Genomic DNA, 60,948 nt, shown 5'->3' on the forward strand with positions numbered 1-60,948 from the left:
TCTGATCTTATAATTCTAATAAATTTAATCAGTAATGAATTATGTGTTAACATAATATGTTGCTATTACTCTCATTTTCTGAATTTTTTTTTTTTACTAAACTACCCTTCGAAACATAGGAAACTTCAATTTTATGAAAAATTGTTTCGAATGTATACTCTTTCTAAAATTTGGAAGTCATATAATTGGGGGAGTGGAGGACAGTGTATCTATAATTGGAAGTGAGACTCGCTTTAGGAAGAAATACATTAGTGGCTTATATGTCATGGGAAGCTTAAAGGTGTAATTGGTGAACATTTACTCTATGAATATATATACATATATAGATATATAGGCCTTCTCACGTACGAAAATGTGAAAATGAAATTCATGATAAGCCATGGTTTTGAAAGAAATCATTATAAAGTTCCACGCTTAGTCTATTAGCACTCTGAAAGCCAATAAAAAAAAATTAGCACTCTGAAATATAACCTTCCTGTTTACGTAGAAGTTTCTGGTAAAACATCCTTCAATCAACATATATCTTTAATGTCCACATCTTAATTTTGACTATTTTTTACTATCTGCAGGTTTGATTGCCTCTCTTTTATGGAATATTATAGCAGTTACTGTAGCTTGGATCAAAGGAGAAGGTTTGTTTTGCAACTAGATATTGGACGATTAAAACATACCAGGGAAATGTTGTATACATGAACTTTGTCTTGTCTTGACTTGTAGGTCTTTCAATCTGGTTTCTAGCTATCATATACTTTATTTCCGGTGTGCCAGCATCTTATGCTATGTGGTATCGACCTCTTTATCGTGCTACAAGGTAGTTTTCTATTTTCAATTCTTCTAGCATTTCTTGGATATTCAAGATGATTTCAGCCTTTTCCTAAACTAAATTGTTAATGTCGTTTACATGGGCTTTATTGCCATTAGCATGAGTCGGTTTTCTGGCAGCAACATATACATCCGGGAATTTGTGGGCAGACTGTAAATCAAATAGATGTCAACATTGTCCTTGTGAAACTAATAGGCTTGGGAATGCAAAGTTTACATTATGAAAATGACATACCTTAGCCTGGTTTTGTCCAGCAGAATGGGTACTAAAATATCATTTTGAAATAATATAGAGAAGGACTGTTATTTAGGAGGCAATTCCTCGTGTTATCTCAAAATAACTTGAAATTTCTCATAATTATGGTTACACATATTACTACACATGCATCTTATTCTGATTTTGTATTTTATATATTTATACTACATTTATTGGATTAAAATCTAAGAATTTTTTTTTCATTTTAGTTTTTATCTCATTGTACCTGGAAAAAGTTCATGAAACCTAGTCTTTAAATTCTGAAGTCGAACATCAGTAGCTTCAAATCTTCCCTTTTGAAGTTCACTGTTGGTGGATTTCGCAAAATCATATCTCTGAAGGATGAAGGATGGTGCATGGTGGCGTTGGGTTACTTGTCCACAACCCTTTAGGAGTGTTGTCAAGGAGAAGGAAGAAGCAAGACTGGATATATATAAGTACAAATTTGGGTTTGTGGAACTGACAATGGTGAAATGTGCAATAGAACTTTGTCCGATGACAATGTCGGAGATATCTTCATCTGTAGGATCACCATAGGATGATTGCTTTCCTTTTGGTGGAGAGTAGTCCTGTCGTGCTCGCAACTTGGCATAGTCGCAGTTCTGATACTAGTTGATATAATTGATACTAGAATAAGAAAGGAATGACACAATCTTGAATTTTATCGACTTCCTTAATTCTAGTCCCGTACCAATGTAGCAGGGATAGAGATATAGAATAGAAAGAATAAATAGCACACAATACAATTTGAGGTTTCGCTCTCTAACTATCCTTCTATTTTTCTTTTCTCCAAAAGTCTCTTTATTAACTCTCCTAGAACTACTAGAACTATTTATAATAGTTAAGATACAGCTATAGTAACTAACTTACCTTTTTCTTCTTTTATACACTATACCGAACATATCATACCACCTCAAGAATGATTTCATTGTTATCATAAAAATTCTTGAAAGCCTTTGAGTTGTATTCTCCACCTTCCATCTGATCTGAAATTTTTTATTGCTTTTCCAGTACGTTTCTCAACCATGACTTTAAATCTCTGAAATACTGACAGCACCTCATCCTTAGTTTGATTAAGTATATCCACATCTTTATACTGTATTCATATACAAAAGAAACAAAATATTTATTTCATCTCAATGCCACCTCAAAAGGTCTACACACATCTTATAAGTGAACAACAACCTCCAAGATGCAAGATACTCTTGTTGATAAGTAGGACTTGAATGAGTTCTTACGTTGCTTTCCAATGAGACATACCTCAGGTGCAGTCTATTTAGGAAAGGAAGTAATGTCATCATGCCACAACTTGACAACTGTGATAGGATATTAAATGACCATACCTCAAGTGCCATAACCATGTCTTCTGACTCAGATCAGTAGCTTTCATACACTGTAATTCGACTGCCCTAGGTTATATTCTTTGCAAGAGGGGATTTAAGAATCAACCTTTGATCTGGATCAAACAATTCCATGCAATCATCTTTCATTGTGATTGAGAATCCTTTCTCTACCATTTAAGCAATGCTCGTCAGGTTGCATTTCATTCCTGGAACATACAGACGTTCTCAATAAGAGCTGCCTTTCCATTTTTTCAGTGGATCACAATATTTCCTCATTCCTTCAGCTGATAAAGTGTTGTTATTTGCAAGCTTGATCGTGGTCCTTCTTCCAACATCAAAGTCCTTTAACCATTCCCTCTGACATGTCATGTGATTTAAGCAACCTGTATCAAGATACCAAGAATCTGAACATGATGACCCTTCGCTAGTTGCTACCAACGACACAGGATTTTCCTTCGAGTCATCATCTTGTGTTAGATTTGCTTTATCCTCACTATTCTTGTTCTATTTTCCTTTTCCAAAACTGCATTATGAGGCAAAGTGACCAAATTTTTCACAATTGTATCATTGAATCTTCCTTTTATCAAACCTTTTTTTTCTGAATTGAAAATTATTATTTTCTTCTCCTTTTTTGGAAGGATTCATATTTCTCTTTACCCTTGCTCTTCTCTTTATTCAAGAATCAACTCTCTTTGGCTTTGCCTTTATTTTTTTTCAATTATTTTCTTTCATTATTATCCTTCTTAGTGACTTCTACCTGCATTATTCTATTTCTCTTGTACCAATTCTCACATTTAGTATCTGTTCATGTGCCTCAAGAGAACTCTGCAGTTCCTATACCTTCAAGCTATCAAGATCCTTAGCTGCCTTAATCGCAACAACAATGTGATCGAACCGATAAGGCAAGGTTCTAAGGATTTCTTCAACAATTTTTTCATCACATTGTTTCTCCACAAGCTTTCGTTTCATTCACTAACAGCTGCATCCTACTGAAATACTCCTCATTACATTTTTGTTCAAGCATTGTCATCAATTCATATCGCCTTCGGAGGGACTGCAACCTTACTTCCTTAGTTTTGTCAGCTTTACCTTAAACCTTCTTCAAGGTCTCTCAAGCTTCATTTGAAGTTTTTGTCTTTGAAATTTTATCAAAGATTCTCAACTCTACACATTGATGGAGAAGACACATTCCTTTGTAATCTTTCTTCTTTGCTGCTGAAACATCTTTCTCTGCTACTGAAATTCCTTCTTTCACAATCTCAAGAATTTCTTGGTAGCCAATAATGACTTTCATCCTTACAACCCATTCATGGTAATTCTTTCCATTCAAGATTGGCAAGGTCTGCAGTACATTCCCAGTTCCGGAAGCCATGATTGTACCTACAGGTCACCTTGAACCCTTGCTCTTGATAACAATTTGTTGTAGTTGGAGTTGAAAACTCAGTTTTTCTTACGCAAAAAAATGCACTCAGAATTCTTTAATGGAGAAGAAGAGAATGAATGAAAGCTCTGTATATATATTGTCTAAAAGCATTACAACAAATTTATTGTGAAACTACTACGAACAGAAAACAAATAAACTTGGATTGGATGAACTAGAACAACCAAAATCTTTCTGGATTATGGTTTGATAGATGAATCCATTAGCATTGGAGGAACTCAACTAAATTTGGAATTGCTGATGGATTTCAAAATTTGGGATTAAGGTTCATGAATTTCTTTTATGTGTGAAATAATGCATATTAAAGTGAAAGTTAAAATAAAATAATAATAATAATAACATTCTTATTATTATAATACATTATTATTACAAGTATAATTACTATAAAAATTAATAAATAATTTATTTGTAGTATATAAAGTATAGAACTAAAAATACTGAATCCTCCTGGGATGGATATCTATAGGCATTTTAGTATCAGCAGTTTAGGTTCTCTGTTTGTCCCCTCTCACATTATTAAAACTCAGAATTAGAATGTAGTGTTTTATAATTTTGTGTCATCTTTTGTTACAGGACGGACAGTGCTCTAAAGTTTAGCTGGTTTTTCATGTCTTACTCGGTAAGGTTTACATACTTCCTACTTGTTCTCATTCTTTTGCGCTAGTTTCGCGAAGTGTTCTTATCAAATTTTCCATTCCTTCCAAACAGGTGCACATTATCTTTTGCGTTTTTGCTGCAGTTGCTCCTCCAGTTGTCTTCAAAGGGAAATCTCTCACGTCAGTTCCTTTCTTAAACTGCATTCTTTTAATTTAATCTGCTACCTAACGTTCTTCTTTAATCTCTCTCTTGCTGAGTTGATATGTTGAGAAGTTAGGAAAACATTAATAGGTTCCTCATGTTATAAGACAAATTGCCTTGCCTTGCCTTTACCTCTGGTTATCTGATTTGTCATCGAGCTGATTGATTTGTCCCTAAACTATTTAATGGAGGGGACTATTGAAAATGATTTATCTCAGAAACGAAATTAACATAGAAGATAAGAAAACAAAACCTCAAATGAGATAAAAATCACTGAAACTGAAACTCTTATTTTTGAATTGTAAAACAGGGTACAACAGAGGAGTCTCATATATAACTTGATCATAATTATAACAGATCCAGTCACTAACCAGAAAGAAAACAAAAAATTAAGCAGTTAGCACCTAAAAAACAAGTTTAAAAAGTAAAGAAGAATAACATTAGACGGTAGTAGATAGGCGCAGCAGAAAACGTTCCTTAGTCAATGTGAAAAGTTCTAAAACACTAGCATGAACAGTGACTGTCAGCCTTATTCAAAGCATCATACGCTCACTATAAAGCTAGAAGATGATCGTCTGGTGTTCTTTCAACAGTTGTATCTTAAACTTGACTTGACGACTGTGATCATATTTTTCTTTAACTTGTTGTTGAGGTTGATTGAAGGCATATGTGATCATGTTATTTCTATATGTTGCTTTTGCATTGTGGTTGCAGTTTTACTTGAATTAATGGTTGTGTTATATGATGTTTTATGTTGTGGCCAGAGGTATTCTACCTGCATTTGAGGTATTGGACGACAATACAATGGTTGGGGTATGTACCAACTGTGTTATTATTTTGTACCTTATATTTTATTATTCTTTCCTGAGGGAGGGGCAATTGTATTCCATATTTAAATGACGCTAAAAGCGCTCAATTACAGATATTTTACTTCATTGGGTTCGGATTTTTCAGCATTGAATCACTGCTGAGCATTTGGGTTATTCAGGTTTTCAATAATCCTAGCTTTACTGTTGCATTAACTCTCTTGACTTTACTGCTGCATTCTCTTGACTTTACTGCTTACGTTTTTTATATTAATTATATCTTTGCAGCAAGTATACATGTACTTCAGGGGCAGTGGCAAGGCTGCAGAAATGAGGCGCGAGGCTGCAAAAGGGGCCATGAGGGCAGCTCTATGACAAAGCGATGAAATGTAGAAAATGGCACTTGCAAAGGTCTATCTTAGACATGGACACCCAAAATATTGATTTGATGGTGCCCCTTCCTTGTACTTTTCCACGCTTGCATAACAGTAGGAATTTTTACTTTGTATAGGTATTTGCCTAGGAATTCAGTCAAACTAGATGCTTAACACAAACTCTAGTTGTGCATACATAAGGCTACATTGTTTGAGATTTGCGATAATCCCTTCATGTTTGTATGACTTGTTTCGTAGAATTTTATTTTATATTAACAAATATGGTTTTATGAAGAAAATTATCTTTCTCATAAAACATTAACTTTTATGATTATGCTTATCTTAGACACTATAGGCTTATTCACGGATGTTATGAAAACAGTTATTGTGATACACAATAAACCAAATGTTCATGTATTGAATGATAACAATATTTCCTAACACAATTTTAATATGGCAACTGATTGTGCCTGAAAACCCTATCCATGCAGCAGTTAATGGATTTTTTTTCTTGGGATCACCTCTGTGAAATATTCATTAACCAAAGCTTAAAAATTTCAACTTGATTTCATTCCGACTACAACATATTGGTAACTTGTTCACACTAGATTATTTTTCTTTCTTTTCTAACAATAGGTGAAAAGCTTGTTGATGCAATCCTAACTTGTATCTTCATTCGTATATCTTCTTCTTCATTATTTTGATTTGAATATCTTCGTTGAATGATGAACGTTATTGCAGAAGCATAAAGAATTATAAAAACTTGAAAAAGATGAAAATTATGTTAAGTGAGGTTAGGCCAACACTTAGTTTCTAAAGTGAGACAAAGTCAACACTACTAGAAGAAGTCTATAAAAATGTCTAGAAAGAAGACAACTCTACAGAGAACTTTGAACAAGTAAAAGTTTCTCAAATTGGACAACATTTTATTACTCAAATCAAAGTTAAAAATTGTGTACAAAAGGTTCCTATTTATAAGAGAAAGTCTCTTAAAACCTCTTAAATGAGAGTGTGACAAGTGTCAACATCTTATTGGTGAAAATCCTCTTCATTGGGAGAGTGACAAGTGGCATGCCTTCATTGGAGTAAAATCATCTCCATTAAGATAGGACATGTGGAGCCTCATGCCTTCTTTGCCTACATTTCTATTTGCACCCCACTTTACTATTTTACACCCTACTCTTTTCTATTTACATCATACTCTACTTTGACCCAAAATACAAGGCCCAATGAATCCTAACTACTCTATACAATTTTTACAAGACTAAGAAGAAGAAAAAGACTTTACAATTTCTTCATTAAGGCTCGATCTTGTCTATCTTCTTAGCCGAAAGTTTTGAGGTTGGATGGTTTTCATCATTCCTTCCCTCTTGAGAAGGATTTGTCCTTAAATCTGAATGTTGTTGCTCAATGACAATAGCATCTGTTTATTTGTTATTTTCCTCCTAAATCAAATGTCAATCTACAATAAACATCAAACAAACATGAGATAATTTTATTTATTAAAAGAAAACTAAAACAAAAGAAAAAATAACAGAAATAAGGCCCTTTATTTTTATAAAAATTTTGAAAGAAAAACATAGGGCCTTTATCAAAAATATTTTTGTTCACTTTGTGTTGTTTATTGCCCAAACTAGGCAACAACATCACAAAGTGTTGTTTTTGAGATTTTTGTTAAGAAGAATTAGCATTATATAATTGTAAAGGAGAGTTAAAAGTATTGTAATCCCCCTTTAAGAATTCTTTCTCAGTTATGCTTACAGGGATGTCATAAAAGACTCTTCTTCTTTGTTGGTTTCCTCTTCTTCTTCCTTTTCAATCAAACCTGCATTTGTCTTTTATGTGGAGGAAGATTTTATATCTATATCTGGTTCAGCTCCAAACACCAATTTTTCTTCAAGCACATCCTCACAAGGTTTTGTAATGGAAGAAAAGATGTTATCAATATCTGGTTCAACTCTAGAAAAAAGACTTTTCTATTTTTCTTTCCCTTTCGTCATCTTATGACCCTTCATACCTGGATTTGAAGGGGGTAACCCTCCTTCTTAAAATCTCTCCTAAAATAGGATGTGTTAAGATAGTCTTTCCTAGAGGTAGTCCCTTTAGTAATTCGTTGTTTTATCTTAACACATTTTTGAACTATTTCCTTCAAATCTTTCAAGTAATTAAAGGGAAAAAGTTCAATCATATCTCGCATTTCAAGGTTTAGACCACTCTTGAATCTACCAATAGTTTTTAGGCTCTTCCCTTATTCTTGCCCTCAACATAAGTAACTCCATTTTATGTTTGTATTCTTCTGCAGTTCTATCTCTTTGTTGAAGTCTGTGGAGCTGATACAAAAAGTCCCTCTTAAAGTTCTCATCAAACTCAGGATTTCTTCTACGTCTAGGTTCTTCTTTTTCCTATCCCTTGCTCTTATTTTGGTTGAGAACCATTTGGCTCAACATGTCCTTCGTATCTTTTTTTAATTTCATTTCTAAAATCATCCAATTTTCTATTTGTCTTTTGGTATCCTTTGTCTAAATTTTCTTTTAAAAACCTAAGTTCCGCTCTCCAACCATACTCTACCATACTCTACCTGTGGTTCCTTATTACTACCTTGAACATTTAATGCATGCATATGATCACTCATTTTGAACTAAAAAGAAATGGTTTTCACAAAATTTTTGATTCAATAAAGAGTGATAAAAATTTTCAAAAGTATGTTTTTTAATTTGGAAGTTCCTATCAAGGTTAAATAGTCAAAGTTTATCTGAGTTCACCCCTAGGAAAGAGTGGTGAGTCACTTGGACCAATTTAGTACCAATGTCTTTCCTAGCCACAGATTCCTCAAATAGACTCAACCAATCTCCCTCAAAAGAAACTCAACAATTTCCCCTAGTTGTGTGTGTGCAAGACTTCCTAAGGATCAAAAGAAGATCAACTACAAAAATTGAGAGATACACCCTATATATCACGGAGATTTGGAGAAATAAAAGGAAAGCATGAAATTAACAAGAAGAAATTAAAGTAAAACAAGAAATCCTAAGTGAAAATGCAAGTGACACTTTGAGTCTCTTGACACATTTCCACAAGACTAATCGCTTACTATTACAAAGTTCTTAACGAGATTACTTTGAAAGAATTTTACCGAACAAAACAAAATAAGCAAAAATTAAACTTTTAACACAGAGGTTCCGTGATAATATGAAAAACAAAACAAAAATTTTGATTTTTGATCTTTGTAGCTTGCCAAATCTTCCTCTCAAGTGTTTATCACTCTTCTTTTGAACTTTCACTTGTTTGTTCTCTAGAGAGTAGTCATCCTTAACTTGACATTTTCCTTCTCCAAGATGCTACCTATTAATGTTAGTCAATCTTTTCTAAAGATCACACTAAGAAATAGAGTTGAAAGAAATAAATGAAATATATTTCTGAGATGTCTTACAAATGTGATTACAGTCTCTATTTATAGACTGTTTTACAACCTAATTAAGGAAAGAAATAATAGGCAATGAAAGCCATAAATAATGGGTGTTTAAAGCTGTACAAATCAAATAAAATCAAATCATTAACAAATCTGTCCTAATAAATATAAAATGGAATATGCACTTAATTATAACATAATTCTCCTGATTATGCAACACTCCCCCTCAAGTTGGTGAATGTATATTTATCATTCCCAACTTGCAAGTAAGATCTTCGAATTGTTTTGTGGGAAGTCCCTTAGTAAACATATCTGCCAATTGGAGTCTTGAAGGGATGTACCCAGTGGCTATAAGACCATCATCCAACTTCTCTTTAATAAAGTGTCGATCTATCTCTACGTGCTTTGCTCGATCATGTTGAATCGGATTGTGTGCAATACTGATAGGGGACTTATTATCACACGCCAAGCCCATAGGAGCTTCATATTTTATTTTTAGGTCATCAAGTATGATCTTCATCCATAAGAGTTCACACACCCCTTGAGCCATGGCTCTAAATTCTCCCTCTACACTTGATCTTGCAACTACATTTTGCTTTTTGCTCCTCCATGTCACCAGATTTCCACCCAAGAACATGCAGTAGCCTGTGGTGGATCTCCTATCAACAATCGATCTTGCTGCATAGTCAGCATCAGTATATACTTTCATGGATAAGTTTTCCCCCTTTTTGAATAGCAATCATTTTCCTGGAGAGGCTTTTAAGTACTGAATAATTTTATCTACAGCCTGCAAGTGTCTTTCTCTTGGATCATGCATAAATTGGCTAACCACACTAACTGCATAGGCTATGTCTGGCCTAGTGTGTGATAGATATGAGTTTTCCCACAAGTCTTTGATATTGTGTCTTCTCCACTTTTGGGTTTTCCTCATCATTCTCAGTCCTATGATTTTGCTCTATTGGCACTCCAGTGGGCTTACAACCCAACTTACCAGTCTCTTTGAGAAGATCAAGGATGTATTTCCTTTGAGAAATAAAGATGCTTTGTCTCGAGTAAGCAACCTCTATCCCAAGGAAGTACTTCAACTTCCCTAGATCCTTCATTTCAAATTGAGCAGCTAGTCTCTCCCTCAAATTTTGTTTTTCAATCTCATCATCACCTGTAATAATCATATCATCTACATAGACCAAAAGTAGAGTGAGTTTACCATTCTGAGAATGTTTTATAAATAGAGTATGGTCACCTTGGCTTTGTCGATACCCCAAAGATACCAAAGCTTGAGTAAACCTTCCAAACCAAACACGAGGTGATTGTTTAAGACCATATAGGGCCTTCTTAAGTCTGCACGCCTTATTCCCTTCATTAACAACACCATAACCAGGTGGAATCTCCATGTATACTTCTTCCTCCAAGCTTCCATGCAAGAAGGCATTTTTAACATCAAATTGGTGCATTGCCCAACCAAAGTGTGTTGCTAGGGAGAGAATAATCCTGATTGTATTCATTTTTACCACTGGAGCAAAAGTCTCCTCATAATCAATCCCATAAGTTTGAGTGTACCCTTTTGCAACCAACCTTGCTTTATACCGATCCAGTGTGCCATCAGACTTATACTTAACTGTGTATATCCACCTACAACCCACTGCTTTCTTATCTTTTGGTCTCTCTACAATCTCCCAAGTCTTATTCCTTTCTAATGCGCTCATTTCTTCATTCATGGCTCGAATCCAGTTCTCATCTTTTAAGGCTTCTTGTACCGATGTAGGGATTCTAATAGAATCAATAGCTGAAAGAAAACTCTGGTGCTGCATAGAAAGTTTTTCTGTAGACACAAATTGGGATATAGGATATTTGGCACAAGATCTTTTTTTCTTTTCTCAAGGCAATAGGTAAATCATCTAGGTTAGTTTCATTTAAGGTGTCCTCAAAAGTCTCATAGATATGAGTTCTTACCTCCGATTCAGACAATTGAAGTTGTTGTTCGATCAAGACGGGTTCTTGTTGCCTTTGTTGATATTGTTTCCCAAAGTATTTGTCCTCATTATTCTTCTCTGGCAATGATGTTGGCATAGGGTCTTTGTCATTCTCCCTAAGAACGAAATCCTGCAACAAAGGAAAAGGTGGCAACTCAAGGTCCTCAGCTTCTTGAATACTCTCCCCCTGAAGCTGAGAACTGGGAAAGAAAGACTATGTTTCATGGAAGGTGACATCTTTGGAAATATAAACTTTACGACTTTGAGGATGATAACATTTGTACCCCTTTTTGTTGGGGGCATAACCGATGAAGAAACATTTGATGGCGCGAGGATCTAACTTACCCTGATAAGGACTATGAACATGGACAAACGCAGGACAACCAAAGACACGATTCTGAAGACTATTCAACATGGGAATAGAAGGATAGAATATGGTCATAACCTGAATAGGAGTAACACCCTCTAGAACCCGATAGGGTAATCTATTAATCAAATAAGTGGCAGTCAGGACTGCTTCCCCCCAGTAAGATCTAGTAACAGATGTTTGGAAAAGTAAAGCTCGAGTAACCTCAAGGAGATGACGATTTTTCCTTTCAGCAACCCCATTTTGTTGAGGAGTGTCCACATAGGTTAATTCATGAACAACTCCATTTTCCTGAAGGAACTTGGAAAGGTTTTGGTTCACATATTCTCTTCCATTATCAGAACGCAAACTTTTAATTGGACTTTCAAATTGTGTTTGAATCATTCTGTAAAACTTTACAAATAAGTGAAAAACTTCAGACTTATCTTTTATGAGGAATATCCAAGTAACCCGAGTACAATCATCAATAAATGAAACAAACCATTTTGTACCCGAGATATTAGGAATAGGTGAAGGTTCCCATACATCTGAATGAATAAGATCAAAAGGTTTAGAACTTTTATTACCATTGGGAGGAAAAGTTGTCCGATGGTGTTTAGCAAACTGACAAACATCACAATGAAATGACTCAGCAGACACTTTTGTAAATAAAATAGGAAATAAGGACTTTAGGGTACTAAATGGAGGATGACCAAGACGTCTGTGTTGAAGCCATATCTGAGAGGATGACCAAGATTCACGACCTTGCTGAAGATTAGAAGTGTGTGCCTGTAGTCTAACACACTTTTTACTTTCTTCATGCTGTAAATAATATAACCCGCCCTACTCTTTAGCAATTCCAATAGTCTTCCACGTGGCAAGATCCTGAAAAACACAATGGGAAGGGAAAAATACCACTGCACAATTTAAATCTTGGGTAATCTTTTGAATAGACAAGAGGTTATTGGATAGTTTGGGAACATGAAGCACATTTTTTAATGGAAATGAAGGTTGAAGGTGAATGTTACCACGACCATTAATGGGGGTAGTGGAACCATTAGCAACAGTAATATATGGGTTACCGGATAAAGCAGTGTAGGATGAAAAAGAAGAGGAATGAGGTGTCATACGATCAGTAGCACCAGAGTCTATAATCCAGATATTTTCAGTACTAGAAGCATTAAAGGATAAAAAAACTAGAACTCTTACCACTCATAGTAAAGGAACAATAGCTAGATGGCTTACTAAGGGAGTCCATGAGAGCTCAAAACAAACTGAGTTTTTCAGATTGGCAAAATTTGATATTGTTCACACAAAAAAATTCGTCGAAAAAATTTTCCGGCGGCTGGCAGCCGTTTTCGACGAGCAGTGGCAGTTCCGGCGACCGACGGTAGTTTCCGGCGAGCAGTGGCAGTTCCGGCGAGTGGTGCAGTTTTCGGCGAGCGACAGAGGTGGTGGTCGGCAGCGGTCAATGGTAGTGGTGGTCAATGGAGAAAAGATAAGGAAAATATAAAGTTGCAGCAATCAAGGCTCTCCAAAAAAACAAAATTGCAACAATGAAGGCTGCCAAGGAAAATGATTATAGTAATGAAGGCTGTCAAGGAAAATATTACAGCAATGAAGGCTGTCAAGGAAAATGATTACAGCAATGAAGGCTGCTAAAAAGAAATAAAAATTGCAGAAGCAGAGTCTCCCAGATCAGGAGCTCTGATACCAAGTTGAAAGAAATAGATGAAATATATTTCTGAGATGTCTTACAAATGTGATTATAGTCTCTATTTATAAACTGTTTTACAACTTAATTAAGGAAAGAAATAATAGGCAATGAAAGCCAGAAATAATGGGTGTTTAAAGCCGTACAAATCAAATAAAATCAAATCACTAACAAATTTGTCCTAATAAATATAAAATGGAATATGCACTTAATTATAACATAATTCTCCAGATTATGCAACAAATAGTTTTCATGGCAAGAGGTCAATAAAGTTCAAAATCAATAAAAACTCAAAATTAAGAAAGTTAAACTCAAGATATTATAATTGTGAGAAACTTCAAAGTATTTTAAAATACTCAAATCAAAAAAATTAAAGCTACAAACAAAGTAGGCACACAAATGAATTTTCCAGATAATGGTTCTAAAGTGGATTATAAATTTTTTTAAAGAATATCAAATTTTTTTCAATGGTTCATAAGACCGAAAAAGACGTTGGCCCAATATGGTTTGGCCCAAATTAAACTTTGTTGCTTCACAAATTAATCAATTCAGTAAAAATTAAAATGGACATTGCATGCAACACAACATCAAATTCACACTACTTCAAGTAATTTGGAAACACCAAATTGTCAATCCAATTATTGTGGATCCCACAAAAAGTTTTCAATTTTTGAATTTCCACATCAGTTGACGTTGCAAGACAATTTCCTCAAGCATGCATTCAAATGAATGACATCAATTCAACAAATCAATTTCACTTCCACCATTTTCAATTCTCCTCCAGCACATTTGTCTTCTCACGCAAGCACAAATCAGTAGTTGTTTCAAATCAAATTTTCCAACAATTCAACCACTGCTCAACTAAAATCACACATCACAAGGAATGTCATTGTTCCATGTGCTCATTCTCAACTTTGTACCAAAAATACCATGCCCACCATTTGTTTGAATTATGTTTTCAATCAATTTTATCACTAAACTCACAAAAACTAAGCGATGGGTATTGCACAAATAAAACTTTCACTTTGCAGTCTAGATCAACTCATGACTCCAATGGTTATGCATAGTAATTCCAAAGATTTGAACAACTGGTACAATATTGATTCAAGATAGACCAATCACTAAAAATTGTTTCACCAATTTGTTTGCTTACAACAAAATTTATCAATCAACAAAGTATTGCACTACTTTAATCAATTTACAATCACAAATTGAATTCAAGTTTCAGCTAAAAAATACAGTAATACTATTTTCAGTCTAAATCTGCACTAGAACTTTACACCAAAATTTACAACAGCTTTGCACCATATTAGAAACAGTACTGAAACAATAACCATAATGGAAACAAGGTTAAACGGAAATTTCCAACAACTGATTTAGTAACTTTTGAAGTTCATTTGATTGATTTAGCACAAAAACATTTAGCTAAAATCTCTGGGCCAATTAGTTAAACAACTTGAATGCACTAAATTGAACATATTATGTTCAAATTAAAATTGTATCAATCAACGCTATAAACAATTCCAAAACTACCTGAATTGATTCTTTGTTTCCAATTTTCTCCACCACAAATAGTCACGAACAATACTATTTTCTTGTTTACGCAGTTGCGGAAAATTCTCACTCCCTCACTTCCCACCAAAAACCACCATTACAGACAATGTAATCCATGGAGAGAGGTTACCAGAAGAGAACAAAGATTTACCTAGAGAAAACAACTTTTCTAATTTCAATTCACCTTTAATAACACCGAGTGCATGGTTCTCGTCACCAAAAATCGCAAACCACCGTTCATTGATTGCGTTCACCAGAAATCGCAAAATCCTCCATTCGTGATTCCTCCAACACCACACAACTTCAATAATTGCTTCAATGAATTCACATTTGCACCGAAAATGATTCACCGTTTCCGCACCAAAAACAATGAGGAACAATATAAACTTGAATGAAGAAGTGCACAATCTCATGAAAATCTGAAAAACAAATAATATTTTTTTTTGCACCTCTCCAAGCACTGTTCCACAACAGATTTCAAGATTTTACAAGAACTGCTCTAGACTACTGTTCACACTTTGAAATTTCTTTTTGAACCACGAAAAAATTTCAAAAAATTATCGAGAATTTTCGAAAATGAATTTTGGAGAAGATTATAATGGAAACCTAACTTTAAAAAAATTGTTAATCATCTAGTAGAAATTTATGAATGAATTCAAAAATGAAAATCAAAATGACACTCAAGAGCTCTAAACTATGAAGAAATTTAAAAAAATCAAAAAGTTAAGTAATGGAGTTTATGATAATTTTTGGACTAAATATGACTCTAGACAAAATATTTATGATTATAAAATCAAAATGACTCAATTATAAGAAGAATTCACGAAACAAAATTGAAAAAAAAAATCAAAAGAACACATGAACATGAACACAAAAACACCTAAAAGCACGTACATGAAGGTTCAGGTAAGAATAATGAATTTGAACCAAACAAAAAGACAAAAAAACACAAAATCAATTGGTAAACATTCAAGACAATCAAGAAAAACTATGAACAACACGGAAATTAGATTTTTTTTTTAAGAATAACTACTTATCTCTTAAACCAAAGTACCAAATGATGCAATCCTAACTTGCATCTTCATTTGTAGATCTTCTTCTTTATTGTTTTGATTTGAATATCTTTTACGGATGATGAATTGTAGAAATGTAGAAATTGAAAATTATGTTGGTGAATATAAGTGAGGTTAGGCTAACACTTAGTTTCTAGAGTGAGGTTGGGTCAACACTATTAGGAGGAGTCTAGAAAATTGTATAGCAGGAAGACAACTCTAGAGAGAACTTTGAACAAGTAAAAGTTTCTCAAATTGGACAACATTTCATTACTCAAATCAAAGTTAAAAATCATATACAAACGACTACTATTTTTAAGAGAAAGTCTCTCAAAACCTCTCAAATTAGAGTGTCACCACCTTATTAGTGCAAATCCTCTTCATTAGGAGAGTGACAAGTGGCATGCCTTTATTGGTGTAAAATCTTCTCCATTGAGGAGAGGACATGTGGAGTCTCACATCTTCCATGCCAACAATTTTATTTGCACCCCTCTTTACTATTTTTCCACCTACTCTTTTCTATTTAAATCATACTCTACTTTGGCCCAAAATACAAGGCCAATGAATCCTAGTTACTCTATACAATTTTTACATGTTAAGAAGAAGAAAAAAAACTTTACAATCTCTTCATTAAAACTCAATTTTCACTTATCTTCTTAACCAAAAATTTTAAGACTGAATGGTTTTTATCATTTGTATTCGAGCTTAATTAATATTCAGATCAAAAATGTTATTGCAATAAAGAGATAGAAAGTATTTTCCATAAAAAGTATTATATATAAATTATGTAGGTGATTGTACCATTAACCAATACTATTTAAACTTTATGTTGTCGAACTTATAAGGGTAGTGATTAAAGTGTAACTATGAGTTAAATTCTAATTCAATCAATTGTGATTAAATAACATTATTTTAATTCTTAATATAATATTTACAATTTCATAATCCTAAATGTTATAACTTATAATATAATATTAAAATTTAAACAATTAATCAAATTGAATGTGTTATAACATTAAAAACAAGTGTATTCAAAACTAAATAAACATAACATTATCTAGAGTTATGTCATTCTTCATAAGATAAAAAAAAAAAAAAAGCAATTTAAAAACAGTGGTTGAAACAGGTTTTGCCCAATTGTGAACTAATCTAACCAATTTTATACTAATTCTTTACGAGCTCGAATTAATTATGTAAACCAGTTCAACATTTATTATCTGGTCCCATAGGTCATAAGTATTACCCTTTTAGAACTTGTAGATTAGGCAGATTTTGATTCCTTCTTCGCTCGGAATTCACCCTTGTTTTTAATTAGGATTGGTTTTGTTTTTCCTTTTTATATTCCCTCTACTTCATCATATTCCATTCAGTTCAATTACCTCGTACCATTTTGAAGTTTACAACAACTATGTTTGGAATTTATGTTACAAAACCTTTCAAATTAAAATATATGGTAAGAACTACATTAATTAGTAACCCTAAAATAAGAATTAATATTTAGAGTTAAATAAATCTTTGTTATCGTTTGTTTTGAAATCTTTATCTCTAAAGTTTTCCTGTTCTTTTCATTCTAAAATTTTAATAAATATGATAATTTTGCTTGAAACAAAATATTAAAATGAGAATTACGCGCCAGGTAGGGGTCGAACCTACGACTTTCTGCTTAGGAAACAGACGCTCTATCCACTGAGCTACAGGCGCTAGTTGATTTCAGTTGTTCATATATTATATTTATAATTATTATTATTGTAGCTGTGAGAATTATTGTTGACACATGTACTAGTTATTTATTATTTGTACGAAACCTTAATGTAAATTAATAGAGCAATTTGAATTAAATTCAATAATTAATAAAAATATTAATTAAAAGAATACTAAAATTAAATTTAAAATTTATTATCAAATCATCCCAACATAGCTTTAAACCTTCCAAAAAGAAAACATACTCATTCCTAACTATTAATGTTTAAATTCTTAAACTTCACTAAATCTTCTGTAAAAAAAAACTTAATTAAATCTAATAATAAACTACAATATTCTTAAATTTTACTAATCAATACTATGTTTTAGAAATTAAATTAATAAGATTAATAACTAAGAGAAATATAGAGTGCTTATTTTATCATTTGAAAAGGAAAATTTGTGGTACTCAAGTAGAATTATTATTCCTGTTTATGATAAATTTTTTCCTACTTTCTTTTAATATTTAAATTATCACACACATTGAATTTTATGTATAAGACACGTTGGCAGCGATACCGACTGGAGCGGAGTAGCGTGCACCAATGTCCAAGTCATGGAATTACGCTTGTCTTGCTTTCAATTAGGTGGCAGACTTAGTGACGGTACCTACGAGTTGCGCTAAGCCTTTTTTCCAATCACTTCAATGGAAACATTCATTTGTCCCTCTCCTAATGCATGCTCTTATCCGTTGAGAGTAAACATACTAACAAAAAGAAGGGAACATAAAAAGAAAAACACTTCTCTTTCTTCTCATCCTCCAAAAATAATTTCTTCTAAGAAGGTTGTGCACTAGTGAGAAGGTTGTGCGCTAGTGACTTAAAGTACGAAGTTAAAGGTTAACAAAATAAAAGTGGAGAATCATGGAGGTTAACCAAAAAGTTGAGAGTTAAAATATTTATAAAAGAGGTTAGAAAGAAATGTTACACAAAGGAAAGAGAAAAAAATTAAAGGAGATGGGAATCGTAGAGGTCAAGAGGAGTTAAAATATAAATATATTTATGAAAGAGGTTAGAAGAAAATATTACACGAAGGAAAGAGACAAAAATGAATCTTCATATTTCAAAATTCAAAAGTGTTTTGCCAATTGTTTTAGTAATTACAAAATGACGGAATAATCAAAATAAAATGTTAATGTAAGGATAAAATGGAAAAACATTTGTAAACACCAAAAAACGATTTTAAAAAGGAATCCTCTTTATATATAGGTATATATGTATGTATTATATGTGTATTCGTAACTTTTAAATATCAAATTATCTATCTATATATATATATATATATATATATTGCTTCTAAAGCAAAAAATATTAAATTATTTTTTAAAAGTACGACCAAATAAAGATAAAGATTGATATTCGAAATATTTTTCTGTGTATTATTCAAAAGAAATAAAATTTGAGGGATGTAATCCCTCAAACCACATTTCAATTCAAAGTTTTATTTGACTCTTTCTTTTCAAATATATGTAGTGCACGTCTCTCAAATAGTTTCAAATTTAATATTAACTTTTTTTTAGTTTTAAATTTAAGTAATTATAAAATGACGAAATAACCATAATAAAATAAAGATATAATTACCTTATTTGTTCCTACTTTCTGAGGCAATAGTCAATTTAGTATAGTTATTTTTAAAAAAATCAATTTTGTCCCTATGTTTGTTTAAATGTATGAAAAATGGTCCTTTCTGTTAAGTCGCAGCAAACGACGTCAACTTTTGCTTATGTGGCAGAGAGAATGGGGATTGTGAAGTAAAACACATGTCAAATTGGGGCCTTGAGGTTGGATGAGCAAAGATCATTAAAATGTGGTGGTTAGGGTTTCCGTTTGAGCATAATCGTTATTGGATGGTGGCCGCTTCACAGAAACGAGGGTGTTGACAGAAAGGAGGGTCGTTTGTGGGGGAGTCCGGTGTTGTGGATTTGTTGGTGGGAGAGGAGTAATTAGCGTTTGTGATTCGTTCGTGAGTTGGGTTCGTTGGTAGCTTCGTTTGGGGTGGAAATGTGTGCCTATAGGTCTGCATCTGTATCATCATGCAGTTGTAATCGAATGGAAGTCCAACAACACCGATGTAATTCTAGCCATGGTGGTGGGAGCAAGACAACTTTTGTTGCTCCCATTTGCGATTGTGGGAATTTGTAGTTTTGAGAACAACAACAACTTTCAAAAATGGTGGGAGGAAATTTTGGGGGTGTCCAAAGTACAAGGTAAGATGTATTGAACTCTGGTTTATGAAAAAAAAAGGCATTGGTATTGATTTTTTGGTTATTGTTTTGTCTAATACAGAATAGGAGTGGCGTAAGCATGTGATGCAACTTTTTCAGATGATGCATTGAAGACACTTGGAATGACAAGGATGGAACTATTGTTAGACAAAGAAACAAGATTTATAGATTGGAAAAACGTCTGAAGATGTCAAGAATGTGGATTAAGATGTTATAAGTAGGATTGTGTGTTGTTGTTGTAATAAACATTGTTATGTTGATTATTTTCTTAAAATTCCCATGAGTAACGTATGAATGTATATTTTGGTTGGGATTATGATTGAATTAGTTAATGTAATATGTATTCGTGTGTTGAGTTCATTATGTCCAGTATGTAATATGTATCCCAAAATGTGTATCAATGCAAAATTGTAAGTTAACCGCACACTTTTCTCCAATAAAGATATGTTATGTGCAGATTTTATTTTAAAGAATTAAATATTTTTTATCCAAATGAAATAAGTTTATTATCAATGTGATTGGGTTGAAATGTTTTTGAGCAACTATTTACACAGTTCATATATGCATACCAAAACAGTTTTGACAGCTAGACAAGTAGCAAAAGTGATTACTAAGTTTAAATTAGTTGAGGTATAGTAACATGAATATAAAGTGTAACAAGCACACACACAAACTTAATTATGTAGAACCTGATAACATTAAGGTACTTCAAAAATTACCAAATACATTGAGTACATGATACATTAACAAATTACCAAATTATCATTCCAAAATACATTAACAGAAGGCAACAATAATTGTTTTTCAAAATACACAAGTATAGAAATTAGTGGGTTCCAAAAGCATTCATGGCTTCCAAAAGCCTCTCATGGATTGTAACTTAAGCCTGGTGTTAGGTCTTGAAAATTTTGCATTTAAACTTGTTATCCTTCGAGCTGCCTAAGATGGTTGTGAAATTTTTGGTTGAGTAGGGGGAGATGGTGGAGGGGGTGCAGTTGGATTTATCTGACTTTCCTGAGATGGCCCTAGTGCACTTGAAGCTACCTGACTTGGACCTTCCTGAGATGGTCCTGGTGTACTTGGAGCTGCCTGACTTGGCCCTTGCTGAGATGGGTTTGGTGCACTTGGACCTGCTTGACTTGGACCCTGCTGAGATGGGATTGTTGCACTTGGACCTACCTGAGTTGGACCTTGTTGAGATGGGTCTGGTGCACTTGGACCTTGTTCTGATGGTTTTTCAATGCAGGACTTTCTGTTGTGGCCAAGCTTATTACAAATCCACATTTTTTCTTTAATCCAGTTTAGCCTAACTGACTCTTGTTCTTCATTACCTACCATGCCTCCAACCTTCTCTTCAATTTTGGTCTTCCAGGCATCTTTTTTGTGGGAAGTGGCACAACATTTGTTGTCCCATACTTGTTCACCATTCAGTGGATAGATAATTGAGTTGTACACCTTTGCATATGTTTCCTTCTTGAACCAAAATGAAATGAAGTTGACTGGATCGACATTGAACAATTTCTTTGCAGAAAGTGCATGACAACAAGGTATTCCAGTCAACATCCATTTTCGGCAGCTGCACTCATGTATGTCCAAGTTAACTGCAAACTTTTCTCCAATGGTAGAGGTATGTCTCACTTCAAATAGGTGATATACGGAAGATCTGTGATGATGAAATTGGTTAGACATATGCAACAAGTAACACAATAAGTTTTTAAAAGAGTGTATCAATGTTGTTATCTAACTTGGGTATCCAATATTGAGTTTGATATGCTTCCTTTTGTAATTTGCTTAAAATCTTTGGACATATTGATCCTTCAAATGAGGCAATTTTCAATATGTTCTTTGCCCATCTCTGCATTATATAAGTCCTGATATGTTCTAGCATGGTAATGATAGGTTTTGCACGTGCAACTACAAGCACACTATTAAAGCCTTCACAAATATTGTTGACAAGTGAGTCACATTTTTGGACTGAATGTGAACCTTGATCTGGACCAGAACCTAGTAAAGGAAAAAAAAATGATTTCAGAACCTACTAATTGGTGTGCATAAATGATTTTAGAACTTAGTCAATTGAAAACAAATGACTTCATAAAATGGACTGGTAAGCACTGAACACCTCTTTTGAGACCAAATGGACTTGGGACCCAGACTTTAGCTTAAACAAAGATTGGACTAACATGCACAACAAAGTCTCAATTAGCCTACTTTGATACCAACACAACATCAGACTGGACTGACAAACACAATATCAGATAACTTTAATGGACAAAATATTCCAGATACCTTTACTCTGTTTTCAACTAATGAATACCATCAAATATTCCAAATTCTGAATATACATTTTTTTAATTTAGGAATTTCTAAACTACCAATTCACAAGTTTAAATAATTCCTTGGAATTCTCAAATCTGACATGAGTAAAAGAACAAGCATGACTGCTTGCCTGGGAGGTAGTGCAATCAGATGTTTAAAAGCCTCATCATTGACCTCCTTTATAGCCCTCATCTCTCTCTCCCATGCTTAGGGATATGTGTTGTTGGTTGTCCTCCACATTAAAGTTTTCAATTTATTTCATGGGAATTTCTTTATGAAGTTGGAGTACATGTGTCGAGCACAAAACCGCTGCACTGCCCCAGGTATCAGTTCTTAAATGGCAGGCAACAAACCCTGTCAAAAGTCATATACTTAAATGAAATTTATACATAGACAAAATCAACAGTTGTCAGCAAAGAATATACCTTTTGTTGGTCAGACATGAAAGTGATGCCTTGACATACATCTACACCCCAAACATCTTCAATTAAAAGTTGCAAAAACCAACTCCAAGATTCTTTGCATTCAACCTCAACCACAACATATGCTAGTAGTAGCATCTGATCATTTGGGTCCCTCCCAACTGTTGTCAACAATTCACCACCATAAAAGCCTTTCAAGAAGCATTCATCCAAAGCAATTATGGGCCTACAAGATATAAAGCTATCCTTGCATGCTTTTAAGCACACATAAAATCTGTTAAAAACTATGAAGCCATTCATGTCTTCAACTTTGACTTTCACTGTAGACCCCGGATTTGCACGCATGAGCTCATGTGCATAGTCATAAATTCGTTTGTACTTATGTTGAAATGAACCATGGACATTCTTCAAGGTCATGGCCATTGCCCGTTGAGCTTTTGAATTACTTATACTTATGTTCCATTTTTTAACAACTTTGTTCCTTACATCATTACTTCTCAATCTTGGATTCTGACATAAAGAAGTCTCCAACCTCCCACTCAACCATTTAGTTCTCAACAAATTAACCTTAAACGGCCTAACACATGTATGTACATCATTTAGTTTTCTTAACTGTCAACAACTTGTTGAGGGTAAGAACCCACAATATGCATATCATTCACATTGTCCTTGTGCTCCAATACAACACACCCGAACTCTGGAGTTATCATTTTTTACTAATTTCAAGTTCCTCCCAAAATGAATAACATAAGTTCTAATGACATCTTTAAATGCTTCCTTGTCTTTAAAATAGGTACCCACATCCCAGGAAAAATCTGTCATGTTTTTTGACATTTCAAAGGATGGAAATTTACCACCTGTACTCATATCTTTCTCACCATCTTCAAATTCGCCCATGCTGTCTAACTCTTCTGATTCCCACTCTGTATGTGACAACCCTCTATCATGCACAAATGTTCCTTCACTTTCATCATCATCAACACCCAAATCTTGCAAATCATCTGTACAATTTGGTTCTAAACTTTCTATAAGATTACTAGTCTGCCTTCTACGCCTATGCCTAACATGACCTTTAAACCCTAAACCTTCACTCTCACCCTCACCCTTATCTCTAGTACCCTCACTCAGAACTTCAATTTCACTTTCAATAAATTCAACTTCCCTTAACCAAGAAGAATCTTCTGACACATGCACACCATCATTATCACATTCCATGTCTTCATGAATAGGCAGACCAATACCCTGACCACCATGACCTTCGTCCTCCTCCTCATCTTCCTCAACCACACCTTCCATACCATGATGATCACTAATGTCCACACCACCACCATCCTCAACATTACCTTTAACACCTTCGGGTTCCGCACCATCACCTAAAGCCAATAACACTTCTGCCTCTGAAGCAACATGCACAAAAAATAAATGAACTTCACCATGTGTATTTGCAATTTTCAGCATTTCTATTGCACCACCATCATCAACCAGAACCTCTAATCTATTTTCCAACTGTTCACAACCTCCACGTGAATACCACATCTCCTGTACTGTTAAAACCCCCATCTCCTTTAGAATGCCAAGTATTTAAAAGTAACTCCATCTATCACCGTCACATGACCATGTTGATTTATCACCACCAACATATCTCGCATCACAAAATGTCCCACTATGGTGGACCACAAGCTGAAAATAACATTTTGTCATGATATGGACTTTATAAAAGGTATCCCTGCAAAATATAAATATACATATGACGAAAAATAACAAACAAATTACAAAGCAATCCTGCATTTAATTATGTCAGAAACCAAATGTTGGACCACACATACAAAAATCTTGCACATGGTGGACCCTACATCATAAACTACTCTCTAAATGTTCTCTCAAAGTAATCACAAACATAACCACTCTGAAAGTAAGTCAAAAAGTCCTAACCTTAGAAATGACCACCCACGAAACTGCTCCACGCTCAACAACGTCTTCGGGTTCCACAAACGCTGCCCCACACAATCGCACTTCACGAGCTCGAGATGGCACCACAGGATTGAACCGCAAAATCGCACCTCACAATCGCATCTTAGAATAACGTACCTTAGACACCCTCAACCTTGCTTACAATTAAAAAATCATAACCCAATTCAAATTCAAGAAACCCTAACCCCCAATTCAATTTTCAATAAACTAATCCAACCATCCACGTCACTTGACACCTCACACCTCATCCTAAACCCATAACTTATTCTCTCTGCCACATAAGCAGAAGTTGACGCCGTTTGCTGCGACTTAACATAAAGAACCATTTTGCATACATTTAAACAAACATAGAGACGAAATTGATTTTTTTTAAAACCACTATACTAAATTGACTATTGCCCCAGAAAGTAGGGACGAATAAGGTAATTATACCTAAAATAAAATATTGATATAAGGATAAAATAGAAACAAATTTGTATACAACAAAAATAGTTATAATTGAGAATCCCTTTTATATATAGGTATAGATTTAAGTAATTATAAAATGACGAAATAACCAAAATAAAATAATAAAATGAAATATTAATATAAGGATAAAATAAGGATAAAATAAGAATAAATTTGTGTATAACCGAAAACATTAAATAGAGAATATCCTTTATATATAGGTATAAATGTATATTATATTATATGTGTATTTGTATTTTTTAAATACCGAAATCTCTCTATATATACATATATTCTAAAGGAAAAAATATTAAATTATTTTTTAAAAGTATGACCAAATAAAAATAAAGATTGATATTCAAAATGTTTTTTCTGCGTATTATTCAAAAGAAATAAAATTTGAGAGAGTAGAGTAACTTCCTGTCAAACGATGTTTCAATTTAAATTTTTTATTTAACTCATTTTTTTCAAATAATTGTAGTCATGTTTCTTAAATAGTTTCTTTTAAATTTAATATTTTTTTAATTTTAAATTTAAGTAATTATAAAGTAACAAAATAACTAAAATAAAATAAAATAAAATTATAAAATAATAAAATATTGATATAATGATAAAATATAAATAAATGTGGATAACCGAAAATAGTTATAATAAAAAATATTCTTTATATATAAGTATAAATTTAAGTAATTATAAAATAATGAAATAAATAAAATAAAATAATAAAATAGAAATATTAATATAGAATAAAATAGATTTTTTTTTATATATATTAGGTATAGACACGTATATATTTATAGTTTGTATTATTTTTATATTTTTAATTAATTACTCATAAAAATAATAAAATTATAAAATAATATACAATTTTAAAATTATATTATTTTAAAGTAATAAAAATTTCTGTAGTTAGTTGAATTAGAATATGGTTTTATTTTAAAATTTATTATATAACAAATATCCAATTAATATATTTAAATATGTAAAATTTTTATTTATAATTTATTAATTAATAAAAAAGTAAACACAAGTATGTTGAAAATTTTGGCTTAATGCTTATTTAGCATTTTTATGCTATTCAGTGTGTGAGTATATAAATGTCAGCAACTAGGGTTTTGAGTTGTGCTTCTTCTTTCCGAGATACAAGCGAAAAGCGGCTACCCTAAACTCCTCGTCCTCTCTGAAACCCAATTTCAGGTTTCATTCTTCTTTCAGTCTATCTTTCATTCATTCACACTGTTAATTTCTTCATTTGTTAGATACCTTTATCAATCGATTAGGTTTTCAACACTTCGTTTCCTTTTGTATTTTCCTCTGTTCTGTTATACCCTGCTCGTTTTTTTTTTTTCTCTAATTCGTTTAATCGTTTATACAGCCATGACTGACGTCATCCACGAAGCTGGTGTTGTTGCAGATCCCACCCAGATCGATGTCAAGCTCTTTAACCGCTGGAACTTCGATGATGTTCAGGTACCATTATCAGGAAAATAAAATTTATTGTCTGTTTAGGGTTTGATTTTTTGTTAATTACATTATATTGTGTAAATTTCATTTGTTTATGCTTTGGTATTTTATATTGGGTTACTAAGTGAAATTATTGTTGGTGTTTTGTTTGGGTTATATTAGGTTAATGACATTTCTCTGGCCGATTACATTGGAGTGGTGGCATCCAAGCATGCCACCTATGTTCCTCACACTGCTGGTAGGTACTCTGTGAAGAGGTTCAGGAAGGCCCAGTGCCCCATTGTTGAGAGGCTTACCAACTCTCTCATGATGCACGGTAGAAACAATGGCAAGAAACTCATGGCTGTTAGGATCATCAAGCATGCTATGGAAATTATTCATTTGTTGACTGACCTGAACCCCATTCAGGTTATTGTTGATGCTGTCATTAACAGGTATTACTTTTGTATTTATTCATGGTTTTAGTTGTGGATTAGGATGACTGTTGATTCAGCTATTGCCTTCTATTTTTTATGGATTGATATAGTAGAAAGTTAAGTAATACCTATATTGATAATGGAAATTTGGGTCTCATATTTGTAATTTTTTCTTTTCTTTTTAGAGTATACATAATAAGCTACTCGTTTTTTCAAGATTAATCTGGAGGAAGGAATGATGATTATTGATTTCCCTATTGGTTTGATTGCCTGAATGATGGCGTTTTTTATTAGCTCTATCTGACCATTCTCCATGTTTTCTGCGCATTTGTCTATTTTGTCATTTATACTAGGACTTTGTTGACTGAATATATTGATTTCTGGATGGAAATTCTTTTGCAGAGGATCAGAGCGTGTTAGTTTAAGTTATTGTTGGTGAATGACTCTATGGTTGTTTATTTCTCATTTTTTTATAGCCTGTACGATGTCATTTCTGTATTAGCTCTATCTGATCATTCTATGTAATTACTTCAAAATAGAATTATAGTTGGTTTATGTTCATGTGATCATAACCATGCCGTTTGGAAAAACTGGTTAATCTTCTGGGTGTACATTTGGTAAGTGTTGCTTGATTATGTAATGTTGGATTTTAGGTTGCTCAATCTATTATCATGTAGACAAAGCGACTTTGATATGAAGTTTTATATCTTTCTTGAAGAGTTTGTTTATGGTGGACATAATGCACAAAATAATGTGTAAAATATGTATTGTAGGTAAAATAATGTGTAAAATATGTATTGTAGGTACTGTTACTCTGAACAGTAAACTGTTTACCTCACTACTAAGCAATTCTTTGATGGGCATTGTCTTGAATCCAACATAAATTAACTTTAAAATTTAAGTATTATATCTGACTTTTTTTGTTATTTTTTTAGTGGTCCCCGTGAAGATGCAACAAGAATTGGGTCTGCTGGAGTGGTAAGGAGACAGGCTGTGGATATATCACCCCTTCGTCGAGTTAATCAGGCTATATATCTTTTAACAACTGGTGCACGTGAAGCTGCATTCAGAAATATAAAGACTATTGCAGAATGCTTGGCTGATGAACTTATTAATGCAGCCAAAGGGTCATCCAACAGGTAATACTTCTCCAATTCCAGGATACATTTTCTGACTGTTTTGTTGTCTTGACAATTTTTTTTTTTTTCTAATTTTTGGATGCGTTTACTGATATGTAATAACTCCGTTTCAGTTATGCTATCAAGAAAAAAGATGAAATTGAGAGAGTTGCCAAGGCCAATCGTTGACCAGCTTGTGGAAAACTATATTTGCAGATTTTTGTTTCGGTCTTTGTTCTTCATTTAATATATGTGGATCTTTTGCTTGCATTAGTTACTTTTTAGCCCTTTTAGACTGCCGGCGTAGCAAGTTATGAAAGATTTTGTCGCTGTGACTAGAATTTGTGTTCTAAGATCGTGAGTTTTAATACTAGTCTGTTTTTTAAATTATACCATGATATTTTTCATTATTGTTTTCGAATTTTTGGCGCTGTTTTATTTTTTCTGATAATAGTATGTAAACTCACTGGCATGAAGTCGAATAGTTAATTACCCAATAACGCACTATGACATTAAAATGCAACGTCACTCGTAATGGTTTTTGAATGGCGACATTGTGCATTTTAATCTAATGGGATGGGATTCTAAGAAAGAAATTGACTTTTATAGATGATTATAATTTGAGTAAGAAAATTTTTAAGAATTAAAATTATAGAATTTTTTAAGGACTATTTTGTTATTTTAAATTTTACTTGAGAAGAACGAATATTATTTTTTTTTTACACTCTTTACGCTCTAGAATGCTAACATGATATGAAAAAAAGTCTTTCATAGAGATGTTGATGTGATTTAATTATTTTAAAATAACTCTTATCAATATTAATACTTTAAAACTATTATTAATTGTTTAATATTTGAATAATTTTTTTCTATTTAGTGACAATTGAACTATTTTATCTAAATTATGAAGTTAAAATTTAAATTGTTTTAAATGAAACATTAAAAATTGAATATGATTAATCATGTTCAATGTAGTTTAATGTGGAGTGACTTTGTATACATGTAAGTGTCACGATCGGACAGGACACTGAAATTTTTTGGAAAATGTTTACAAAACTGAATTTAGGGTATGAATTAGTGCAGTGAAGGTGTTGGCATCTCACATTCTACAAATATTTATTTTTACTAAAAAGAAAACAAAATTATATGAATAATTTGTTTTTGAAAACTTCTTTTATTTGGGTACGATAAAAATTGACGTTACTCTTAAATTTTTGTATTCACAATAAAAAAAAATTGTATAGTTTTAAAAGTTAAAAAGATATTAGTGTTGACATTTTTACTTTTTGAAATTTTTATAATTTTTAAGATTTTTAATTTTATAATTCGAGATTTTTAAGAATATATTTTTTCATTTAAAAAGTGTAAAAAAAATATATAATCATACAAATGTTTAAATAATTGTATTATATATCAAACTTGGAGATGTTTAGTTGATCATATAAGTAAATTGTACAATATACAAGTATTGATTTAGAAAATTAAGACAGTTGAAGAAATATAGTACAATAGGAGGATGAAAATCTTGTGTTGCATAAAGAGAGTGGAGAAGAAGAAAAAATATATAAAAAAAATTAAATGAAAAAAAGAAAAGAAAATATATATGTTACTAATTTTCATTTTCTTTATTTGAGTTGTGTTCTTACACCAAGGATCAAGAACACTAAAATCAGGTTGACAAGATTTAACTCTTATACAAATCTTTTAATCTTGGGCTGCACTCTCTCGGTTTCTTCTTGGGCTGGATACTCTTGGCTTCTCCTCACGTTGGGTGCTCTCGGCTTCTCCTCAAGGTAGGTGCTCTCGGCTTCTCTTTCAGCTAGGTGCTCTCGGCTTCTCCTTCACACAGATGGGGGGGGGGGTGTACCTGCAAGTCGCTCCGATGCCAAAGTCAGAAACAATGTAATGCTCATCAGACAAAAATCACTCTTACTTACCTCTTACGTTGACCTCCTATTTATAGGGTTTCTTTAATGGGCTTTTCACTTTACCTTTGGACTTTCTTTCTACACCGTTTTATTATTTACGCACCCCCTAACGCAGGTTTCTATTTAATTGGGCCTTATTATAATAATATTTATATTTGGTTTTATTCTTTTATGTATAACCTCTCGGTTATGTCTAGTATTTAGCTTTCGGCTTAACCTCTCGGTTTTAGCCTACCAGTACACTGGCCCCGAGACATAAAGATTTTTATTTAAGTTTAAAGAAAAGTATTTGTGTCTGAATATAATATAATAGTTTTGAAATGTGATTTGATTTGATATTAAATGCCTCGTTTTTCGTGCTTTATTTTGTTGAGACTAAGTGATTTGACGTGAATTTGCTGTTTTAACCGTTAGATGATGTATTTTTGAACGGTTTCAAGTTGTTGCAACGTTTCAAATTCTAGGGTTTTGTTTTGGGTTATAAATAGGTCTCTTACTCAACCTATTATAGTTTTATGTGAGTTTCATTGCTCTCTGAAAGGAAGTTCGTTTTCAACCTTCATTTGTTTATTTTAAAGGTAATATGTCTATCTCGAGCTCTTCTTCTGCTACTGATGATTTGAGTGGTTTTTCAAGCGCGGGTGGTGAATCTACTGGCCGAGTGGTTCAAGAAGAAGAGCATCATGAATCAAAGTCTTCTTCTGCTACTCCTTCTTGTATGAAGGATTCGAATGGAGCTCCTACTGTTGATGCTCCTCCAGTATTCGAAAGAATTATGCTTCTGAAAAATCTTCGTCCAGGTTATCAAGGGGTTAATCCTAAGGTCCGAGAGTTCTTTTCTCGGTACCGTTCTGCTAGCGAGCTTTGTAGTTTCCTTTCCCATTCTCAGATTTATTATTCTGACATTGAGAATGATATTATTTCTTTTCGGCGTGTTGGGAATGTTGATAATGTTTTTCATGGTCGAGAGGGTGATAGCTATGATTTTTTTTTATTTTTATGCTTAGGGATCTTCATATTCGATTGCCTTTGAACAATTTTCAAATGGGTGTTCTTAATTTTCTTAATATTGCTCCTACCCAGCTTCATCCCAATGGTTGGGCGTCAATGCAAGCTTTTAGTATTTTATGTAAATTATTATCACTTTCTCCTAGCCCCACATCTTTCTTGTACTATTATAGCTCTCGGCCTGGTAAACGACCAGGGTGGTTGTCCCTTATCAGTAAACCCAATATTTGTTTTCTTAAACCCTTTACCTCTTCATATAAGGATTTTAAGGGAGGATTTTTCAAAATTCTAATAGAGCCAGAAGGAAGAGATTATTTTTTTAACGGAGATTCTCCAAAGTTTCCTCTATATTGGACGAAAGATCCTTTGAAGTTTAACTCAATGTCTTTTCACTCAATGGATATTGCCGATCGTCATGTTATTGAAGTTTTTGGTCACCTCTCGTACCAGATTCCCACTCGCGCCTTGCTACAATTGTACACTTCATCAAGACCCCAAGAAGATCTTATTGGACGTGGTTGTTTCATATTTTCTCGCTTTATAGGATGAGATTTTTAACTTTGCTAAATTTTTTATTGATTTTCAGCTTTGATGGCGAGCACCAATCCGAAAGCTCGATCTTATTTCATAAAGCTTCTCAACAAAGTAGGTGATGTAACCCCTCGGCGTGAAAATGTGGTCAATCCTGTGGTGGAAGTGGAGATTGTAGAACCTGTTTCACGTGTTGAAGCAACTGAACCTACGAAGGACGCTCATGTTGCTGGTCCTTCGAAGAAGTCTAAGAAACGAGATAGAAGTAGTAAGAGATCTCATTCTTCTTCTCGGCGTCATCGTCACGTTGAAGGTGGTTCGACTGAACCTCTTCCTGAAACAATCTTTGGTGCTTCAACAAAATATGCGAAGTTTGTTCAAACCTCTTTTAGTGAATCATCTTACAATATGTTGAAAGCTACTGATGCTGCTTCATTGGCGGATTCTATTATTGAATTGTCAAGCAGAAGTCTTTTGATTGGGAAAATGATGAAAGCAAAGAATGGAAATTGTGTGTCTCTGGCGGAGTTTGAAAAATTGAAGAATGATTTTGCTGAAAATAAGGAAAACATGAGCTCTTTATCTTTGCAGATAAATCAACAAGAGATAGAAAAAGAAGATCTTGGAAAGCAAATTTCTGAATTAAAGGTTGAGAACTTAAGATCTGGTGAAGAGAACATTCGAATTTTCAATGAAAATCAACTTTTGATTGAAAAAGTATCGCAATTATCTTCTGTTAAAGAATCTAACACAAGCACCATCAAACTCATTGAAGAGATAAGTCAGTTGAAGGTGAATGTTTTTGAAGCTGGAAACTTTATCTTGGAACAACACAAATTTGGCTTCGATAAAGCTCTTCAACAAGTGAAATATTTTTATAAGATTCCTATTGATGAAGGCAACTTTGATGTTAAGAAGGATTTTTATAATGGTGAATTAATTCCTGCTAATGAGATTCCTGAAGATGATGCTGAAAACATTAACGTCGAGAGCTAGGTGGATATGGGTTTTCATTTTTTTTTGTTTATGGCTTCTCGGTTTACTTATTGAGAAGCATCTTTGTTTTGGAATGCTGTGATTTTTGATCAATGTATTGATATTTGCATTCGTAATGTAATTTCTTTTTTGGAACTTATCGTCTTAATTTTATAAATTTCGTTATTTTCTCTTGTGTTTAAGTTGGTTTTTTGTTACTATAAATATTATTTTAGAGCTTTTGATGTTAACTTCTTGATTTTATCTTTCGAGTTATTTGATTTTGTTTGCTCAACATTTTCTTTCGGTTATAATCATATATTTTGAGAATTCTGTTAACCTTTCGGTTTTCTAATCTTGAAAACTTAACATTTTCTTTTAGTTATAATCTTATAGCTTTTGAAAGCTTTCGGTTATAACTATTTTTTATAATAATCATTGAATTTTAGCAATTTAGTTATACTTGTTGGCTTTATACTTATATCTTTCGGTTTTAATATTCAGCTTAAAAAATATTTTAATTTATTTTAATATAACAGACACGTTTGAGCTCATTTTTCGGTATTAGTGATCATGAGAACTACACTGGGAAATATTTAATTTGATATATCTTCAACTGCACCTTTCGGTTCTAAAGCATAAAATTATTGACCATCTTGTATCCTGGACTTTTCGGTTTTTAAGTGTAACATTACTGATCGCTTTCCATGGTTTGAATGATTAATTTTATTTTTCGGTTACAAGCAAACGTTATCAGAGACCTTTCGGTCCTAACCGCTCAGTGCTGATTTTTGGGTCATTTAATTTGAATGCTTGAAACGTCGTCTTTTGGTTACAAATCCTAATTGGATCTTTCAGTTTTTAAAACCTAAAAGCATAAAATTATTAACGAACGCGGAACTGGGATCTCTGGGTTGGGGTTTGGATGTATAACATCAAACTATACATGACTAACGCATCCGGTTCCATGTTTTCGGTTTTAGTTAATAAAATAACATTTTCGGTTTTAACTTTGATTTTATTTTTGCAACCTAGTATAAATTCAGCTTACGTTTTCAGCTTTAATGATGACGAGATCTACACTATTCCTTGGGAAAGAGTTGATTTAATATGTCTTTGACTAGACCTTTCAATTGTTAAAACATAACATTATTAATCACCTTGCAACCTGAACCTTTCGGTTTTGAAGTATAAAATTATTTAAGTACTTTGCAACCTGGACCTTTCGATTTTGGAGTTTGAACCGAAAATAATTGTTAATAAATTTCTTAATTAAAGTTCTCGGTTTTTCTAGTTAGAGACGAATTTTGACTATTTTTATAGGTTTGAACTTTTGGACTTAATACTCATATGCCAATGTTTATTTAGACTTCTCGGTTTTGCCTGGAGACCTCTTGGTTTTGCATTAGAACCTTTCGGTTTTTTCGATAAGACCTCAGTTTTTGTTTTGTGTGATGCAAAAAATGAGACCTCTCGATTTTGTATTAGAACCTTCCGATTTTTTGATAAGACCTCAGTTTTTGTTTTGTGCGATGCAAAAAATGAGACCTCTCGGTTTTGTAATGCCGACGTTTGGTTGGACCTTATGATTTTATATTTTAAGTATGCAAAGATTTAAGAGTTTTTTGCTTTGCATCTCACTATACGTGATATCGGGAGGGTTTTCACTTAGAGTGAAAGCATCCAAGCCCGAATTGTTTTTTGATTTATCTTCTTTGGCAGGGTTTTCAATTATGATGAAATCTTCCAAGAACGAAGAATTCTTTTGGTTGGGTTTCACCTGGAGTGAAATCATCCATGACCGAAAAATAAAAGTAAATGAGATGATTTTTGTCATTCAATATTGCTTCTTCATTAAACGATAACTATGTACATCAAAGTCCTCTTTTTTACATCTTCTGTCTTAACTAAAATAAAACTTCAAATGGCTCGCATTCCAGGTTCGTGGTATCACTTTTTCTTCCAAAGTCTCTAATCTGTAGGCTCCATTTTGCAAATTTTCCAGTACCCTGAAAGGACCTTCCCAGTTGGATGCTAGCTTTTCATGTCGTGGATCTTTTCAAGCATCAGTTCGCATTCTCCAGACCAAATCCCCTTCCTTAAAATCTCTTAACTTTACTTTTGCATTAAACCTCTTCATTGCTATTCTCTTTACTGCTGCTTCCTTTATCTTTGCTCGTTCTCTAATTCTTCAATAAGATCAAGGTCAGTCCTCAAACATTCATTGTTGATATTCCAATCTTCCATTTGCCTTCGTAATGTTGGTTCATTAACTTCCACTGGTAGCATTGCATCTGTTCCATATGTGAGGTTGAATGGTGTTTCTCCAGTTGAAGTTTGTGGTGTGCACCTATATGCCCATAATATCTCTGGCAACTTCTTTGCCCATAAACCTTCAGCGCTTCCTAGCCTCTTCTTTAACTGTCTGAGAATAACTTTGTTTGCAGCTTCAGCTTGTCCATTCGTTTGCGGATGTTCAACTGAAGTGTTTGTTGACTTGATTCCCAAATCTGCATAAAATTCCATAATTTTTTTGTCAATGAATTGTCGGCCATTGTCAGTTATAATGGTGTGTGGGATTCCAAATCGACATATTATGTTTTTCCATACAAACGTTTGAACTTGCTGAGCCGTTATCTTAGTTAATGCTTCCGCTTCTATCCATTTTGTAAAGTAGTCCACAACTACTATCATGAACTTAGTTTGTCCTCGTGCAAGTGGAAAATGGACCAAGTATATCAATTCCCCACTTTGCAAATGACCATGGAGAAACAATTCCTTGCAACTCTTGTGCTGGTATATGGTTTAAACTTCCAAACTCTTGACAATTTTTTACATGCTCTAACATAGATCTCACAATCTTCTCGAATTGTTGGCCAATAGTATCCGACTCTGCAAAATTTTGTTGCCATTGTTCGAGCTCCACAGTGTAATCCACAAATTCCTTCATGAAGTTCTTTAACTACATATTGAGCTTGCTCTCTTGAGAGACACTTTAGCAAAGGCATAGAATATCCTCTTTTGTAAAGTTCATCACCAATTAAAACAAAACTGGCCACTTTCTTTGCTATTTTTGTATCTAGTTTGACACCTTGTTCTTGGCTCTTTATAACTTCTATATATGTGTTTATCCATTCATCTTTTGATGGTGTGATGTTGAGGCATTCTTCTTGATGTATATACCAAAACTAAGCACCAACCAAGACTCATATGGAAGTCCATGTATTGTCAAATTGAATCAAAAACAAAAGGAAAGAAGAACAAGAATTAAAACTGGACAGAATTTAAAAGCTAGCTACTGAACCAAAACAGAATTAAGAACACAATGCTGGAAACACAAAATTAAACGGTAGAAAAAGAAGTAAACTCTATGAATCAAAACTACCGAATGGAAAATTGAAGAAAAGGGAAGAAGAACACTTATAGAAGAAGATGCTTGCTGGATTTTGAGAATTGGAAGAAGCCATTCACGCCACTTGGAACCTTGAACCAAGATAAGTGATGGAGTGCCACCACTTGAAGCTCACCATAGCTCACAAGATAAGGCAAAGAAGAGGAAGACTCAAAACTCACAATTTCTCTCTAAATTTGAGTATAGTCTCTCTACTATAAAATTCCAATCTGAATTGTGAAGGACCTAAGCCCTCCTTTTATAGGAGTAAGGGCTGGTCATTTACATAGCTTATTCCCTAAGCTACCCAAAAAACTCCTAAGATCACACCCCCCTTACTAAGCTCACTCCCCAAGCTTCTAGAATTTGCTAAACTAAAGCCTAAAGATGCTTTTACAAAAGAGGTGTCTCATGTTTCCCTCTAAGCACCTTTCTAAACATTATTCTATATTATTTACAATTTAAAAGAAACTATAAAGAGAGATATTTAATATGAAGCCTATTATTTAAGAGTTTGTAGACTTCTTTATCTTTAGGCTTGATCTTCTCTTTGACTTCTTTTAATTTGTGAGAAGACTAGAAGGAAGAACTTCAAATGTGTAGGTGAAAATCCTCTTCCTTCATTAATAAAATCCTCTCCTAGTGGATATCCATCACTTCTAAACTAACTGTTGGATGATTGAGGGTTTGTTGTATGACTGAATTATGTTGCACTTGTCGTTGTTGGCTTGCTAACTTAGACAATGAGTCTGCTTTCATATTTAATTCTCTTGGAATATATTTTATTTCGGCCTTATTAAAGCACTGCATAATATTTAATACTTTATGGTAATATCTCATTAATAATGGATCTTTTACCTGATACTCTCCTGGCACATGTCCTACCGAAAGTTGAGAGTCACTTTTGCAAATGACATTTTCGATTCCCATGTCCCTGGCTAACAACAATCCTGCAATAAGAGCTTCGTATTCAGCTTGGTTGTTGGATGTTCTGAACTCAAATCTTAACGCATCTCTACTTGGAAGTTATCTGGTCCTTCAAGTACTATCCCTGCTCCACTTCCTTTTTTGCTTGACGCGCCATCTACATATAATGTCCACTGCTCCTGTTGTGTTGTTGTCGGCATTTGAATAATGAAATCCGCAAGGGATTGGGCTTTGATTGGTCCTCTTGGTTCATATTTGATTCCATATTCTGAGAGCTCCATCGACCATGTCACCATTCTACCTGCAAGTTCTGGTTTTCTCAAAATTTTAGATATTGGATAGTCTGTTCTCACAATTATCCGATGATTCTGAAAATATGGTCGAAGACGTCTTGCGGCATACACCAGGGTTAGGGCGACTTTTTCAACCTTGGGATATCTGGTTTCGGCGTTTTAAAGGGACCTACTCACAAAATATATTGGTTTTTGTTCTGGGTTTTCTTGGACTAAGGCAGCTCCTATAGCTTCATGTGAAATTGCTAGGTAAACTATGATAGGTTGGGTTGACACAGGTTTAACTAAGATTGGTGGTTCAGCTACCATACTTTTGATTTGAGAAAAGGCTTGTTCACATCGCTCATTCCACTCAAAGGTTTCAGATTTTTTTAACAAGTTTACTATCGATTTAGTTCTCTCGGCCAATATTGGTAAGAATCTTGATAATGAGTTTAGCTTTCCCACTAGTCTTTGTACTTCCTTCAAGTTTTTTGGACTTCCCATCTTCATTATTGCTTCACATTTATCAGGGTTTGCCTCAATACCTCTGTTTGTTAACATGAACCCCAAAAATTTTCCTCCTCTCACACTGAAAACACACTTTTCTGGATTGAGACGAATATTGTACTTTATTATTCGTGCAAACACCTCCTCAAGGTCTTCTAAATGTTTCTCCACTTCTTCTGATTTTACAATCATATCATCAACATAAACTTCCATGTTCTTTCCAATTTGATTTTTGAACACCTTGTCCATCAACCTTTGATATGTTGCTCCAGCATTCTTCAAACCGAAAGAAATGACTTTATAACAATAATTTGTAGTATCTGTGGTGAAAGCTATTTTTGGGATATCCGGTTCATACATTTGTATTTGATTATACCCTGAGTAGGCATCAAGAAAGCACATCATCTCTTGACCAGAAACCCCATCCACCAATCGGTCTATGTTGGGTAATGGATATGTGTCTTTCGGGCAGGCTTTATTCAGGTCTGTATAGTCTGTGCACATTCTCCATTTTCCATTTGGTTTCTTAACAAGCACCACATTGGATAGCCATGTCGTATACTGAGCCTCGCGAATGAAACCAGCTTGCATCAACTTTTTTGTTTCCTCAATTACTGCCTTTCGTCTTTCTTCTCCCAACTTTCTTCGTTTTTGAGATACTGGTCTTGCTTCTCGGCAAACAGACAACTTGTGAAAAATTACCTCCGGATCAATTCCAGGAATATCAGATGGTTTCCAAGCGAATAAATCTTCGTTGTTACGTAACACCGTGATGAGTTTGTTCAACAATTCTTCAGGAAAACTTCCACCTATATAAGTACATTGTTTTTCGTCCCGGCCCAATACCACAGCTGTTGTCTCTTCTTTTGGTTCTAACCTCTCATCATTTAATCTGGGGTCCAAATCTATCATTGCCACCATTCTTTCAGTATCTTTATTTGCTTTCAAATTCATCTTCAAACCTGTTGCATAACATTCTCGAGCATCTTTTTGATTGACATAAATTGTTGCTATCTCCCCCTTCTCTGTTGGGAATTTCATGGCTAAGTGCGGTGTTGAGACTATTGCTCCCAACTTATTGAAAGAAGATCGTCCCAACAATACATTGCATGATGTGGAAGCATTCACCACCAAGTACCTGATTTTGATCTTTTTAGTCTTGCTGCCTCTTCCGAATGTTGTCATTAAATCAACATATCCTTTTGTGCTAACTCTCTCGCCTGAGAAGCCAATGATTTGTTCTCGGAAAGGTACAATATCTTCTTCTCTCAAGTGCAACCTTTTGAAAGTATCCCAAAACAAAATATCAACCGAACTCCCCTGATCAACCAAGGTTTTCATGACGACATACTCGGCTATTTCTACTGTTATCACCATAGGGTCATCATGATCAGGATCAATTTCTTGAAAATCTTCATCTGTAAAAAGCATTGGTGGCAAAGTTCTTCTTTTAAAAATATGATTAATGGTTCTGATACTTCTCCAATGCTGTTTTCTTGCTGACGAGGATTCTTTTCCAGAAAACCCACATGAAATTGTATTTATAAACCCTCTGACTGGTCTTCCCAGACTTTGTTCCCTACTTCGCCTTACTGATTGGGTGTTTTGATAAACCCTATCACCTCTTCTTTCGGGCCTTCCATCCCTTCTATCATATCTCTTTTCAACTCTTCTATCTTCTCTTCTTTCAAATCTTTTCACTCTTCTCTGTCCTACCTCTCCCCCTTTCAATCCTTTCTCAGGACTTAACCTTATTCTTGCATTTCCCCCTCGGATGAAACGTTTAAACTGCCCCGCTTGGATCAATTCTTCTATTCTATCTTTCAACCCAATGCATTCTTCTGTATGATGACCATGATTTTTATGATACTCACAATGCTTGGTGTGATCTGCTCTTTTTGGTGTTCTTGCTTTTCTCGGTGGTGGTATTATTTCTGCTGCCATGGCTTCCTGTAAAACTCTTGCTCTGTTTGTATTCAAAGGTGTGTATTGTTGGAATTTTCGACTTCTAAACTCTTCTCGAGCTCTTCTGACCATAGGTCCGCTTTCTCTTTCCATCACCCTCTTCTCACCTCCATCAACCCTCACCTGGTTTCGGAACTCTCTTAGTTCTTCCATCTGCATAAATTTTGATGCTTGCTGCCTTAGTTCATCCAAATTAGTCGCGGGATTTTTGCAAAGGCTATAGACAAATGGTCCCGATTTTAACGTTGTTATCATATGATGCATGGTAACCTCTGGGTTGAGATTTCGAATACCCAAGGCGACCTTTCCAAAGCGTTCCATGAACATTCTTAATGACTCCCCCTTCTCTTGTCTTATGTTTACCAAGGCAATTGATGTTAAACGATGAGGGCGACTAGTTGCAAATTGAGCACCAAACTTTTCCACCAATGTATCGAAACAATCAACGCTCAAAGGTGGGAGGCGCGTGAACCAACTCAATGCTGCTCTTTTCAGCGTTGTAGGGAATACCTTGCACATAACAACATCATTCCACGTATATAAGCTGATCTGAGTGGTATATATTGCAATGTGTTCATCAGGGTCTGTACTTCCATCATATTTGTCAATGGTCAAATTTTTCCAATTTTCAGGTAATGGAGTATCAACTATAACATCATAGAACGGATGCTTTCTGGAAGATGCTCCTGCAAAAACCCCAGAGTTTTCAAGCAATCTTCTCTTGGTTTGGGAACTTTCGTTGTGATAAAGCCTTTCATTCATTTGTGCTCTAGGCTGAACGGTTTCAAAGGATGAATTCAAAACTGTTTCCTCTTGTAATTTTCTCCTCATATATGCATTTTCGGCTCTCAACATACTTAATTCTTCTTCATTATTCTTTTTTAACATCTCAAATTCTTTTTGTAGTTGTACCAACATTGTCATTGGCATGTTAATATTGTCTTCCTGTTCTCCACCTTGTTCTTCTCTTTGATTCATCTTGTCTTCAACCTTTTTCAGCTACTTCTCGGCCCCACGGTGGGCGCCAAAATGTTCTTACAACAAGAACCAAGAACACTAGAATCAGGTTGACAAGATTTAACTCTTATACAAATCTTCTAATCTTGGGCTGGACTCTCTCGGTTTCTTCTTGGGCTGGATACTCTGGGCTTCTCCTCACGTTGGGTGCTCTCGGCTTCTTCTCAAGGTAGGTGCTCTCGGCTTCTCCTTCACATAGATGGGGGGTGTACCTGCAAGTCGCTCCGATGCCAAAGTCGAAACGATGTAATGCTCATAAGACAAAAATCACTCTTACTTACCTCTTACGTTGACCTCCTATTTATAGAGTTTCTTTAATGGGCTTTTCACTTTACCTTTGGACTTTCTTTCTACACCGTTTTATTATTTACACACCCCCTAATACAGATTTCTATTTAATTGGGCCTTATTATAATAATATTTATATTTTGTTTTATTCTTTTATGTATAACCTCTCGGTTATGTCTATTATTTAGCTTTCGGCTTAAGTACAAGTTGCAAAAGGATCATTGGACAAAATAAATTTTGTACATAAATAAATTGTTCAAAAACTTATTGAATCATAGTTCAACAAAATTGGGCTAAATATAGTGAGAAAAAACACAAACTTTTAAAAATGAAATTAAAAGTTATTAAATTTAAAGAAAAACATAAGGGTAGAATGAGATTTTTGACACATTACAATTAAATTAAAATTACAATTTATTTCAAAGAAAGAAAAGTTTTTAGATTAAGATTAATTTAAGATGTTTATATTATATAATATAGGAAATTAGATTCACTTGTAGCCAGCCAACCAAAAGATAAATCATTTATCCTTCCTTGTGATAAAAAAGAAATTCCATATTTGTCAAACTCGTAAAGATGATAAATGATTTGTATGTACATAGTATTCTTGATATCCAATAATAGCAAAGGGTAGGATGTTCTAGTATAATTTTAAGTTATAATTTCTTTTCATTGCAAGTTACTAACAATAAATATATGAACATAATTTTCCGCAATCATATTGGTGAAACTATTTATATATACACATTTTGTTATAATTTATTATTTTTAAAATTGCTAGTGTGGGTTTAGGTCGTGGGTGGTGTTGTCTCTAATAGTGTTTACAATTTGATCCACACTAATTTTAACAACTAATTCCCATAACTTATAAGTTACTAACAATAAATATATGAACACAATTTTCAGCAATCATATTGGTGAAACTATTTATATATACATACACATATATACACACATTTTTTGTTTTTTTTTATCTAAACTAAATCCTAAAAATATATTTTTAAAACAGCTTTTGAAATTTTAATTTTCTAAAAATATACTTTTATTTTATAAAATTAATTTAAGAATATTTTAATTGTAAAAAAAAGACAAATACAATTTGTATAAAAACTAAATCAAAACAAAAAAGACTTGTGCACGATGAATTTACCTATAATATAGTATAGTAAATAAATTGACGTGTATATGAATTATTTTTTTTATCAAATTACTTGCCATGAACCCCCATATAAAACGGGCAAATGTCAGATGCGGCACAAATTTTCTGTACCTCTGTAGTTCGAATATCAAACCTATTAAAGCATAATAACAATAGTCATGAAAGATTCGCCCTAAAATGCCAAAACTTTTTTCTAAGATTGTCAGTAGTTATAGATTGCAAACTGGCATAAGGATGCTAGAGATCTGCAAATTCTCCCTACAAATTGAAAAGTGAATGACAAGAAAAAATGTCTTAATTATGATTTTCATCTAAGGTTGTAGCTTGACTGCCATCCAACAGTTCTTGTACACAAAATTTATTTAAGTTTTCATACATTTTCTTCCATTGGTTAGTCATTTGCATTGACCTTTGGTAATCATGTTTTAGTTTCTCCGTCTCCATTTCAGAAGCAGCAGATGACCCTTGATGCTGAGACATAGGTTAAAAACAAAAACAAACGTTAATCACAATCAAAATCAGCTAATGACCATCCTTTAATAAGAGGAGTAATCATATAAACAAACCTGAAGTTCCTTAATGTAATTAGATATCAGACTAGAACTGATGTATGAAGGAACCACAGAACTGCTTCCACCCCCAAGACTGACCATAGTGCTCATATCCGAGTCTTCATCTATTGAATTTGCATATTTTTCCAATGGAGGGGGTAAATTAGCCCCTTGCTTTCTTGATGATGTTTGTACATTAGAAGATATGTGATTAGTAGAGTTTTCTCGTCTAACAACGAGAATATTATTTACAGGCCCTGCAGCATCCACAATAATTAACATTAAATTTTAGCAGACTCAATTTGAAAACATGCATGTAATCGATACTGCCACCTCATGAAGGTAAGGTGATTTAGTAATTAGATATGCCATCTGAGAAAAAAAACCTTGAACAATAACCAAGTGTGTAAAAAGCTTATCATGCAGACCATATTGAGAGAAAAAATAATAGCGTATTATCCAAGTTAAATAACAATGCATCGCATATCAAAGGCATTAAGCAAAAATAAAAGTTTAAAAAAATAAAGGCCCAATAACAGCAGATATATAATAAGAATACTGTCTAAGTTCCACTAGATAAGTAAAACAACTGGGCACCAGTGTTTCTTATAATTAAGTAAAAGCTCGTCTGCATACATAAAACATTGGTATCACAAATAGATTGCCAGATCACTATATTCTAATTTTGCAAATGAAAACAAGTTTGACCATTGAAAAAGCAGAAATTCATTGGAAATTTTTTTATGACAAATATGCATTACTGTTTATATGACATAGATGCAATCAAAACTCTTTCTACAAAGCAGGTCATATTTCACTGTTTATATAATACCTTTAGCATGTTTGAACATGCGGACAATGTTACGAGTTCTTGCATTCCAAACACGAACCATTCCATCCTCTGACCCAGATATTAACAAATTCTCACTCATGCCATATGCTAAGCAAGTAACTGTCTTGCTGTTACATCGAGAAACAAAATTAGTTAAATGGCACTGCATAGCTTAAACCAACTTTTCATTCTGATAACATGACCACTAGCAAAGAGGAATATGATATGTTACAGAATAAACTAAAATTAAATTATAAAGAATGTATAAAGCAAGGTTCATTTACTTCTTTACTGCATAAATTCTAGTAATCAAAATATTTCAATATATTTGGAAGCGTCACATAATGGCTTCAACTTGGCATTCATATGTGCGGAGGATATGGGTTTGAAATACTAATTAGTCAGTTTATTAGTAAATAAGGAAAAATATTCCGTAGATATGTGAATAGATTGACCTTAAAACTAGCTTCTGATTGCTATAAAACTAGCTTGTAATTTATCTTCATTACCTTTTGTTAACAATGAACGAAAAAACTGAGTGGATAGCTAGAACCTTAGCTATAAATCTAGGATAGCGTGCAGAGCACTGACCCCAAAATTGCTATAGCAGGATTTCCACTATTGAGAAATTTATACTAGTTAAATTCATACACACATATACATATGAATATTCAAAATTAGACAGGAAACAAGGACGAAATCATGAAATACATGTGGAGAGAAACAGAACAGCTATTTATTGCAATAAAATAAAAAGACAGAACAAACTCTGATGGCAGGGAACTATGAAAGATTGAAATGAATAAAGAGAGGACAACAAAACATTGGACATAGTGCCAGAGAACAAAGCAAGGATGGAAACACGGGAAGGGTACCAAAAACATCAGAATTGGCCAGAAATAATGCCAGAGAATAGTGAGTCATCTTTCAGAGACACAAGAATGCACATAGATTTCAATTATTAATCCCAAATAAAAGAGCAGAGTCTCAAAATTGTCGTCTAAATTAAAAATTAAAATAACCCAGGGTTGAGGGGACAAACAGGAGTTTTCAATTCAATCATGAATGAACATTGCCCCTGCTAATACCATGAATGGCTGTGATAGAGGGTCGTGCCTTATGCAGCTTCATGTGCAATAGCAAGCCATTATGAAATGGGTTCAATGGAACAGGCAATAGCATTGATATGCCACAACGGCAGTATAGTGCACAATTGACAATCCTAGCTAGAAGCCTAGAAACAACTACTTTTAAAGATAAATAGTTACCATTTTTTATTCAAACTCAGATCAAACATGGATTGATGTTTTGTTCAAAAGCTATAACAGCTCAGTTTGTATTTTCATGTAGTAAGAGAAAAGGATAACCACCGAAGAACAATCAATCCTTTTTTGAAATGGGTTGAACTAATAAATTGGAATCAGCTGGGTGTACAAACTATGAATTTCAACATAAACGATCTCAAATTCATCATCTATTGTAATCAGTAAGGGGAATAAATGTTTCTTTGAATTCATCATAGCTAGCTAACAATTAAATTCTGTGGGAACTAGATACTCACTTATAGTTATCCATAAATTCTTAAACAAAAAACTAACTGCTCTCAAGTCCCAAGTTGTTGCTCTCTAAGATCAATATTATTGCAATTGGCAAATAGCAACTATCATACACGACGAGCTATACAGGAGCACAAGACAATCAATGCGTGCAACTAAATTATTCAAGCTTACAAAATATATATGCAATTAAAGAGATAATTACAATCAAAACACTGATGCATATTTGCAAAACTAACATTAAGTGATAAAACATCATCAACAAGTCTATACTTTTTAAAATAAACACAAAGAAGAAATGACAACCTGTGGTTAGAAAAAGAACCAATGATATGCATCCCACAATTATTAGTAGCAACGCTTTCAGTGTTAAGTGCAACAATATATATCTTTCCATCTCTACTGCCAGCATAAAAGACGTGCTCAGCTGGATCCAATACAATGGAATCAATAACTGAAGGGAATACTTTATTTCTTAGTAGTGTTCCCCTAGATAAGCTCCATACCTAACAGAAGAACAAATTACAATCCAATTAAGTTGATTACAAACATTCAAACATATACATAAACTATCTCAAAATATAAGATTAATTGAGACTAAGTATCAAACTCTATAAACAAAATTACTAACATTTTTCATACAAAAATATATTATATCCTCAGGATGTAGAACAAACCTTGCAAGTTCGATCCTCTGAAGCTGACACAATAATTGCATTGCACCCTCCATTACCAATAACAACATCAGTCACGCGCAGGGTGTGTCCTGTAAAACTATACTCATAAAGATTATTTGCCTGCTGCCCTATGAACTCATCGAATATCCTGAACCACGAAATGAAGAGCAGCAAATACTACAATAGTTAGCACTGCTAGCACCCAAGCTGTACACTATCCTAAAAGGAAAAAACACTACTGCAATGGAAAGAAAAATAAAAAAAGGGAGAGAAAAGTACATAAAGAGAGACCAAACTCTTACGGTTCCATCTTCAGAACCAGATATCAACAGCGAGTCATCTTCAGAAAAAACCAGACAAGTAACCGCCCTAAAATGTGCACGCCACTTCTTAAGCAATCTACCGGTTTCAACCTTACAATCAATGCAAGCAACTTAGCACGGTACAGTAAACAGAAACAGACATAAATCAAGTCCCCACTTTGTTATATGCTAAAGTTTTGGGATTTGATTAATATTATTATTGGATTGTTAAGATTTAATTAGTTAGGATTTTATCATTTATTTATTTTATTAGGATTTTATCATTTATTTAATTAGTTAGGATTTTATTAGGATTTTATTGGGATTTTATGATATTTAGTACTCTATAAATAGAGTATTGAACTATTATTTGAGACATGAATAATATATGCAGCTTGTTTCCTTTTCTCAATTTTCTATCATTGTTCTTGTTCTTGGTATAATCGGAAGCCACCTAAAGGTTCCCTTTGTCCAAAGCCTAATCGTTCTTCGAAATCTCTTACGAGATGACCTAGACGCTTCTACACACGAGATTCAACACGCTTCGCTCAAGCTACTAAAGAGATGGAAGATCGACTCTCCCAAAGGATGGATAATAGGTTTATGGAACTCGCGACTACGTTGAAGGAAACCTTGACTCTTTCTATGAAAGACACCATTCAGGATTTACTTACTCAATCTCGAGGTGAACCCTCCCCTGGACCCTCACATGACACGCGCGGACCTCGCACGGGGTCTTCTTATGTTTGTGGCACGCGGTTGGCACGCATCGACTTTCCCCGATTCAATGGCGAAAATGTTAACCAGTGGATTTACCAATGCGAAAATTATTTTCTCATTGACAAGACTCCAGAGGAATTCAAGGTACAATTGGCACTTGTGCATCTAGAAGGCAAGGCCTTGCAATGGCATACCGCACTTATGAACTCTGATTTAGATATGGATGCACCTTCCTGGCCAGGATTCACCAAAAGTCTAAAAGATCGGTTTGGTGCAATTGGAGATGATCCCATGGTTGCGTTGATGCGTCTACGACAAAAGACTTCCGTTGATGCCTATCATGAAGAGTTCGATTCAACCATTACAAGGTTGAAGTTAGCTAATGATCATATTCTCAGCTGCTTCCTTGGTGGCTTAAAGCAAGACATCCAAATGATGGTACGCATGTTCCAGCCTACGTCTCTACAACATGCGTTTACTTTGGCTAGGACGTATGAAGCAGCCCATTCAAGCATTTCGTTGGCCAACTTAGATAGGGGAGTCTTGGGTCCAACACCAATGCCTATGTCATGCTCCAATCGATGCGGCCCCCACACCCAACCCAAAACGCCACTTAACGTCGGAGTTCATAGCGGAACGCAGAGCCAAAGGCCTTTGTTATTTTTGTGATGAACCCTACTCAATGGAGCACAGTAGGGTACAGAAGAAATTACAACTTCACGTCATGGAGATGGAGGAAGAAGATGAAACCCTTGATCGTCCTCCCAGTGAAGCGACTGCATTATTACAAAGGACGGAGCCACAAATCTCAGTCTACGCATTAACCGGAGTGGCTGGGTTCAAAACTATGAGAATAACTGGATATCATAAAACACGACCTTTACATATTCTCATTGACAGTAAATGGCTCAAAAATATGGGTGCATAATTGAGACGATTGCCCCTTTGAATGTTGTGGTAGCAGATGGGTCAAAGATCACGATATCTTCCGTGGTCAAAAATTTTAGTTGGACAATTTAGCACACAACTTTTACTGCTGATATGCTACTCCTTCCTTTGGGGTGTTGTGATTTAGTGCTAGGAATTGAGTGGCTCATAACATTGGGCGATATTTTATGGAATTTCGACAAACTCACTATGGAGTTCACTGTGCGACATGTTCTACGTGGCTCTGTGGGCCCCAAGATCAAACTTACACCCAAGCAACAATTGAGTAAAGTTTTTCTTGAAGATGTGCATTTATCTATGATTCACATTGGTGCAAAGGAGGAGATGTTGTTGCATTCCCTGACTACATATGCCGCACAAAAGGAGATTCCAACTGAGATCGCGAATCCATTCCACGAATTTGCAGATGTTTTTCCAGAACCACAACAATTACCACCTTTTCGACCAGGCCATGATCATCATATTCCCTTGCTTCATGGAGTTAATCCCGTCAACAAAAGGCCTGTAAAGTACCCATTGTTCCATTCTTGAGGGCAAGAATGTTGTTGAGGGGAGGGCATTGTTATATGCTAAAGTTTTGGGATTTGATTAATATTATTATTGGGTTGTTAAGATTTAATTAGTTAGGATTTTATCATTTATTTATTTTATTAGGATTTAATTAGTTAGGATTTTATCATTTATTTAATTAGTTAGGATTCTATTAGGATTTTATTAGGATTTTATTGGGATTTTATGATATTTAGTACTCTATAAATAGAGTATTGAACTATTATTTGAGACATGAATAATATATGCAGTTTGTTTCCTTTTCTCAATTCTCTATCATTGTTCTTATTCTTGGTATAATCGGAAGCCACCTAAAGGTTCCCTTTGTCCAAAGCCTAATCGTTCTTCGAAATCTCTTACGAGATAACCTAGACGCTTCTACTTCATATCACACTTTCAATTCATAATTCTCCACAACCTAACACCACAAACACTTCCGTGCATGTTTAGACTATATTTGATTTCTCTTAAGGATAAAGTAATCCCAATCAGTGTTATCAATATCGGATAACGGATCATATCGAAAAACCTAAAAATCCTTTATAAAGTTATAAAGGGAATTATATCAGTTTATGGCGGAAGCATTCTAATTATAATAATATGTTCAGAATATTACTAGGGTACTGCATTCTAATAATAATATTATGTTTAAAATTTAATAGGTTACTATAAAATATTATTAGGTTAACTTAAAATATTTTAATTGGGTCTTTAATTTAGGATTTTCTGCTGTTATTAGGTGTGTTTAGTATAAAATATTATTAGGTTAACTTATAATATTTTAATTGGGCCAGATATGACATGGACCAATTCAATAAAGGGTTTTTTTCACTTATTAGGACAGCAATTGCTTGCTTGATTAGGTTAACTTATAATATTAGACAATTGCTTCCTACACTATATTACTGCACCCAATCACAGGAGAAAAACCGAAAATACCCTTAAAAAAATGGATACATATAAATTTCCATTACAGATGGCCAAATATTCTTATCGGCCAATCTATTCAATGCTGGAATAAGACTCGCTATTAATGTCGGTATTTCAGTTTCCAGAGTTGGATCGGCGGTTCAAATTAAAGCCATAAAACAAGTAGCTGGTAAATTAAAATTGGACCCCTTTTCCGAAACAAAATAATCTCTTCTAGATAATTTTTTTCTGGAATGTATTATTTTCAGTTCTAGATATTTTTATCCAGAATGGGATTTTGGTTTTTTTTTTTTCGGATTTTTATATCCAAAACACAAAAATCTCTTCCAGATTTATTTTTCTGAATGCATTATTTTCAATTCCGGATTTTCATTTCCGAAATAAATGGTATTTTCGAAAGTTTTGAAATTACGTTGGATGCAGGGAGCATTTGCCATAATTTAATTGGTATGAGCCCAATTCATTCTAGGTTCCTCACTCACACAGAATCACTGCCGCCGCCGCACACACCGTCACCGGAACTGCGCGCCGCCGCTGTCCACTCTCATGGAACCTTGCACCGCCGCAGCAAGCCTTATATTTTCCGGTTTTTTCGCTTTCTCCGTTATCATCCCGTGATGCGAAAAGCGGCGGCCATTGGCCGCCATGAAAAACCCGCATCGCCACCGTCATGGTTTGGCGGTGACCAGAAAATCCGCCACCGCTTCCCGCCATTGCGACGCCATAACCTTTGAAAAAAATAATGGTTCACAAAAACTAAAAAACTTACTTCCCACAAGTAAATATCACCAGACGAAGCTCCACCAACAACGAAGGTTCCCGGGTGATTAGAAGCAAGGGGCTTAATAGGTTCAGCAGGAAAGCTCTTCACTTCAACTTGAGGGTGCACACGCATTATGCAAGTGACAATGTCATCATCATATAAGAAAAAATGTTAAATAATAATAAGAAGAAAAGGGAACAACCTTGGACCAGGACCAGAAGAGAACAGAACCAGATGTTGCTGAAGTTTCTCGAAGCTGAGAGGAGGCGATGAAGCGAGAACCGACGAAGATAAGGCCGTGAGAAGGGGATAAGCAAGATTTGTAGCGGAGCTGCTCCGCGCCGGTGTGAAGGTCCCAGCACCCTATTCCGCCGTCAACCGACGACGACGCCAATACAACCTCCATTCTTCGTCGGAAGCACACGGCGGCGAAATAACAAATAAAAATCAATGAAAGCTATACCTGATTTTGGCCAATGTTATAAAAATATGCTACGGAGGAGGCTACCACAAATAAAGTTATTTGTCTAATTGTAAAAGATTTTTTTGTTATTTTAAAATTAGAAATATAATAATTAAATAGAACCAAAATACATAAAAATTAAAAATTAAAGAGAAAATGCTATATTAAAATTATATTAAAATGTTATAATGATGTTTCAATGTGCACCATGATTTGAGTAATTCGATTGCATGGAAAGATTGAATTGTAAATGTTTTGCTAAAGAGAAATTAGGTTAGATAATAGGGAATATAATTGAGGAATTGTAAAATACTGTATTGAAGGCCAAAATTCCAATCCCTTTCATTCTCTTTCCCAGACAAGAACAAGAAAGGGTTGATTGAAAGGATAATTTGTACTATTGTAGTAAGGAAATTCTGCATGTATTCACACCAAGTTGTTCAAAATAAAATGTGTTCAGTAAGAGCAAAACTTGGTTGAGGCATTGGAGTGGAGTTGGCCCCTGGTCCCCTAACAAAACAGGTGGAGACAACCTAAACAGGCCCTTTAAAATTGTGTTAGATTGCTACTACTAATAAGTTGGAAAACAAAATTCTTTGGAGTACGATTTGACAATGACTAGACAGAAAAATTCTTATCCATTTTAAGCTTGTTCTTCACATCTTGTATCTCCTTCATTTGTCTCTGCAAGGCAAACAAATTATGTTAAACCAACCAGGGCCATAGGCATAAGATAGTAAGCGATGCATTGTCCACAAGGAAAAAATAATTCTTCAAAATGCTCCACCTTATATAGAGCATTCCAGGATGTATTAAACTTCGCATAATGCAGTACACGTTCAACAGATATCTGGTACTCTACTGTATTGGGCTGAGAGCAATGTGATGTTGATACTGCATTCTCTGTAAAAGCAGGAAACACGCAATTTAAATCATATTTTCTAATATGTGGTGTGTAAAGGTAATCAATGAATTGGGTTAGTAAGGCTACCATCTCCTGGTGTTGCCTTTGAAGCGCAGTTCTGTCAATGACCAAATGGCCACTGAATTTTCTCTTATTGTCAGGCTCACAGAGAATCCTGTAGAAAATCTATGAACAGTACATATTATGCAGTAAAAAATGACTTTGAAGACCGACTTTGAAAACAAAGGGGTTTTTGCTAAGAGCAAGAGAATAATGATTATTGCACAAACTGGATATTAAAGCCATTCAGCTGCAAGCTTAAGACTCTAGGATGACATATCAAATTTTGTTTTTTCATCTTTACTAGCAATAATTTGAATAAACATTCAAGTATATGCAGCACCTTCCGGGATTACTTAAAAATAATGCAGTTAGTGGGCAGAGCTTCCTATTTGCTAAATCTTCAACATCATAATATAATGTTTCACGAGGTTGGAGGTGTTAGATTACCTTGATGCCATCAAAGTTCTTAAATACAAGAAATTATCACTGAAACTAATCATGAAACTTAGAAAAAGTAATTCAACATAAAAAACAAAACAGATGCAACACCTCCCTTCTCCAAGACTAAGGCATCTTTTGTTTAACTCAGATATTGCAGATTCAGCTTCACCTTTTGTTTTAAAAATAACAAATGCTCTACCTGTCAGTAGATGAGAAAACACAATAAATGGAGGATCTAAAAAGTCAAAACATTTACATGTCCCACTGAATTGTTAGGTCTCCATTCTATTTACATGTACTGGAACTCGGGATCCATTCTATCATCCTTGCCTCAACCTTTGCTTTGAGAGCACACCAAACAAGATCCTGAACAATTGAGGGAAAAGAAATTAAGAAACAAGACCACTAGAAACATACCATATTAATTTAAAATCTAAACTTAAACCTCCTCTTAGGAAGAAGAATAATTCATCTGACAACCGATTGTCCCATCACATCCATTTAAGTCTCAATTGCTTGATAATTGTCTAGTCATGCGTAGCACATCCACACACAACATATAGGATATTTTAAGTAGGACAATAATCAGAGAACCTGATGGCAAAGGTGTAAGGAAATTGATCTAAGTTTTAGTAGCTTATATTTTTATTCAAATGTGGATGAATAATTGTTCCTTTAGATTTTTTTTAATTTCCCATTGATTTCTAAAGATATTTTTTACTTATTTCCACAAGTAGAAAAGATATATTTCTTTAAAAATTGAATTTCATTAGTGAAATTAATAAAAGTATTATTTTATTTCTTCAACTAATATGCCTAGACGTTTTTGAATATATTGCAAATAATATTTATATACAATACATAATTTAAAAAAATGATAGGTTGAAGTGTGACTGAGATTCAGAGGAGAAGTTTAAAAGGAAAAGGCATTCGTATATGGTCCTCTCCTCCTAACCATATCACATCTTCAAATCATAAAAAAAAATCATCAAAATCAGGGCTCACACTTAGCAATCCACATGTTTCAAATGACTTGTCATGATTCAAATGACTATAGCTCAATTAATTAATAAAAAGAAAACAATTATCAAAACATTGACCATTCTCACTTTAATCTTCTCATTTTATAGATTGACTTGTTCATTAAATTGTTCGTAACAAAGGTAAGGGAGAACTTACGAAGCAGAAGTGTCCGATAATTTGATACCAAAGTCCTAATCCGGCACCCACAAAATAACACATTTTTCATAATATATATTGGATGCAGGTGCTGCCAAAGTGCTGTTGTAGTGTAGGGTAATCTTTTTTGGGGTGTGTAATGATGTAGATAAGTCATCTAATGGTTATCTTGTTTTAAATCATATGAAGGACTGATTTTTGTAAATGGGTCCTGATACCCTGAAAATTTCTCTTAATTTAATTTATATTTATTGCTGATAAAAAAAAAATAACATTGGTTTAGCCCTTGGGGGTATTACCTTGCATTAGAAATATAAAAGATTGCAGCAACTTCTTCTAAGTACCAAAACAATAACTTTTGTATCTAAGAAGCATTAATAACTTATCATCACCTGAGCTCTTATTACTGCACTTTTCTTGTCTTGCTCTGTTTAGCTTCAATTGCAGTAGTAATGAGATAGATGTTTATCATCAGTGTGTCACCTTACACAGATGGCTCTCATTTGTGATAACCAAGTTGTCCTTCATATTGTTTCAAATCCAGTATTCCAGGACAGAATCATTGAAATTGATTGTCTTGTCACTTAATTAAAAAAGGATTTTATTTGGAAACATTCCAAAAATCAATTGTGGGTCCTAGAATTGATTATATATCTAACAATCTTCCGAGCATGAGTTATATGTTGTATACAGAGTGTTAGATGTATTCTATATATGGGCTGAACCCATCTCTATGTAATGATAAGGCACGCTATGTATTACATGTATGTGTGTGTTTGTGTTTATCTGCTCAACACATGCAGTGATTCCATCACGGATGACACTATCATTTTTCTCTACAGGTCCCAATGCTAGGCCACTAGTTTAGAATTTATTCAACTAGATGAAAGAAACAACATACCAACAGATCCATATTATTATTAAATCTTATAATTTGAACTTGGCAAGGTAACTTAACTTAATGCACCAAAAACGAATCTTGCAAACAACATCCATGCGTCTAGATTGAAGTAGAAATAGCATGTCTAGAATAGTAAAATAAACTAATATGAATTCATTTTACAACCTGTTGATAGTTGTTTCATGTCAATGGTCAAACATAATGAAACAAATCTCAGGTGAGAATATTACTTTGTTACAGTACGTTACAGTTACAATAAAGCATTTAGTTACAGTTACAATAGGTTATGTGCAATTTGTACATGGGTTGATCATCTTCAAGTGTAATTTAGATTAATTTGATTATTCAGACTAATTATTCGTTTATGTGCAATTTATAATGGGTTGGATCATCCTAAAGTGATTCTTATTATTTATTTTTTATGACTAATAAAAAAACTAACTCCTTAATGGGGTATGATTATTTTTGTAGTATGATAATTTATTAATATTTTCTGTAATTGATTATTCACAATGCTCTCTATATCAAAACAAATATTCTTATATGAATGTTCAAGAGTAGGTTTAATTTGATTTTTTTTAATTTTTTAATAAAAAATCAAATTAATCATATATAATGGAGTTAATTTTTTTTTATCAACAATAAAAAAATAAAAAAAATAAATAAGAATCACTTTAGAGTGATCCAACCCATGTATAAGATCGCACACTATAATTCAAATTTTTTAAATATAAAAGCATTTTAAAAAATATTGCGTAAAAAAATCAATGGCTATGTTTATTATGTAAATTATTATTATTATTAATCTAAAAATAGTATCTTATAAGAAACTCTATGTGTTTGTTAAACTAATTGGTCGTAATCAATTAATGTTTTTTTAATAATATTTGGATGAGATGATATTTTTTAGTATGATATTCTTATATATTTAGATACATGTATAGGAAAAATAGATGCAAATCAAAACTTTAATTATTTTTAATCAAGCCTTTTAACAATTTTCATACTTATACTTTTATTTTAATTGAAATATGAGTAAAATTTTAATTTTTCAGTAGAAATAATTTTTTTTATAATTAATAAAATTTTAATTTTTAAATAAAAAAATTTCTTATACAGCTGACCACAGATCCACGAATAGCCATAAGCCCAATGAAAAAGAAATAATTTTTTGCAACTTATATTTCCCAGTGCTACGTTGATGTGCAAAGCAAAACATAGCAAGAAGCCATGTCATATTACCTTCCATTGACAATTCACTTTTTTTTCCTATATTTATCATATAACTCTTAATATTATTATAAATTTATTTTTTATTCTATTTTTTTTAAAACTAGAGTTGTATAGTCAAAAGTATCATTTTTGTTACTAAAACCATTGGTAATTTAAAATTATTCAAAATAGTGATTAAATTATTCAAAATTAATGTAAAAATTATAAGAAAATGTGTTGCCTAGATACATTCTTATAACTTTTAATAAAATAATATATTATTTTTTTAATTAAAACACATTCCTTAAAATAGTCTTGAAAGGATATATATACCTATAATTGTAAAAACGAAAAACGTTACGAAACAAAAGATTTCACTTAGTTTGTTTTGTTTTTACTAGTTAGCATTTTATACTATATAACTCAATCTCATCCAATCAGGATAGAAAACAAAGTCTCTCTAGCATCTCATTAGGATCTTTAATATCACCATTATGGTAAAAACCACTATGAAAGTGAGATTACAAAGTCTTTCTAGGATTTCTAATCTCACCATTATGGTGGATATATTCTCTCCCTTTTCTCTCTATGTTGCTCTTCTCACTTGTTTCATTACTTCATCATTCTCTTTCTCAGATGTTCCTTTATATAGAGGATAAGATGAAGGCTTCTTCATAAAGATATTAATGCTCATTACATTTTCAAAAGATAGTTACAATTTCTAAAAAATCTTTTTAATGGCCATCATTGAATATGTTAAATGAATCGATTACCAATATTAATTGGTCATAATCTCCCATTAAATTAAGGAGGGTTTACATCCCAATAAATAAATGACTAGGAATTAAGAAGAACTACCTCAAACGAGAGGCTCATCAGAGTTCATCCAGATCACACTATAAATGCTAAATGCAATATTCCTGATTACATTATAAATGTTGACGCAATATTCCTGATTACGCTATAAATATTTCCTATGCCCTAATTTATTTGCCTAATATGTTTTATTATATTACATAAATGCTCAGATTATATTACATGATATTTAGATTTTATGAAAAGTTATCATAATATGACACATTGATGCCTGAAGGAATCAGAGTAAAATATCCAAGCAAGTTCACGAAGGCTTATAAATAGACAACCACCCAGAAGGAGTATCTCAACTCACATCTTTGCACTGCATTCACTACATACATCATATTTTGTACTCTTACTGACTTGAGCGTTGGTGTGTAATCACAGGAGGAGCCCCCTCTTTGTTCCCCGAAGGTTAAGTCAGACCAGCTTGGAGGGAGATCATGAGGAGCTCATCCAGACTCCGACTGACCTCGAGCCAGCGAGAACAAAGAGATTCCCAACAATTCTCCCCCCCTTAATGGACTTAATTGAAGGGTATCAATAATTCAGCTTCCCCAAAATAGTGTTACCAATATTAGTTGGTCATAATCTCCTATTAAATTAAGGAGGGATCTCTAACAATTCTCCCCTTTCTGACTTAATTGAGGGTATAATTCAACTCCCCATAACAGTGTTACCAATGTTCATTGGTCATGATCTCCCATTAAATTAAGGAGGGATCTCCAACATCACTGTTTGAGGCTTGCGTTCTGACGGGGTTGAACTGCACTTGGGAGTGACATGATAAAGAATGAACTGCACTTTCTGCTCATCACTAAGATGGTTGAGAGCCCCATATTTGAGATTCTGGAAAGCATTGTCGGTGGATGTGAGAAGGATGAACCCTTGGGAGTTTGAATTGAGTTGATTCTTGATTTGGGTTAGTTGTTGTGAGTCACTCAAGAGACGGATAAGGATCGTGTATCGGCCACTTTATTGGAGCATGAGAACGAGAGAGGTGAAGGCCATGCTGAGTAAAAGTGTGAACGAAAAGAAAGTGGGAAGATAAAAGAAAGTGTGTGGTGGTGTGTGGAGAATGGAAGGATTTTTAAGGATAATGATACATTGACAACTCACATTTTTTATATAATCATATTATAATTCTCAATATTATTATTTTTTGGCGTTGGTGTTTGGGTGCTGAGACTTTGTTGGCATGCAATAGAAATAGCGATAAGAAATGACTTAGTTGAGAAATAAGAACCAATAAGAAATGACTTAGTTGAGAAATAAGAACCAGAAAATGTACAAAAACAAAAAGTTAAAGGGAAGATAATAGGACATGGATACGAAGGGGAAAACTTTTTCTTAACGGCACAAATAGTAACTAGAATACACTTCACATCTCTTTATAATAATATAATAATATTTTAAATTAAAAAATAAAATAAAAAGTATTAGAATATTAATTTATTATTATATAAGATGTATATTTTCACTGTTTATGTGTTAATATATCATGGACATCTTGTGAAGAATCGTCTCTTGTTAAGAAAGAGAAACATATTTCCAATTACAAAACTTAATAATGCAGAATTCGGAAGCTACTTAGATGTGATTTCTTAGATCACTCCTGCGTTATTTATTTAATTTCCAAAATTCACTACTTTAATTCGGTAAGACGTTATTTTAAGATTCACAACTTTAAGATTCCAATTACAGAATTTTTCATGCCATTTTTTAGTATTTTATTATTTGATACATTATTAGTATAGAGATTGTTATATTATTGTAAAGTGATAAAATATTGATATAATGGTTCTTCATATGATCATGTTGGCACTCAACAACCGTTTGAGGCTTTTAGATGTGTGCACATGAAAATTTTGTTAAAGAGACAGAAGAGACCGATATTTCATGGGCGTTGTTTTCGCCGGTTGACTCGTTTTGCCGGTTGACTCCAACAGTTGGTTGTGCCTTCTTCATCAAGAAACCTCTCACTTGTAAAGACAAAGGGGTGCCCTAACGGCAGTTTGCAATTCGTCTGACGCTCAAGTCAGTATTAGGGCAAAGAAATAATAAGTGTATAAAGTAGTTTCAGTCTTAGAAACTGTGTACCTTGCTAGGGTTCTTAGCACCCTTTATATAGGTTGAAACTAGGGTTTACCTCTTTACCCGAAATGGGCCTTTCTGATGGGGCGAATCCATCACTATTGTTACCTTACTCTTAGGATAACCTAGCGCGTGGGTTCCCTAACTGGAGTGCAACCTCTGGCGGGGTGACCACCTGGGTGCCTCCTTGTGCACCTGATCTCTGGGGTCACCCGCCTCGGGGAGTGCCCTAGCTGTTCACATGCCATGCATGCAACTCGTCCCTGGAACGCGACCTTCACAGGTCATATCTTTCCAGTGAATCTGTACTTGTGTTACGCCTAAACGCGTCATCCACTCTACACGCATGGTCCCTCGTGACCTAGGCTTCTCCCTTATTGATAACTGGTATGTGGTCTGGGATCCACTTTTCGTGGCCCAACTCTACTGTTTGGGTTCCGATGTCCGATCTCTCCACATTGTCTAGTGGCACGTCGGTACATCTTAGCGACCGATGTCTGACCACTCTTTGGTTCCTTGGCGCACGTGCTTCGCGAGATACTGGCCCACGCTGCTCGTGGGACCCCGCTTACGTGGCGCTAACATTACCAATGGTCAACGACGCCCAAGAACTGGTCGGTACAGGTGTATTGATTAATTAATTGAGAATGAAATTAGTAGAAAATAAAATTAGGACACAACATGTACCAATATAGTTCACATTGTTTAGGAGTCGAGATCAATGACACTTTATACACTCTTTTCTTCTCCAACCCATAAAAACCTTGTTAAAGACAAAACTGTGACGGAATACCGATCTCCAAAATAAACAATATTTCAAATATGATAATTGATCGTAACGATACTATTTATCGAATTTGAAGTCGAAACACAACCACTTACCCAATGTAAATAAAAAGGAAACATTAAAAATTATAATAAGTTAATAAAGTGATAGTTTAAGAATTAATTTGAAATTTTGCATTCAGCTTGTTCCGTACTCATGTCTCATTTCACTGCATTATCACTTACTAAAATAAGATTTAAACAATATACTAATTTCTTGTTTGACATTAATAAATAAGGGGATGTAGCTCAAATGGTAGAGCGCTCGCTTTGCATGTGAGAGGCACAGGGTTCGATCCCCTGCATCTCCAAACTTTTTTATATTTAAAATGTTTTTTTATTAATGTACAATTATTTGTTTTATTTACTGTTTTTTTTTTGTTTTTCATCATGTCTTATATATTTCTGGTGCATGTTTGTCTTTTTTTTTTCTCCAAACTTTTTTATATTTAAAATGTTTTTTTATTAATGTATAATTATTTGTTTTATTTACTGTTTTTTTTTGTTTTTCATCATGTCTTATATATTTCTGGTGCATGTTTGTCGTTTTTTTTTTCTTATTTTCACGTGGTTTGATAGATGGATTTGCATGTATAAATTTCGTTTTCTCTCCATTTGCACAACACACATCATAAAACCTAAAATACAATATGGTATTAGAGTGGGTTAATCCTGTCCTACCCTACTTTCGTCTGTTTGTTTTTTTTTTCCATTTGTTTTCTTCTCGTATTTGCATTCTTGTTTTGTTTGTTGGTTTCTTGTTTCGTTTGTTGGTTTCTTGTTTCGTTTGTTGGTTTCTTGTTTTTTCCTTTGTTCATCATGGAGGGAGGTTACAATATCAACTCAAACATTTCTCAAAATCCATCTAGTCCTATTACATATATCTTTGAAAAATTTTAGGAATGGTGTTGATCAATTTGCAACTTGATGGCGGGAACTATCATGCTTGGAGCAGGGCAATGAAACACATGCTTCTTTCAAAGAAAAAACACAAAGTTTGTTGGTGGTAGTCTTCCCATTCCTCAACCTCGTTCATCTCTTCATGAAGTCTAGAAAAGGTGCAACATGACAATAATATCATGCATAACACGAATTGTGAATGCTTAATTAGCTCAAATTATCGTGTATATAGAAAACACTAGAAAACTATGGGAAGATTTGCGTGAGAGATTTTCAAAGGGTGATTACTTCAAGATTTCAGATATTTTGCAGGAAATACATTTAATAAGACAGGGTGAACAAAGTGTTACCGAGTTCTTCACCAATTTAAAAACTTAATTGGAAAAACTTGAATCTTTGAGACCAACCGTTTGCATGTGTGAGATTTTATACAGTTGTCCCTTGGTCAAGAATGTTGTGAAACACAAAGAATTAAAATATGTGTTATGTTTCTTGAAAGGCTTGAATGATATGTATGTCATTGTGAAAACACAAATTTAGCTCATGGAACTGTTTCCAAGTGTAAAATTTTTCTTCTCTCTTGTCATTCAACAAGAACGACAACTGACTGAAAATATCATGATCAACAACAAACTTTTATTGAATACTTTAGCTAATCAAGGGAACTGGAAGACACAACACAATGGAGGTTGGAAGTCACAAGGCAGGGGGAAGAATTAGAACCAAAACAATGGTAAGCAATATACATGTTTTCATGCAAAATGTTGGAAATTTATTGATTTTAATCGTTGATTAAGCTATCACTCACCCTAATTTGAAAAATTAGAATTCAATAATATATTTTGGAGTTGTGAGGTTAATAGAAATATTTAATCCCATGTGTTATTTTCAAGAATTTAAGGATGGATGAAGCAAAAAGATATATTATGAATAGAGATGTCACTTTGCCCAAACCCAATTAGGTTAAAAAGGGGTATAAGGCAAAGAGAAAGGGACCGGAAGGAAGCCCTAGGAAGCAACTGTGAAGGAGAATAGCTATGGATATTCTTCTTTTGCTTTCCATCATCTTTTGTTGCATGTAATGGCCACCATGATGTTAGATTTGTTTGTCTAAAACAAAAGAGGGCTGAATTATTTTTCAAAATATTTTTGCAAAAGATTGAGTCATATTGAAAATTAATAAAATCAACAGATTGATTTCTTTGTTCAAACGATTATAAAACAAAAACAAGCATGTATACCAAATATAAACAAGTTATTATGTTTATTTAACCGATTGAAATATAGGCAAAAAATTGGAAAA

The 60,948-nt window shown here is 33.7% G+C and overlaps 4 protein-coding genes and 4 non-coding genes across 8 annotated transcripts in view; 5 read left to right on the top strand and 3 right to left on the bottom strand.

The window, feature by feature from the left end:
* LOC137835483 (secretory carrier-associated membrane protein 1-like) overlaps positions 1-6,168 on the top strand; it is a 10,487-nt gene extending 4,319 nt beyond the window's left edge. Inside the window, exons 7-13 of the mRNA XM_068644012.1 lie at positions 570-632; positions 718-811; positions 4,436-4,481; positions 4,571-4,638; positions 5,425-5,473; positions 5,583-5,648; positions 5,755-6,168. Of these exons, the coding sequence (XP_068500113.1) occupies positions 570-632; positions 718-811; positions 4,436-4,481; positions 4,571-4,638; positions 5,425-5,473; positions 5,583-5,648; positions 5,755-5,841 (473 nt within the window). The 3' untranslated portion in view covers positions 5,842-6,168. The remainder of the gene's footprint in view (positions 1-569; positions 633-717; positions 812-4,435; positions 4,482-4,570; positions 4,639-5,424; positions 5,474-5,582; positions 5,649-5,754) is intronic.
* Positions 6,169-17,513: 11,345 nt separating this feature from the next.
* On the bottom strand, positions 17,514-17,586 carry TRNAR-CCU (transfer RNA arginine (anticodon CCU)). The gene has a single exon. It is a non-coding gene; the product is annotated as a tRNA-Arg (tRNA).
* An 8,491-nt stretch (positions 17,587-26,077) lies between these two features.
* Positions 26,078-28,396, top strand: LOC137835484 (small ribosomal subunit protein uS7). Its single transcript, XM_068644013.1, has 5 exons — positions 26,078-26,205; positions 26,384-26,478; positions 26,635-26,906; positions 27,824-28,027; positions 28,141-28,396. The coding sequence occupies exons 2-5, from the start codon at positions 26,386-26,388 to the stop codon at positions 28,193-28,195; spliced, it is 624 nt and encodes a 207-aa protein (XP_068500114.1). The 5' UTR covers positions 26,078-26,205; positions 26,384-26,385; the 3' UTR covers positions 28,196-28,396.
* LOC137836294 (small nucleolar RNA Z102/R77) lies at positions 27,117-27,198 on the top strand. The gene has a single exon (XR_011085245.1). It is a non-coding gene; the product is annotated as a small nucleolar RNA Z102/R77 (small nucleolar RNA).
* Positions 27,326-27,406, top strand: LOC137836295 (small nucleolar RNA Z102/R77). The gene has a single exon (XR_011085246.1). It is a non-coding gene; the product is annotated as a small nucleolar RNA Z102/R77 (small nucleolar RNA).
* An 8,447-nt stretch (positions 28,397-36,843) lies between the features above and the next one.
* Positions 36,844-40,491, bottom strand: LOC137834338 (uncharacterized). Its single transcript, XM_068642396.1, has 2 exons — positions 37,237-40,491; positions 36,844-37,134 (listed from the first exon to the last, which is right to left on the bottom strand). Exons 1-2 carry the CDS (start codon positions 40,489-40,491, stop codon positions 36,844-36,846), a joined length of 3,546 nt encoding a protein of 1,181 aa, XP_068498497.1.
* A 1,763-nt stretch (positions 40,492-42,254) lies between these two features.
* Positions 42,255-50,292, bottom strand: LOC137835481 (protein ROOT INITIATION DEFECTIVE 3-like). Its single transcript, XM_068644008.1, has 8 exons — positions 50,008-50,292; positions 49,812-49,925; positions 45,873-46,006; positions 45,594-45,741; positions 45,223-45,422; positions 43,361-43,488; positions 42,544-42,785; positions 42,255-42,448 (listed from the first exon to the last, which is right to left on the bottom strand). Exons 1-8 carry the CDS (start codon positions 50,209-50,211, stop codon positions 42,272-42,274), a joined length of 1,347 nt encoding a protein of 448 aa, XP_068500109.1. The 5' UTR covers positions 50,212-50,292; the 3' UTR covers positions 42,255-42,271.
* Positions 50,293-58,983: 8,691 nt separating this feature from the next.
* Positions 58,984-59,056, top strand: TRNAA-UGC (transfer RNA alanine (anticodon UGC)). Its single transcript has one exon. It is a non-coding gene; the product is annotated as a tRNA-Ala (tRNA).
* The last annotated feature ends 1,892 nt before the right edge of the window (positions 59,057-60,948 follow it).

The sequence above is a fragment of the Phaseolus vulgaris genome, chromosome 5, assembly GCF_000499845.2.
Source record: "Phaseolus vulgaris cultivar G19833 chromosome 5, P. vulgaris v2.0, whole genome shotgun sequence".
In the NCBI taxonomy this organism is placed as follows: Eukaryota; Viridiplantae; Streptophyta; class Magnoliopsida; order Fabales; family Fabaceae; genus Phaseolus; species Phaseolus vulgaris.

Excerpts from the sequence above, each read along its gene's own strand:
- LOC137835484 (XM_068644013.1), top strand. The coding sequence starts at position 26,386 with ATGACTGACGTCATCCACGAAGCTGGTGTTGTTGCAGATCCCACCCAG. Across the intron at positions 26,479-26,634 it reads GGAACTTCGATGATGTTCAG|GTTAATGACATTTCTCTGGC; the intron begins GTACCATTATCA and ends GGGTTATATTAG. Across the intron at positions 28,028-28,140 it reads GCCAAAGGGTCATCCAACAG|TTATGCTATCAAGAAAAAAG; the intron begins GTAATACTTCTC and ends ACTCCGTTTCAG.
- LOC137834338 (XM_068642396.1), bottom strand. The coding sequence starts at position 40,491 with ATGAATCAAAGAGAAGAACAAGGTGGAGAACAGGAAGACAATATTAAC. Across the intron at positions 37,135-37,236 it reads AACAAAAACCAATATATTTT|AATCATCGGATAATTGTGAG; the intron begins GTGAGTAGGTCC and ends CCATATTTTCAG.
- LOC137835481 (XM_068644008.1), bottom strand. The coding sequence starts at position 50,211 with ATGGAGGTTGTATTGGCGTCGTCGTCGGTTGACGGCGGAATAGGGTGC. Across the intron at positions 49,926-50,007 it reads TCTTCTGGTCCTGGTCCAAG|CCTCAAGTTGAAGTGAAGAG; the intron begins GTTGTTCCCTTT and ends ATGCGTGTGCAC. Across the intron at positions 42,449-42,543 it reads ATTACATTAAGGAACTTCAG|CATCAAGGGTCATCTGCTGC; the intron begins GTTTGTTTATAT and ends CCTATGTCTCAG.